Source organism: Chiloscyllium plagiosum, unplaced genomic scaffold (assembly GCF_037043375.1).
Source record: "Chiloscyllium plagiosum isolate Xiang-an unplaced genomic scaffold, Cpla_swu_hap1 HiC_scaffold_1, whole genome shotgun sequence".
Lineage (NCBI taxonomy): Eukaryota > Metazoa > Chordata > Chondrichthyes > Orectolobiformes > Hemiscylliidae > Chiloscyllium > Chiloscyllium plagiosum.
The window spans coordinates 13152664-13224752 of NW_028270139.1; positions in this window are offsets into that span (position 1 = coordinate 13152664).

Here is a 72089-nt window from a genome sequence, read left to right on the forward strand (position 1 = left end):
GAATGAAATGAACAGGCCAGTGGGTATTAAGGAGGTAGTAACTAAAGCCTGGAAGGAACTAGATAATGAAGTCAACGCGACTAAGGGGAAGAGTAGGCAGGGAACAGATGATGAATGCAAAGGGACTGGTGGTCTGAGGTGCATTTGTTTTAAGGCGAGAAGTGTAGTAGGTAAAGCAGGTGAACTTAGGGCTTAGATTAGTACCTGGGAGCATGATGTTATTACTATTACTGAGACTTGGTTGAGGGAAGGGCATGATTGGCAACTAATCAGGCGGGACAGAGAGGGAGGTAAAAGGGGTAGAGGAGTTGCATTATTGGTCAGAGAGGGTATCACAGCTGTGCTGAAGGAGGGCACTATGGAGGTCTCGAGCAGTGAGGCAAAAGGGGCAGAGCTCAGAAATAGGAAGGGTGTGCTATCAATATTGGGGCTGTACTAAAGACCTCCCAACAGTGAGCGTTAGATAGAGGTACAAATATAGAGACAGGTCATGGAAAGATGTCAGAGCAACAGTGTAGTGGTGACAGGAGGTTTTAATTTTCCCAATGTTGATTGGGATTCGCTTCGTGAATGGAGCAGAGTTTGTAAGGAGCATCCAGGAAGGTATTCTAGAGCAGTATGTAAATAGTCCAATTTGGGAAGAGGTCATACTGAAAATGTGTTGCTGGAAACGGGCAGCAGGTCAGGCAGCATCCAAGGAACAGGAGAATCGATGTTTCGGGCATAAGCCCTTGATTCCTGAAGAAGGGCTTATGCCCGAAACGTCGATTCTCTTGTTCCTTGGATGCTGCCTGACCTGCTGCGTTTTTCCAGCAACACATTTTCAGCTCTAATCTCCGGCATCTGCAGTCCTCACTTTCTCCTCGAAGAGGCCATACTGGACCTGGTGTTAGCGAATGAGCCCGGCCAGGTGGTTGAAATTTCAGTAGGGGCTTACTTGGGAATAACGATCACAATTCCGTAAGGTTTAGACTACCATGGACAAAGACGTGAGTGATTCTAAAGGAAGAGTGTTAAATTGGGGAAAGGCCAACGATAGCAAAATTCAGCAGGAGCTGGGCAATGTAGGTTGGGAGCAGCTGTTTAAAGGGAAATCCACTGTTCATATGTGGGAGGCTTTTAAAGAGAGATTGACTCGAGTTCAGGAGAGATATGTTCCTGTGAAGATGAGGGATAGAAATGGCAAGATTAGGGAACCTGGATGTCAGGTGAAATTGTGAGACGAGGAATTAAGAGGGCTAAAAGGAGTCATGATATATCTTTAGCAAACAGAGTTCAGGAAAATCCCAAAGCCTTTTGTTATAGAGTCATAGAGTAATAGAGATATACAGCATGGAAACAGACCCTTCAGTCCAACCCTTCAGTCCATGCTGACCAGATATCTCAACCCAATCTAGTCCCACCTGCCAGTGTCACTCAAGGACAATGGAAGAAAGTTATGCATGAAGTCGGATAAAAGTGGTGAGATTCTTAATGAGTACATTACATTGGTATTCACCGAGGACAGAGACATGACGGATGTTGAGGTTAGGGATAGATGTTTGATTACTCTAGGTCAAGGCAGCATAATAGGGGAGAAAGTTGTGGTTCTGTTCGCCGAGCTGGAAGTTTTTGTTGCAAACGTTTCGTCCCCTGGCTAGGCGACATCATCAGTGCTTGGGAGCCTCCTGCAAAGCGCTTCTTTGATGTTTCCTCCGGTGTTTATAGTGGTCTGTCCCTGCCGCTTCCGGTTGTCAGTTTCAGCTGTTCGCTGTAGTGGTTGGTATATTGGGTCCAGGTCGATGTGTTTGTTGATGGAGTTTGTGGATGAATGCCATGCCTCTAGGAATTCCCTGGCTGTTCTCTGTCTGGCTTGCCCTATAATGGTAGTGTTGTCCCAGTCGAATTCATGTTGCTTGTTGTCTGCTTGTGTGGCTACTAAGGATAGCTGGTCGTGTCGTTTCGTGGCTAGTTGATGTAAGTGTTGGGTATTCTAAAAGGCATTAAGGTAGACAAGTCCCAGGTCCAGATGGGATCTATCCCAGGTTACTGAGGGAAGCAAGAGAGGAAATAGCTGGGGTTTTAACAGATACCTTTGCAGCAACCTTGAACATGGGTAAGATCCCGGAGGACTGATGAATTGCTAATGTTGTCCACTTGTTTAAGAAGGCAGCAGGAATGATCCAGGTAATTATAGACCGGTGAGTCTGATGTCAGTGGTAGGGAAGCTGCTGGAGAGGATACTGAGGGATTGGATCTATTTACATTTGGAAGAAAATGTGCTTAGCAGTGATAGGCAACATGGTTTTGTGCAGGAAAGGTCATGCCTTACCAACTTAATAGAATTCTTTGAGGAGATGACAAAGTTGATTGATGAGGGAAGGGCTGTAGATGTCATATACATGGACATCGGTAAGTTGTTTGATAAGGTTCCCCATGGTGGGCTGATGGAGAAAGTGAAGTCACACGGGGTCTAGATGGATAAAGAACTGGCTGGGCAGCAGGAGACAGACAGTAATACACAGAATATAGACCATTACAGTGCTGTATAGGCCCTTCGGCCCTCAATGTTGTGCCGACCTGTGGAACCAAACCGAAGCCCATCTAACCTACACTATTCCATTATCATCCATATGTTTATCCAATTATCATTTAAATGACCTTAAAGTTGGTGAATCTGCTTTTGTTGCAGGCAGTGTGTTCCACGTCCCTACTACTCTCTGACTAAAGAAACTACCTCTGACATCTGACCTATGTCTATCACCCCTCGGTTTAAAGCTATGTCCCCTCATGCTAGCCATCATTGTCTGAGGGAAAATGCTCTCACTGTCCACCCTATCTAACTCTCTGATTATCTTGTATGTCTCAATTAAGTCACCTCTCAACCTTCTTCTCTCTAATGAAAACAGCCTCAAGTCCCTCAGCCTTACCTCATAAGACCTTCCCTCCATACCAGGCAACATCCTCGTAAATCTCCTCTGAACCGTTTCCAAAGCTTCCACATCCTTCTTATAATGTGGTGACCAGAACTGTATGCAATACTCCAAGTGCTGCCACACTAGAGTTTTGTACAGCTGCAGCATGGCCCCATGGCTCCGAAACTCAATCTCTCTACCAATAAAAGTTAACACATCGTATGCCTTCTTAACAACCCTATCAACCTGGGTGGCAACTTTCAGGGATCTTTGTACATGGACACAGATCTCTCTGCTCATCTACACTACCAAGAATCTTACCATTAGCGTAGTACTCTGTATTCCTGTTGCTCCTTCCAAAGTGAATCACTTCACACTTTTCCACATCAAACTACATTTTCCACCTCTCAGCCCAACTCTGCAGCTTAACTATGCCCCTCTGGAATCTGCAGCATCCTTCCACACTGTCCACAACTCCACTAACCTTAGTGTTATCCACAAATAACCCATCCTTCTACGCCCTCATCTCAGTCATTTATTAAAATGACAAACAGCAGTGGCCCCAAAACAGATCATTACAGTTCACCACTAGTAACTGAACTCCAGGATAAACATTTCCCATCAACCACCACCCTCTGTCTTCTTTCAACTAGCTAATTTCTGATCCAAATCACCATATCACCCTCAATCCCATGCCTCTGTATTTTGTGCAATAGCCTACCATGGGGAGCCTTATCAAACATTTTACTGAAATCCACATACACCACATCAACTGTTTTACCCTCATCCACCTATTTGGTCACCATCTCAAAGAACTCAATAAGGTTTGTGAGGCACGACCTACCCTTCACAAAACCACTTGATTATCCCTAATCAACTTATTCCTCTCCATATGATTATAAATCCTGTAGTGGAAAGGAGTTTCTCAAAATGGAGACCTGTGACCAGTGGTGTTCCACAGGGATCCATGTTGGGACCATTGTTGTTTGTGAGATACATAAGTAATTTGGAGGAAGGTACAGGTTGTCTGATTAGCAAGTTTGCAGACGAGACTAACATTTGTGAAGTAACAGATAGTGAGGGGGACTGTCAGAGAATTCAGCAAAAAAAAGAGGTTGGAGAGTTTGGCAGAGATATGGCAGATGGAGTTCAATCCGGGCAAATGCGAAGTGATATATTTTGGAAGATCCGATTCAAGACCAAACTATACAGTAAATGGAAAAGCCCTGGAGAAAATTGATGTACAGAGAGATCTGGGTGTTCAGGTCCACTGTACTCTGAAGGTGGCAATGCAGGTCGATAGAGTGGTCAAGAAGGCTTATGGCATGCTTTCTTTCATCAGACAGGGTGTTGAGTAAAAGAGTTGGCAAATGGTTGCAATTGGTCTCATATTACAGTTGTATAGGACTTTGATTTGGCCACATTTGGAATACTGCGTACGTTTCTGGTTGCCACATTACCAAAAGGATGTGGATGCATTGGAGAGGGTGCAGAGGAGGTTCACCAGGATGTTGCCTGGTATGGAGGGCCGAATGGCCTGTTCCTGTGCTGTAATTTTCTTTGCTCAATAAGTCAGAAAGAAAGGGTGGGCAGGGACAGGTAAATGAACATGATGATACTAATGGGCTGAAGTATGTTAATTTCAACACAATGAGTATTATGGGGAAGGCAGATGAGTTTAGAGTCTGGATTAGGACATGGGACTAAGATATTGTGGCCATTACAGAGACTAGGTTGAGAGGGGGACAGGACTGGCTGCTTAATGTTCTAGGGTTTCGTTGTTTTAGATAAAGGAGATAAAAGAGGTAGAGGAGTCGCATTACTAATCAGGGAGAATTTACATCTGCACTCAAAGAGGACATACTGGAAGTGTCATCCACTGAGGCAATGTGGGTGGAGCTCAAAATTAAGATGGGTGCAATCACTCTGACAGGACTATATTATAAGCCCTACAACAGCTACCAAGACATTGAGAAACATTTATGTCGGCAGATTATGTAAAGATGTAATAACAACAGAGTTATTGTGGTGGGTGACTTTAACATCCCCAGTACTGATTGGGACCTCCTTAGAGCAACAGGTTTAGACGGGGCAGAATTTATTAAGTGCGTCAAGATGGTTTCTTGAAACGGTACGTGGATAACTGAACTACAAGGGGGAGCCATATTGGACCTTGTATTGGCTAATGAGGCTAGCCAGGTGACTGACCTTTCAGTGGGACAGCATTTTGGAAACAGTGATCACAACTCCTTAAGTTTTAAGATAACTATGAATAAGGATAGGTCAGGGCCTTGTGGCAAGTTATGAAACTGGGGGAGGGCAAATTATGTTAGTATTAGACAGGAGCTAGGGAGTGTCATAGGCAAGTCCATATTTGGGTGTTGTTTAAAGACCTGCTGATGAGAGTTCAGGACTGGCATGTTCCAGTAAGGATGAAGGACAAGGATTCTAAGGTAAGAACCTTTGGATAATGAAGGAGCTTATGAATTTAGACAAAAGGGAAAAAGAAGCATACGTAAAGTTTAGGAAGCTAAAATCAGACAGGGCCATGAGGAATATAAAGAAAGCAGGAAAGAACACAAGCAGGGAATCAGGAGGGCAACAGGGGCTGTGAAATGATCTTGGCATTTAGGATTAAACAGTATCTCAAGGCATTCTATACATACAGTAAAAACAAGAGGATATCTAGGGAAAAGGTAGGAACACTCAAGGATAAAACAGGGAACTTGTGCTGGGAGGCAGAGGACGTGAGCAAGATTCTAAATGAGGATTTTCACCCAGGAGAAGGATATGGAGAATAGTGAGCATGTTAATATGCCAGAGCATTTTGAGATCAAGAAAGAAGTGGTATTGGGTACCTTGAAGAACATTAATATGTATAAGTCCCCTGGGCTAGATGGTATCTACCCCAGGTTATTAAAAGAGGCAAGAGAAGAGATTGCTGAGGCCTTGACCAAAATCTTTGTATCCTCGCTACCCATTGAGGAGGTCCCAGAGGACTGGTGAGTAGCTAATGCTGTTCCTCTGTTCAAGAAGGGAAATAGGGATAATCCAGGAAACTCTAGACCAGGGAGTCTTGCGTCAGCGGTTGGGAAGCTGCAGGAGAGGATTCTTTGGGATAGGATTTCTGCACATTTGGAAAAGCATGGCCTAATTAGTGACATTCAGCATGGTTTTGTTCAGGACAGGTCATGTCTTACTGACTTGATTGCATTTTGAGGTGACGAGGGTGATCGATGAGGGTAGAGCCATGGATGTTGACTACAAGGATTTTAGTAAGGCTTTTGTCAAGGTCCCTCATTAAGATGCATTGGATCCATAGTGATTTGGCCACGTGGATTCAGAATTGGCTTGCCCATAGAAGGCAGAGGGTAGTTTTTTAAGCTGGATGTCCAGGACTAGTGGTGTTCCGCAGGCATCCGTATTGGGACCTCTACTGTTTGTCATATCTATAAATGAATTGGATGAAATTGTAGATGGGTGGGTTAGTAAGTTTGCAGGTGATACAAAGATCAATGGAGATGCAGATAGTGTAAAAGGTCGTCAAGAGATACAGTGGGATGTAGATCTGATACAGATATGGGCACAGAAATGGCAGATGGAGTTTAATCCAGGCAAGTGTGCAGTGCTGCACTTTGGGAGATCAGATGTTAAGGGAAACTGTACAGTTAATGACAGGACCCTGAACGGCAGTGATGTAGGGAGAGATCTTGGGGTTCAAATCCACTGAAAGTGGCCATGCAAGTGGATAGGGTGGTAAAGTATCGTATGTTTGCCTGATTGGCACTGAGGAGAAAGTGAGGACTGCAGATGCTGGAGATCAGAGCTGAAAATGTGTTGCTGGAAAAGCACAGCAGGTCAGGCAGCATCCAAGGAACAGGAGAATCGACGTTTCGGGCATTCCTGAAGAAGGGCTCATGCCCGAAACGTCGATTCTCCTGTTCCTTGGATGCTGCCTGACCTGCTGTGCTTTTCCAGCAACACATTTTCAGCTCTGATTGGCACTGAGTACAAGAGTCAGGATGTTGCAGCTTTATAAAACTTTGGTCAGGCTGCACTGAGAGTATTGTGTTCCATTCCATTACCACATTACAGGACCGATGTTGATACTTTGGGGATGGTGCAGAAGAGGTTTATCAGGATGTTGCCTGAATTAGAGGTATAAGGAGAAACCAGATAAACTAAAGTTGTTTTCTCTTTAGTGGCAGAGGCTGAGGGGGAGATTTGTTAGAAATCTATAAAATTATGATATGTGTAGATAGGGTTGATGGTGAAAAGCTTTTCCCAGGATTGAAATGTCTAATACTAGGGCACATACATTTAAGGTGAGGGGAGAAGTTTAAAGGAGATGTGAGGGCAATTTTTTTTTACACAGAAAGTGGTAGGAGTCTGGAACACACTGCCAGAGGTGATGGTAGAGGCAGATATGATAGAAGTGTTTAAGGTATTTTTTAGACAAGCACGTGAACATGCAAGGAATAGAAGGATATTGGCCAAGGACAGGCAGAAGGGAGAAGTTAAATTTGATATCATATTCAGCACAACATCGAGAGCTGAAGGGCCTGTTCCTGCGTTGTACAGTTCTATGTTCTACTAGACATTCTCCCCTTGTTAAATCTATGTTTATATGTGCATTTGTGTGTGTGTGTTTAGATGCGTGTGTATACGTGTGCGTGTGTGTGCGTACATGTGTGTGTACGTGTGTATACGTGTGTATGTTTGCCTTTTTTTCAGGGTTAGTAAATAAAATTCCTTTCTCTTTCACTCTGGAAAGATTTGACATTGACACCCCAATTTTGGTCCGAGTGAACTGTATTTTAATTGAAGTGTGAAATAGTTGTGTACTTAAGAAGAATTGAAAATCTTTACTGTAGTGAAATGAGTGAGTTAAAAAGAAAAAGGGACCTGATTCACCACTCCTCACCTGGTCATAACAGCTGTCTTTATTTCTTTCTTAAATGAATTCATTCTGATCAGTTTTCTGGTTTTACCATTGTCGAAGATTGTGGTGCTGGAAAAGCACAGCAGATCGGACAGCATCCGAGGAGCAGGAGAGTTGACGTTTCGAGCATAAGCTCTTCATCAGGAACAAGGGGGTGGCCCAAAGAGACTGAGAGATAAATGGGAGGAGGTGGGGCTGGGAATGCGATATGTAGATGAAGGTGGGGGTAGGTGGGAAGGAAGCTGGACAGGTGAAGAGGGTGGTGTCGAGTTGGAAGGTTGGATCTGGGATAGAGTGGGGGGAGGGGAAATGAGGGAACTAGTGAAATCCACATTGCTTCTGTGTGGTTGGACCACACGGTTCCAACCACATGGATCACCGTGGATTTCACCAGTTTCTTCATTTCCCCTCCCCTCACTCTATCCCAGATCCAACCTTCCAACTCGGCACCGCCCTCTTGACCTGTCCATCTTCCTACCCACCTATCCGCTCCACCCTCCTCTCTGACCTATAACCTTCTCCCCCCACCTTCATCTCCCTGTCGCATTCCCAGCTAACTTCCCCCCAGCCCCACCCCACCTCCCATTTACCTCAATTCTCCTGCTCCTCGGGTGCTGCCTGACCTGCTGTGCTTTTCCAGCACCATACTCTTGGAGTCTGATCTCCAGCATCTGCAGTCCTCACTTTCTGCTTGTTTCTTGCATCCATTGAGTCAAATTACCACTTTGGTGATGTTTGGCCTCAATCTTAACCATTTAAAGCATGAAAATCAGTTTCTATTTTTTTCCTGAAAATTTAGAAGTAAGACAAGTTGTTCTATCGTTTTCTGGATATCAGTGGGTATTATTTTCTATTTTAACACAGGATGACTTGATCTCCGATCACTGGTACAATATTTATCTTGCCTTCTTTTCTACTGACTTGAATAGAAGATGAAATTGGGTGATTAACAATTGGCAGTTAACCTGAATTATCACTGCCCTTGCCACATGAAGATCAAAACTTCTGACCATTCCTGTTTTCTTGTTGAACATGGGAAACACACTTAGCATCCTCTACTCCTCTGTCATAATTGTTCTGCGTCAGCATTTCATCTTCTCAGTTTCCCACGTTTTCCCGATTTTAAAATAAGCAATTTATTTAGATTAAGTTTGAATACAACTGAAGGTTTTCATCTGACCAAACCATTGAAATGTTCCCCAGCAATGAGCTGAGAAGTTGAATTCTTCTTTCATTTAATAGAATTACCAGCACCACTGAGTCAATCTTAGTGAAGGATACCATCTTCTGGTCAAACACCAAATTGTTGAGATAATTCAACAAACAGACAGATAAATATTTTTCTCCACATTATGCCCAAATGCATCTATTTTTGAGGGGCAATGCAGTAATAAGTGATGCAGGCACATTCTTCCTGGTTTCTAGCTTATGTTTATACAGGTGCCCTTGTGCTACAGTTCAGATCATGGCATGGTAATGCATGAGGGAGTTCTGATGGCCATTCTGTAATCCTCCAACTTTAGGCTTGATGCTGGATAACGAGAGGGTCCTAACATACAAACTTATAAACTAGAAGTATGAATGAGACCACTTAGCCCCTCAAGCCTACTCTGCCATTCACTAAGGTCAATCTGATACTACCATTGCTAACCTTTCAGTCCCTTGCTGATCAAGAACCTATTGACCTTTGCTGTCAGAATATTTAATGGCTCTGCTTCCAATGCCTTTTGACGAAGTGAGTTCCAAAGATGATCCTCAGAGGAAAAAAAAGCTCCTTATCTTGGCGTTAAATGGGTGACCTGTCATTTTGAAATGGGACCCTTAATTCTAGATTCTCCCACAACGTCCTTTCCACATCCACCCTGTCAAGATCTCTCAAGTTATGTTTGAATAAACTTGTCGCTTGCTCTTCTAAACTCCAGTGGATACAGGTCGGGCCTGTCTAACCTTTTTTCACCATCCATCCATTCCAGGTATTTGTCTGGTAAACCTTTGAACTACTTTTAAACTCACTTACGACCTTGCTTAAATAGGGAGACCCACTGTGCACAGAATAGTCCAGGTTGAATCTAACCAGTGCTGAAAAGGTGTTGCCGGAAAAGCGCAGCAAGTCAGGCAGCATCCAAGGGTTCTCCTGCTCGATTTTCCTGTTCCTTGGATGCTGCCTGACCTGCTGCGCTTTTCCAGCAACACATTTTCAGCTCTGATCTCCAGCATCTACAGTCCTCACTTTGTCCTTGAATCTAACCAGTGCCCTGTATAATTGAAGCATAACCTCCAGACATTTGCATTCATTTCCTCTTGTAATAAAGGAAAATACTCGATAAGCTTGAGTAATGACAGATCAGTCAGCCTAACCTCAGCGTTGGGTGAACTATTAGGAAAGAAAAATCTTAGACGGGTTACAATAATTCTTTTGAGAAATGCAGCTTAAATTGTTACGCGCGCTTCTCCCTCCGTGAGAGACCACAGAAATATGACAGAGGGAAATGGAAAGTGAGGAGAGGTTGGAATGAGAATATTTGTGAACGGTGACTATGAGGCATGGCAGGACAATGATAATGAATGTGAGTGTTTGCTGTTCAGATAAGGAGGTTTCTGAAGAGAAAGGAATGCATGAAGCTGACATGTCAATCAAAGATGTCTCTCAATCTGTACAGAAGAATGTTACAGAACTCAAAAAGTAACTGCTGCTACCTGTAAATGATATGGCCATCACCTTTTCTAAGGTCACTGAACCTTTTTCCAACAGAGGCTATCTAATCGTGAAGACATATTAAGCAAACATATGAAATAAGTAAAATAAATAGAAAAATCCCTCCCTTATAGTCTCTTGGTGAGGATCTAAAATCTGGATTTAGGCTGTTGTTAGGAGCAACCATTTAATGCATATTTTACTAACGACAAAATGGCTTCTTAATGCAAGTAACATAAAATAACATAACAAAATGGCTTCTAGGAGCAAACTAACAATTCTGTTTAAAATGGCGCCTAACTCTGCTGAAAACTGCATTCCTGAACTAATTGAAAGAGATTACCAACAATACCCTGTTCATAGTATGAATTAACTAAGTAAAATATGATATTATTAAAGTATCCTGATTGACCTTGGAAACCACGTGTCACAGAGATAAAGAAGCGCAAAATAAATCATTTCCAAGGAAATACCATTGGCTTACTTTTATGTCTATTTGTCATATCATTTCATTTTTTCGGATTAATTTTGCAATTAAGGCTGCTTTGTTTGTTAAGAAACCTATAAAAGTTGTCACCAATAGAGAAAATGCTGGAAAATCTCAGCAGGTCTGGCAGCATCTGTAAGGAGAGAAAAGAGCTGACGTTTCGAGTCTAACTGACCCTTTGTCAAAGCTGTTGGAAAAATGTTGAAAATTGTGTTAGACATGAAACTTCAGCTCTTTTCTCTCCTTACAGATGCTGCCAGACCTGCTGAGACTTTCCAGCATTTTCTCTTTTGGTTTCAGATTCCAGCATCCGCAGTAATGTGCTTTTATCCACTATAAAAGTTGTCTGTGTTTTAAAATTGTGCGCAGCTTTTCCAGAGTACACAGAGATGCTTAATCCCTGCATTGCTGGATAACCTATGTCCAGCATCATAATAAATTGTTAAAACTTGCTAACAGAGACCAAGCTGTTAGTTTTTATTTGACCGATCGCAGAACTGAGAGGCCCCACCCGAGGGTCCAGATTTATATAGGTAAGGAATTTATTTTAAATTTCTAATTAGAATGGTGAGAGACTTGTGAACCATTTCATGAAATTCCTATGCTACATAGGAAACTCAGGATGACTTCTGTATTACTAGGGGTCTTTGTGCAAAGGAGTTGCCTTTGTTTATGCTGAAGCTTTCTAAGTGTGAGGAGGAGTTGTGTTTAATATTGGGCATGGGTAGCTGAATGTCACATAAGGTGGTCACTCTGCAGCGATGAGGCACTCCGAATGAAGTGGTGGTGGCCACCTGAGCAGGAAGAAAACATCAATACCGGAATTTCCTGGGAATGTGGCACAAAATACCAACATAAGGAGTAGGGTTGAGGTTGGGAGTTTAATGCACTGATGAGATATTCAAACATAAGCATGTTCAGAGTTGCACAAAATAGTAGATATAGGAGATAAGACAAACTAATGCATGGCTAAAGACCTTGTGCAGGATGAAGGGATTCATCAGGATAAGTGCTCTGTATACATTCTGGGTTATAGAATCATCGAATTTTATAATGCCATTTGACCCATCATGCCTGTACTGGCTCCCAAAATAGCTATACAGACAGTTCCAGTCTCTAGTCCTATGAATTTATCACTTTCAGCCATATATACAGCTTTCTTTTGAAACACCCTATTAAATCCACCTTCACCACTCTCCCAGGCAGCATGTTCCAAATCCGAACAACTCCTGCAGCAAAGAAATTTCCCCTCTTCGTACTTCTAGATCTCTTGCTGACAATCTTGAAAATAAAAATTGTGGACAGCTGTAAATCAGAAATAAAAAACAGGAAGTGCTGGAAAAGCCCAGTGGGTCTGACAGCATCTGAGGACCGAAATCAGAAATAACGTTTCAGGTTGAATGATGCTTCCTCAGAACTAATGGTAGCTACCTGAGGAAGGGTCACCTGACCTGCGAGGTTAACTCTGATTTTGCTCCACAGGTCTGCCAGACTCGATGAGCTTTTCAAGCAATTTCTCTTTTTGTGTTTGAAAGTGTGACCCCCCCCCCCCCCCCCCCCCCCCCAGTTACTGACATAATGACTCAAGTCATAGTGTCATACATCGTGGAAATTGACCCTTCGGTCCAACTTGTCCACGCCAACCAAGTTTCCCAAACTAAACTGGTTGATATGTACTTGATCCATATCTCTCCAAACCTTTCCTGTTCATGTACCTGTCCAAATATCTTTAAATGTTGTAACTGTCCCTGCATTTGCCACTTCCTCTGGCAATTTATTCTGCCTTCTGAGTGAAAAAGTTGCCCCTTAGGCCTCTTTCACATCTTACTCCTTTCATCTTAAAACTGTGCACCCTAGTTTTAAACTCCCCTACCCTAGGAAAAGACCTATATTATTCACCTTATCTATACCCCTCACGATTTTATAAACCTCCGTTCGGTTACCCTGCAACCTCCTGTGCTCCTGCACCCTGTCAAAATTATTCATAATTTTGAAGACCCCAAAAACGTCACCTTTTAATCTTCTCTGCTTGAAGGAGAATGAGCCCGATTTCTCTCATCTTGGGTTGTGTCTACGAGCCCAAATTCCTGGTATCATTCTACAAAATTATCATTGCATCATCTCCAGGGCTTTAACATGCCTCTTTAAATAAGGCGCCCAGAATGGAACATAATACTCCAACTCTGGCCTGAACAATGATTTGTCGCATCACCTCGTAGGTTTGTATCTGAATAGAGCTGGAACCAGTATCATTGTCGGCAGGTTACCATTATCATGAGGATGATTTAAACACATTTGACTTGGGATGAGGTGCAAAGAGGTACTCGAAAACACATAAAGCTTTTTTATTCATTCACAGGATGAGGGCATTTCTTGCTGGACCAGCATTTATTGTCCATCCCTAATTGCCCTGAGGGCAGCTAAGAATCAACCACAAGGTGGCACAGTGACTCAGTGGTTAGCACTGCTGCCTCACAGCACCAGGGTCCCAGGTTCGATTCCAGCCTTGGGCGACTGTCTGTGAGGAGTTTGCACTTTCTCCCTGTGTCTGCATGGATTTCCTCTGGGTGCTCTGGTTTCCTCCCACAGTCCAAAGATGAGCAGGTCAGGTGAATTGGCCATGCTAAATTGCCCGTAGTATTAGGTGCATTAGTTAGGGGAATGGGTCTGGGTGGGTTGCTCTTCGGAGGGTTGGTGTGGACTTGTTGGGCCGAAGGGCCTGTTTCCACACTGTAGGGAATCTAATCTAATCAAATTGCTGCAGACTTGGAATGGCATCTCAGCCAGACCAGGCAAGGATGGCCGCTCACATCAGAGAACCAGATGGGATTTTCCAGCAATCCACAATGGATTCACCGTGGTCATTAGATTCTTAATTCCAGAATTGGATTTGATTTATTGAAATTTAATTCCACCATCTGCCACAATGGGATTTGAACATGGCTTCCCAGAACATTACCTTGGTCTGTGAATTAACAACCCAGTGACAATATCACTTGGCCATGGCCTCCCCTAAAGTATGAGTAGGGGTGAGTTACTTGTGCACCCCAAAACCAAGCTGCCCCCACCCACCCCAACCACAAGTCTGTTCCCCAAGTCAACTAGATCATGGCTGACCTTCAACCTCATGGCGATTTTCTTGTACTTTCCTTACAACCTTTGACATCATTAATACCTATAAATCTACCAAGCTTCCTCATAAACATACTCAATGACTGGCCGTCCACAGCCTCTCCGGCAGATAATTCTAAAGATTCACCATCCCCTGAGTGAAGATGTTCCTCCTCATCACAGTCGTAATTCTAGTCTCTTACCTTGAGGCTGTGTCTCCTGGTTTTAGTCTGCCTTCTGCCTCCCCCCCATCTGACCTGTACCATCACAGGAAACATCCTGCCTGCCTCAAACTTACTGAGCCCTGTAAGAATGTTATACATTTTAAAAAGATTACTTCTCATTTGTCTAAACTTTAGAGAATACAGGCACAGTGTCATCAATCTCTCCTTGCGAGCCAGTTCCACATTATGAGGAATCAGTCTGTTGAATCTTTGCCTCTCCGACAAGTATATCCTTCCTCAGATAAAGTGTACACAGTATTCTGCAGTCTAACCACGGCTCTATACTCCTTGACACAACCATCTTCAGCTGCTTTTATCAATGACCTTCCCTCAATCATTCGAGCAGATATTCCCTGATGACCACACAATATTCATTACCATACGCAGCTCTTCAGATAATGAAACAGCCTATGTCCAAATGCAGTTAGGGCTGGAAATATCCAGGCTTGAGCTGACAAGGGGCAAATAATATTCATGCACCCACACAAAGTGCCAGGCAACGAACAGTGACAACAACAGAGAAGCTAACCACCACCCCTTCACATTTAATGAACACTGAACAAAGAACAGTGTAGCAAAGGAATAGCCCTTCGGCCCACCAAGCCTGCGCTGCCACGTGAAGCCTTTCTAAACTTTTACACCTACACCCTCTGTACCCTGCAAATTAGGTAACATTCTGGAAAACCTTTCTGTTTCCTCTCCAAAGCCTCCTTGACCAATAAAGGCAAGCATGCCATATGCATGCCATGCTTGACCACCTTATCTACTTGTGTTGCCACTTTCAAGGATGGACTTGTACCCACCTGGATCCTTCTGTACATTAATGTTACTAAACATTCTGCCATTTAATGCTTACTTGCCTCCTGCATTGGACCTTCAAAAAATGCATCACTCAGAATTTGTCTGAATTAAATTCTACCTGCTATTTCTTTGCCCTAGTCGGAAGCCTATCTATACCTTGTTGTACCCTCTGACAATCCTCCTCACTATCCAAAGCTCCTCCAATCTTTCTGTTGTCCCTAAATTTGCCAATCCTGCATTCTCCTCCAAATCTATTGTATATGTATTATAAACAACAGGTGTCCCAGCACACATCCCTGTGGAACACTACTGGTCACTGATCTCCAGTCAGAAAAATACCCATCCACCACTATCTTTATTTTCTATAACTAAGCCAGTTCTATATCTGTCTTGCCAGCTCATTGCAGATCACATGTGACTTCACCTTTTATATCAGCCTACGATGAGGGACCTTGTCAAAGGCCTTGCTAAAGTCCATACAGATAAAATCCACTGCCCAACTCTCACCAATCATCTTTGTAATTTGCGTAAAAACTCAATTAAGCTTGTGAGACATGACTTCCGTTTACACAAAGCCATGCTGTCTATCACTAATAAACCTATAAGAGACTTCTTCAATAATTTCCTTAACACTGATGAAATGATCATAAGCCTGTATTTTCCTGGTTTATCCCTGTTACCTTTTCAGCAAAGGAACAACATTAGCCATTGTCCAGTCCTCTGGGACCTCTCTTGTGACTAAAGAGAATACAATGATTTTGTGGAAGGCTCCAGGAATTTCCTCCCTCAGTATTCTGGGGTAGAACCCAGACTTGGCTCTTGTGGTGACTTGTAGATTAGATTTCCTACAGTGTGGAAACAGGCCCTTCGGCCCAAACAGTCCACACCGGCCCTCAAAAGTGTAACCCACCCAGACCCATTTCCCTCTGGCTAATCCACCTAACACTATGGCATAATTCTGTGACTTTCACCTTGGTTATGGAGAGAGATAGGTGTGCACAACAAGGTAGATTTTATAATTGGGGGAAGGGAAATTACGATGCTGTAAGGCAGGATTTGAGGAGCATACGTTGGGAGCATAGGCTGTCAGGGAAGGATGTGGTGGAAATGTGGAACTTTTTCAAAGAGCAGATACGACGTGTCCATGATATGTATGTACCTATCAGGCAGGAAAGAAATGGTCGTGTGAGGGAGCCTTGGTTGACGAGAGAGGTTGAATGTCTGGTAAAGAGGAAGAAGGAGGTTTACATAAGGTTGAGGAAACAGGATTCAGACAGAGCAGTGGAGGGATACAGGATAGCCAGAAGGGACCTGAAGAAAGGGATTAGGAGAGCTAAGAGAGGGCATGAAAAATCGTTGGCGGATAGGATCAAGGATAACCCCAAGGCATTTTATGCGTATGTGAGAAACCTGAGAATGACGAGAACGAGGGTAGGTCCGATCAAGGACAGTAGTGGGAGACTGTGTATTGAGTCGGAAGAGATAGGAGAGGTCTTGAACAAGTACTTCTCTTCAGTATTTACGAACGAGAGGGACCGTATTGTAGAAGAGGAGAGTGTGAAATGGACTGGTAAGCTAGAAGAGATACCTGTTAGGAAGGAAGATGTGTTGGACATTTTGAACAACTTGAGGATAGACAAGTCCCCCGGGCCTGACGGGATATATCCTAGGATTATGTGGGAAGCAAGAGAGGAAATTGCAGTACCGTTGGCAATGATCTTCTCGTCTTCACTGGCAACGGGGGTGGTACCAGGGGACTGGAGAGTAGCGAATGTTGTGCCCCTGTTCAAAAAAGGGAATAGGGATAACCCCGGGAATTACAGGCCTGTTAGTCTTACTTCTGTGGTAGGCAAAGTAATGGAAAGGGTACTGAGGGATAGGATTTATGAGTATCTGGAAAGACACTGCTTGATTAGGGACAGCCAGCATGGATTTGTGAAGGGTAGGTCTTGCCTTACAAGTCTTATTGAATTCTTCGAGGAGGTGACCAAGCATGTGGATGAGGGAAGAGCAGTGGATGTAGTGTACATGGATTTTAGTAAGGCATTTGATAAGGTTCCCCATGGTAGGCTTATGCGGAAAGTCAGGAGGCATGGGATAGAGGGAAATTTGGCCAATTGGATAGAAAACTGGCTAACCGGTCGAAGGCAGAGAGTGGTGGTAGATGGTAAATATTCAGCCTGGAGCCCAGTTACAAGTGGAGTTCCGCAGGGATCAGTTCTGGGTCCTCTGCTGTTTGTAATTTTTATTAATGACTTAGATGAGGGAGTCGAAGGGTGGGTCAGTAAATTTGCAGATGATACGAAGATAGGTGGAGTTGTGGACAGTGAGGAGGGCTGTTGTCGGCTGCAAAGGGACTTAGATATGATGCAGAGCTGGGCTGAGGAGTGGCAGATGGAGTTCAACCCTGCCAAGTGTGAGGTTGTCCATTTTGGAAGAACAAATAAGAATGCGGAATACAGGGTTAATGGTAGGGTTCTTAGTCAGGTGGAGGAACAGAGGGATCTTGGGGTCTATGTACATAGATCTTTGAAGGTTGCCACTCAGGTGGATAGAGTTTGTAAGAAGGCCTATGGAGTATTATCGTTCATTAGCAGAGGGATTGAATTCAAGAGTCGTGAAGTGATGTTGCAGCTGTACAGGACTTTGGTTAGGCCACAGTTGGAGTACTGTGTGCAGTTCTGGTCGCCTCACTTTAGGAAAGATGTGGAAGCTTTGGAGAGGGTGCAGAGAAGATTTACCAGGATGTTGCCTGGAATGCAGAGGAAGTCGTACGAGGATAGGTTGAGAGTTCTCGGCCTTTTCTCGTTGGAACGGCGAAGGATGAGGGGTGACTTGATAGAGGTTTATAAGATGATCCGAGGAATAGATAGAGTAGACAGTCAGAAACTTTTTCCCCGGGTACAACAGAGTGTTACAAGGGGACATAAATTTAAGGTGAAGGGTGGAAGGTATAGGGGAGATGTCAGGGGTGGGTTCTTTACCCAGAGAGTGGTGGGGGCATGGAATGCGCTGCCCGTGGGAGTGGTAGAGTCGGAATCATTGGCGACCTTTAAGCGGCATTTGGATAGGTACATGGATGGGTACTTAATCTAGGTTAGAAGTTCGGCACAACATCGTGGGCCGAAGGGCCTGTTCTGTGCTGTATTGTTCTATGTTCTATGTTCTATGTTCTATGGGCAATTTAACATGGGGAATTCGCCTGACCTGCACATCTATGGACTGTGAGAGGAAACCGGAGCACCTGGAGGAAACCCACACAGACATGGGGAGAATGTGCAAGCTCCACACAGTCACCCGAGGCTGGAATTGAACCTGGGTCCCTGGTGCTGTGAGGCATCAGTGCTAACCCCCGAGCCACCGTGTCTACCTTAATGCTTTTCAAAACATCCAACATCTTCCCCTTTTTAATATTGACATGCTCTAGATTACTGACATACCCTCTCACACCATGGGCGGCACGGTGGCTCAATGGTTAGCACTGACTGTTTAGAGTTTGCACGTTTTCCCCGTGTCTGCGTGGGTTTCCTCTGGATGCTCCGGTTTCCTCCCACAGTCCAAAAATGTGCAGATCAGGTGAATTGGCCATGCTAAATTGCCCGTAGTGTTAGGTAAGGGGTAAATGTAGGGGTATGGGTGGGTTGTGCTTCGGCGGGTTGGTGTGGACTTGTTGGGCCAAAGGGCCTGTTTCCACACTGTAAGTAATCTAATCTAATCTAACCATCTAGCATGTCCTTGTCCTTTGTGAACACCAATGCAAAATATTCATTAAGGACCTCATCTCACTTCCTCCATCTCCATGCATAATTTTTTCTCATTTAACCTTCAGTGGACCTACCCTTTCAACAGCTGCCCTCTTGCTCCTTATGTACATTAGAATGCCTTCAGACATTCCTGAATCATGTTTCCCTTAGTACATTTCATAATCTGTTTTAGCCCTCCTGGCTCCTTACTTTCTTTGTTGTTTTAGATTAGATTAGATTACAGGAATACAGAGAAGAACTGAAAGCTGCCTGGTTTTGAGATAAGAAGTTTTGTTTTGGAAATCTCAATCAGGGGTTTTATTGGGCTACTATTATGCAGGGGTTGTTGAAAGATAGGTTAGAGAAAGAAGTTGTAAATAATTGTTAGTTAATTATTCCCTGTTATACTTTAAGAAATAAAGTTGTTAATTTTTACTTTAAATAGTTCTTGGCCACTCAAATTTTCACAGATTACTGCACGGGCTAAATCTTTTCTGTGTTGCTGCTTTAAATTAAGCAGGAGGGTTTGCCCCGTGTCGTAACAATACACACTTCCCATGAATAAATTTTATAAAAATTCCCAAAGTCTGCCGCAATGAATTAATCATATGGACAAACACAAAGGAGAGAGCTGGGGGGCAGTGAAATGTGATGGAAGCTTTGCAAAGTTTAGATTACTTACAGTGTGGAAACAGGCCCTTCGGTCCAACAAGTCCTCACTAACCCGCCAAAGAATACCCACCCAGCGCCATTCCCCGACACCTAACACTATGGACAATTTAGTATGGCCAATTCACCTAACCTGCACATTTTTGGAATATGGGAGGAAACCCACACAGATACGGAGAGAATGTGCAAACTCCACATAGTCAGTCACCTGAGACAGGAATTGAACCTGGGTCTCTGGTGCTATAAGGCAGCAATACTAACCCCACCGTGCCACCATAGCTCTGCCAAACTAACCTAAACCTCATGTTACTACCTATCCCCCAAAGGTATTCATATGACAAAGATTTCTGACAATGTATTATATGAATTAATAACTATTTATTTGCATGAAAGGTACTTTACAAAATTCTAGGAATGGCAACTCTTAAAATCACCTCGTAAAACTCTTAACTCGTCATCGAGTCACAGAGATTACAGCATTAAAACAGATCCTTTGGTCCAACTTGTCCATGCCGACCAAATATCCTAAAATAATCTAATCCCATTTGCCAGCATTTTGTCCACATCCCTCTAAACCCTTCCTACTCATTAACCCACCCAGATGTCTGTTAAATGTTGTAAATGGCCCAGCCTCCATCACTTCCTCCGGCAGTTCATTCCATACACACAGTACCGTCTGCAGAAAAAAAGTGTGCCTTAGGTCCCTTTTAATTCATTTCCCTCTCACTTGAAGCCTAGTTTTGAACTCCACAGCCTGGGGCCAAAACTTTGGTTATTCACCTTATCCATGACCCTCTTGGTTTTACAAACTACTACACGTCAGCCCTAAACCTCTAACACTCCAGGGAAAACAGCTCCAGCCTATTCAGCCTCACCCTATAAGCTCAAACCCTCCAAGCCTGCCAGCATCCTTTTGGGGTGGCACAGTGGCTCAGTGGTTAGCACTGCTGCCTCACAGCAGCAGGGTCCCAGGTTCAATTCCAGCCTTGGGCAACTGTCTGTGTGGAGTTTGCACATTCTCCCTGTGTCTGCATGGATTTCTCTGGGTGCTCCGGTTTCCTCCCACAGTCCAAAGATGTTAGGTGAATTGGTCGTGCTAACTTACCCACAGTGTTAGGTGCATTAGTCAAGAGGGAAATAGGTCTGGGTGGGTTACTCTTTGGAGGGTCGGTATGGACATGTGGGGCCAGAGGGCCCGTTTCCACACTGTAGGGAATCTAATGTAAATCTTTACTGAACCCTTTCAAGTTTCCCAACATATTTCCCATAGCAGGGAGAACAGAAATAAATGCAGCGTTCTAAAAGTGGCCTAACAATGTCCTGTACAACTGAAATATGATGCTCAATGCACTGACCAAGAATATCAAACGCCTTCTTCACTCTCCCATTTCCCTGTGCCTCCACTTTCAAGGAACTACCTGGATTTTTATCCCATAATCTCCTTTTCTCCCAAGCTAGTATTTAAATCTGCTTTCTCCTCCTCTCTTGACCAATACCTCTTTAGCCTGAGGCATTGATAGAATGAGGGTTTATGGAACAGCTCATTGTCATCAGCCAGCCGAGCTGCCGACCGACCATGGGGTAATAATCTGGATAGTTCCTTGAAAGTGTATTCACAGGGAAATGGGATAGTGAAAAGATTGTTTGGCATTCTTGGTCACTGCGTTGAGTATACGAGTTGGGGCATCATGTTGCAGCTGTACAGGACATTGTTAGACCACTTTTGGAATGCTGTATTTAATTCTGGCTTTACCAGCTTTCTGTTCCTCTGCATGCATTCAAACTGTGGGCGCTACAGGGTTTTTACACTCCTGCAACAAACAAGCTCTTTTAACCTTTCACAAATGGTTTCTACTCGAGATGCCCTCAACCGTCTGTCAAAACTGACCTGCTTATGAGGATCTAAAATTTGAATTTAGGCTGCTGTCAGAAGTAACAAGTATATGTAGATTTTTATTAACCACAAAATGGCTTTAGATTTTTCTTTGACACTATGAACTTGAATGGATGCTTTGCTGAGGTGGTTGTGTTTAGTGATAAGAGAAAACAATAGAGTTTTTATAAAATGAATCATAAGACAGTGATTTGGCATTTAAACTAGCCTTGAACTAGCAAGCATGGGATGATTTTGTGTGTAAAACAATCTGTTTCTCAGGAAATATCAGACCAGTCAGCCTGACGTCGGTGGAGGGCAAGTTGTTGCAGGGAATCCTGAGGGATAGGATCTACATGTATTTGGAAAGGCAAGGACTGATGAGGGATAATCAACATGGCTTTGTGTGTGGGAAATCATGTCTCACAAACATGATTGAGCTTTTTGAAGAAGTAACAAAGAGGATTGATGAAGGTAGAGCAGTAGATGTGATCTCAATGGACCTCAGTAAAGAGTTCAACAAGATTCCCCATGGTAGACTGGTTGGCAAGGTTAGATCTCACGGAATACAGGGAGAACTAGTCATTTGGATACAGAACTGGCTCAAGGATAGAGGGTGGTGGCGGAGGGTTGTTTTTCAGACTGGAGGCCTGTGACCAGTGGAGTGCCACAAGGATCGGTGCTGGGCCCTCTACTTTTCATCATTTAAATAAATGATTTGGATGCGAGCATAAGAGGTATAGTTAGTAAATTTTCAGATGACACCAAAATTGGAGGTGTAGTGGACAGGGAAGAAGGTTACCTGAGATTACAACAGGATCTTGATCATTTGGGCCAATGGGCTGAGAAGTGGCAGATGGAGTTTAATTCAGATAAATGCGAGGTGCTGCATTTTGGGAAATCAAATGTCAGCAGGACTTATACACTTAATGGTAAGCTCCTAGGGAGTGTTGCTGAACAAAGAGACCTTGGAGTACAGGTTCATAGCTCCTTGAAAGTGGAGTCACAGGTAGATAGGATAGTGAAGAAGGCATTTGGTATGCTTTCCTTTATTGGTCAGAATATTGAGTACAGGGGTTGGGAGGTCATGTTGCGGCTGTACAGGACATCGGTTAGGCCACTGTTGGAATATTGCATGCAATTCTGGTCTCTTTCCTATCAGAAAGATGTTGTGAAACTTGAAAAGATTTACAAGAATGTTGCCAGAGTTGGAGGATTTGAGCTATAAGGAAAGGCTGAACAGGCTGGGGCTGTTTTCCCTGGAGCATTGGAGGTTGAGGGGTGACCTTATAGAGGTTTACAAAATCATGAGGGGCATGGATAGGATAAATAGACAAAGCCTTTTCCCTGGGATTGGGGAGTCCAGAACAAGAGGGCATAGGTTTAGGGTGAGAGAGGAAAGATTTAAAAGAGACCTAATGGGCAGCTTTTTTACCCAGAGGGTGATACGTGTATGGAATGAGCTACCAGGGGAAGTGGTGGAGGCTGGTACAATTGCAACATTTAAAAGGCACTTGGATGGGTATATCTATAGGAAAGGATTGGAGGGATATGGGCCGGATACTGCAGGTGGGACTAGATTGGGTTGGGATATCTGGTCAGCATGGACAGGTTGGACCGAAGGGTCTGTTTCCATGATGTACATCTCTATGACTCTATGATTAGCCTGCTGTCAATCATGTCACCTTATTACATTTGATTGGTCTTTTGTAATTAAGGCTGTGCTGTCTCTTAAAAAACATATAAATAACATGTAATTTTTTAATGTAATTGCACCATTTCTCCACGGAACACAGAAGCTTTTAACCTCTGTGCTGCTGGACAAATCTGCACCAGGCTGCCTTAATTTATTCAAGGGGTAACCTTGCTTTAAACAAATATTACTCCTGGTGATTCTTTCAACCAATCTTGAGACTGAGGGGTCCTGCCCGGGGTTCTAGATCTTCATTTATTGCTCTCAAAATTTTAAGTGTGCCTGTCCTGATTGTTATTTTAGATTCCTAAACCTTCGAGCCTCCAGGACAAGTCACATTTGCTGCTTTCACAGTCTCTTCAACACTCGGGTCCTCCTCTGTACGTTTCCAGCGACTTTGCTTTGCTGAGCTAAGTCCAGAGGTCTCAAAACCTGGACTGCTATTTTCTCAAAGGCGAGGAAGAATGCTTCGACACCTTCTCCCTTGAGCCTCGGCAGGATCTTGTACCAGCTTGAACATTTTCTGGCTCAGACTTGAATTTTGACCAGGATGCTTATGTATGTGTTCTTCCCACAACTACTGAGTTAATCTGTCCTATCTTTAAGTTCAGCAACCTACCTTTCTCGTTCTCTCTGGCTTCATTTCACTTTGTGCTAACTGTTGTCCCCTCTCATCTCTTCCTTCTTGAGCTTCCCATTCTAACTTCTTAATTTCCTCATCACAGCTACTCAACTCTACCTGTTCCCTACACTATAACTTTCGTTCCATAACTGGTTTCTTCCATTTAACTCATTCTATTCCTCGAGTAGGTTTAACCATGATGCTATCTGCTCTGCCAATTGCGTCTTGTTTTTGGTGGGTTTGCTAATCCTAGCTGCCCTGCAACTTTGGACAGGTCCTTTCTATTTTCTCCCTTCAATGTACCCATTAACAGTTCTGTTAGTCCATGGTAGCTTGGACAATTTCTATTTCTCTTGCCATTTTATACCTCAAAAACTCAGTACTAGAAGTTTTTACTTTTCGGACTGAAATTCCTGTTTTACTCGCACGGTTTACATGGTCCAAAACCCAGACATTCCCCCAGTTATGTCACATAATTAACACAAAGTAGCGAACCACAGATCCATAACACGTGATGAGTGTTTTGTAAAGTTTTCGCAATAACTCCTCTCAAGTGACCTATCCCAATTTCCTGCCCAGAGCAATGCTCATTACGAAGACTTCTGACACCAATTGTTTTGTGTAGAACAGGAATAACTATTTATCAAGAACATGAAATACTTTAGAAAATTCCAGGAATGGCAATGATACAAACCCTTAAAGCACTAACTGACTACCTGGATTCCCAAACCCGCACTTAAACCTGACAGACAAAACAGAAGGTTAGGAGCGGAGGTTAGATAATAGGTTAAAGATAGAAAGAGAGAAAGGTGATAAGCCATGTAGATGGATTCAGAATGTATGACCCAGGCTCAAGATCTACCATGGCAGATGGTGGAATTTGAATTGAAAGAAAAACTGGGATTTTTAAATCTACTGATGACCATGAAATCATTGTTGATTGTTGGAAAAAAAACATCTGGTTCACTAATGTCCTTCAGGGAAGGAAATCTGCCATCCTCCCCTGGTCTGGCTGACATGTGACTCGGACACACAGCAATGTGGTTGACTCTCAATTGTCCTCTGAAATGGCCGAGCAAGCCATTCAGTTGTATGCATCGCTACACAGTCTCTGCTCATAGAAATAGAATCAAATGATTTACCTGGCATCGACCTAGGCACTGGAAAAAAATAATGGCAGAAACAGCCTCTTTGACTCTGCAAAGTCCTCCTTACTGACATTGGGGGCTGGTGCCAAAATTGGGGGAGCTGTCTCAAAGACTAGTCAAGCACCAGCCTGACATAGTCATACTCATGGAATCACACCTCACAGACAATGTTCGGGTCTCCACCATCACCATCCCTAGATAGGTCCTGTCCCACCAGCAGGATTGGCCCAGCAGAGGTGGTGGCACAGTAATCTACAGTTGGGATGGAGTTTCTCTGGGAGTCCTCAACTCTGACTTTGGACCCCATGAAGTCTCATGGCTTCAGATTAAATAGAGGCAAGGAAACCTCCTACTGATAACTATATACCGTCCAACCTCAGCTGATGGATCGGTACTCCTCTAAGTTGAGCAACACTTGGAGGAACCATAGAGGATGGCAAGGTCAAAAAAGATACACTGGGTGGGGGGGATTTCAATCTTTACCACCAAGAGTAGCTCAGCAGCAATACTATTGATTGAGCTGATCAGGTCCGAAAGGACATTTCTGTGAGATTGGGTCTGTGATAGGTGGTTACTGAACCAACAAGAGGCAAAAACATACTTCACCTCATCCTTACCAATCTGCCAGCTGCAAAAACATCAGTCCATGACAGTATCGGTAAGAGCGACCACTGCAAACTCCTTGTGCAGACAAAGACCCGGCTTCTCAGTGCGAATAACCTCCATTGTGTTGTGTGATACAATCACCGTGCTAAACGGGACAAAGCTAAAAATCACACAACACCAGGTTATAGTTCAACAAGTTTATTTAGAGGCACTAGCTTTCAAAGTGCTGTTTCTTCATCAGGTAATTGTGGAGCAGAATCATGTGACCCAGAATTTATGGCAACAAGATTGTAGTGACATGGAATGTAATATTAACCACATTTATCAAATTTAAATTTGTTTAATATTACATTTTTGACACTGCAATCTTATTGCTATAAAATTCTGGGTCATATGATTCCGCTCCACAACCACCTGATGAAAAACCAACACTTTGAGAGCTAGTGCCTCTAAGTAAACCTGTTGGACTATAACCTGATGTTGTGTGATTTTTAACTTTGTCCACCCCAATCCAACACTAACACTTCCAAATGATGACTAAATGGGACAGACTTCAAACAGATCTATGAACTCAAGAATAGGCATTCATGAGGCACTGAAGGTCATCAACATCAACAGAATTGCACTCCAGCACAATTTATAACCTCATGGCCAGGCATATCCCCTACTCAACCATCAAGTCAAGGGATCGACACTGATTCAATGGAGAATGCAGGAGGGCATGCCAGGAGCAGACAGGGCATACCTGAAGATGAGGTGGCAGCCTGGCGAAGCCAACAAAAAGGACTACTTGGATGCCAAACAGCATAAGCAGCAAGTGATAGATGGAGTTAAGCGATCCCACAATTGACAAATCTCAGCTCGGCAGTCCTGGCACATCCAGTTGTGACTGATGGTGGACAATTAAACAACTCACTGGAGAAGGAGGCTCCATAAAGTTCCCCATCCTCAATGATGGAAGAGTTTAGCGCATCAGTTCAAAAGATAAGGCTGATGTTTGCACAGCAATCTTCACCCAGAAGTGCCAAGCGGATGATCTATCTCAACCTCCTCCAGTGGTTCCCAGCCTTACAGACACCAGTACTCAGTCAATTCAATTCACTCCATGTGCTATCAAGAAAGTGATGTTGGAGACACTGGACATCGCAAAGGCCATGGGTCCGAACAATATTCCAGTAATAGCACTGAAGACTTGTGCTCCAGAAGTTGCTGCTCCCATGGCCAAGCTGTTCCAGTACAGTTACAACACTGACATTTACCTGATAATGTGGAAAATTCCCCAAGCATGTCCTGTACATAAAAAGCAGAACAAATCCAACCCAGTCAATTATCACTCTATCAGCCTACTCTCAATCCTCAGTAAAGTGGCGGAAGGTCATTAACAGTGCTAACAAGCAGCACCCGCTCAGCAATAACCTGCTCAGTGACACCCAGTTTGGGTTCTTCCAGGGTCACTCAGCTCCTGACCCCATTACAGCCTTGGTTCAAACATGAACTAGAGAACTGAATTCCAGAGGTGCGGAGAGAGTGACAGCCCGTAATGTCAAGGTTGCATTCAACTGAGTGTGGCATCAAGGAGCCCTCGCAAAACTGGAATCAATGGAGTCTGGGGGCAAGCCCTTCAGTGGTTAGAGTCATACCTGACACATTGTTGGAGGTCAGACATCTCAGTTCCAGGACATTTCTGTAGGAGTTCCTCAGGATAGTTTCCTCAGCTCAACCATCTTCAGCTGCTTCCTCAATGACCTTGCCTCCACCATCAGTTCAGAAGTGGGGATGTTTGCTGATGATTGCAAAACGATGAGCACCATTCACAACTCTTCAGATACAGAAGCAGTCCATGTCCAAATGCAGCAAGGTCTGGACAATGTTTAGGCTTGGGCTGACAAGTGGTGAGTAATATTCATGCTAGGCCATGGCCAAGCTAACAACCGCCCCTTGACATTTAATGGTGTTACCATCACTGAAGCCCCCATTGTCAATATTCTGGACGTTATCATTGACCAGGAACTCAACTGGACCCACCACATAAACACAGTAGCTGCAAGAATAGGTCAGAGGCTAAGAATACTCACCTCCTGATTCCTCAAAGCCTGTCCACCATCTACAAGGCACAAGTCAGGAGTGGGATGGAATACTCCCCACTTGCCTGGATGGGTGCAGCTCCAGCAACACTCAAGAAGCTTGACACCATCCAGGACAAAGCAGACTGTGTTGCATCCGCAAGCATCCACTCCCTCCACCAGTGACACTCAGTAGTAGCAGTGTGTATTACCTACAAGATGCGCTGCAGAAATTCACCAAAAATCCTTAGATAGCACCTTCCAAACCCATGGCCACTTCTATGTAGAAGGACAAGGCAGCAGATGCATGGGAACACCATCACCTTCAACTTTCCCTCCAAGTCACTTGCCATCCTCACTTGGAAATATATCACCATTTCCTCACTGTTTCTGGTCAAACTCCTGGAATTCCCTTCTTAGCACTGCTGCCTCACAGCGCCAGAGACCTGGGTTCAATTCCAGCCTCAGGCGACTGACTGTGTGGAGTTTGCACATTCTCCCCGTGTCTGCGTGGGTTTCCTCCGGGTGCTCCGGTTTCCTCCCACAGTCCAAAGATGTGCAGGTTAGGTGAATTGGCCATGTTAAATTGCCCGTAGTGTTAGGTGAAGGGGTAAATGTAGGGGAATGGGTCTGGGTGGGTTGCTCTTCCGAGGGTCGGTGTGGATTTATTGGGCCGAAGGGCCTGTTTCCACACTGTAGGGAATCTAAATCTAAATTGTGGGCCAACCCACAGCAGATGGACTGCTGCGGTTCAAGAAGGCAGCTCATGGCCACCCTCTCAAGGGTAAGTAGCGACAGGCAATAAATGCTGGCCCAGCCAGCAGCACCCACATCCCAGAAAATGAATACTTTTTTAAAAATAAAGTCACAGTTATCTGTCCTTTGCTTCAAACAATGTTTCCATCGGATTCTGCTTTACAACTCCAACCCCGTGCTTCCCACCAGATTGTAACTTATTTTACTGGGTTTATTTTGCACATGTTTCGAGGTTAACATCCCTCTTAGCTTTTGTTGGCTATCAGCAATGTGGGGTGAATGATCTGAAACCAATCCTGATCTGTGCTGACTCCTGCTGTACCCAAGGTCAATTTCCAAGTAGCAGAAGGGGGAGGTCAGGGGGAGAGCGGGTTGGGTTGGGAGTTTAACTGGACTGAGTTGTGAACCTTTTACGGAATAAACTTTTCAGATAAACTTTTAAAGTTAACATTAGAATTTAGCTATAGACAAAAAATGTTAGAAAGAATAGATAGGGTTATAACAAGTCAAGCCCTCTTGCTATTAAAAACAAAACCATTTGCTTGCTCTACCTCTATGTTATCACTCAGTGACTTATGAACAAGGGGTGTGTGGAATGAGGAGTGTTAAAAGCTGGTGCAAATACAACATTTAAAAGACACGTGGATGGTATATGAATAGGAAGCGTTTAGAGGGATATAGGCCAAGTGCTGGCAAATGGGAGTAGATTAGTTTGGGATATCTGATCGGCATGGATGAGTTGGGCTGAAGGGTCTGCTTCCGTGCTGTACATCTCTATGACTCCTAGGTCCTTTTAGACATTAATATCTCTCATGATTTAAGAAATAATCTGCATTTCTGTTTTCCCTGCCAAAATCAATGATATCACATTTTTTCAAATCAGTATTCATTCTGATATGTTCTTTTCCAATTCCTTAGTCCATCATTATTTTCCTGACCCTCTTTACATCATCACTATACCTCTCATCCCCATTTAATTTTGCGATATAAATACATTTGGAAATATTACATTTGGTCTCCACATCTAAACCACACATAGCAATTGTGATTATTTGAGGACCAATCCTTATGGTGATCCACTACTAACAGACTAGTGAGGCTGAGCATCAGTTTATTCCCACTAAGCTTCGATCCTGTAACTAGTTCTCATTGTGTGCTACCATATTACTTCCAATCCTCTATGCTTACATTTTACATCCTATGTTAAACCTTTGGAGTATAACATGGGTAAATGTGAGATTATTCCCTTTTGGCAGGAATAATATAGAAGCTGAATACTACTTAAATGGAAAAAAAAAACTGCGGAAAGCTATGGAACAGATGGATTTAGAAATCTTCCTGAATCACAAAAAAATGACATCCAAGTTCAGCAGGGAAGGCAATTGGAATAGAAATTGCTGGAAAAGCTCAGCAGATTGAGCAGCATCTGTGAAGAGAATCAGAGTGAACGTTTCATGTCGAATGACCTTTCTTCAGTTTTTGGGGAAAGGTTGCTTGACCAAAAGCATTAACTCAGCTTCTCTCCACAGATGCTGACACACTTGGAGAGCTTTTCCAGCAATTTCTATTTTTGTCTCTGATTTACAGCTTCCACCGTTCTTTAAGTTTGTATTAAGGCAAATGGAATACTGGCATGTTTTTTAAAAAAGGCAATGGAATATGAACGTTGTGGTTTTGTTTAAAGATCACTAGGCTGGTATCAAATACGGAGAGGCTGTCTTACAAAGAGAGGCTGAATAGGCTGTACTCATGGCAGGGATGGGTGGGGGCAGTGGTGGATGGTGGATGAGGTTAGAAGGATAAGAGGCAGCTATAATGAAGATTTCAAGATTCATTGGAAACTTGACAGGTTAGACGTTGGAAAAGATGTATTCCCATGTGGGAGAATCTAGGACCACAGCATAATGTTGGAACAAGGGTGGCATGGTGGCTCAGCAGTTAGCACCGCAGCCTCACAGCACCAGGATCCCAGGTTCGATTCCAGCCTCGGGTGACTGTTTGTGTGGAATTTGCACATTTTCCCCGTGTCTGCATGGGTTTCCTCCGGGTGCTCCAGTTTCCTCCCATAGTTCAAAAATATGCAGGGCAGGTGAATTGGCCATGCTAAATTGCCCATAGTGTTAGGTGCATTAGTCAGAGGGAAATGGGTCTGGGTGGGTTACTCTTTGGAGGGTCGGTGTGGACTGGTTGGGCTGAAGGGCCTGTTTCCACACTCTAGAGAATCTAATCAAAGGGGTTGCACATTTAAGACCAGTATAAGGAGAATTTCTTCTCACAGAGGGTAGTGAATCTGTGGAATTCTTTACTTCAGACAGTCGTCAAAGTTGGGCCATTTAATATATCCAATGCTGAGATAGATCAATTTAAAATCAATAAGAGATTCAAGGGTTATGGGGGAATGAAAGGAAAGGCAGCCACAAATGGAGGAGGAGACACAATGGGCTGAATGGTCTTCTGCTCCTATTCTAATGGTGTTATTAAAAGCCTTTACACAATCTAACCACTCCACATCTATTGGTTCCCCTTATCTGTTCTACTCGCTACATTGCCAAAACACTAACATTTTTGTAAAACATAATTTCCCTTTCACAAATCCAGGTTCACTCTGCCCTATCAGTCTTTCACTCTATCACAGACATTCATTTTGTTCTTATCCCCATCAGCTCTTGCTCAAAACTTTTTTATGTCTCGAACTTCTCCAGGTTCAGATGAAAGTTTGGGACCTGAAACATTAAAACTGTTTCTCTTTCGATACAGATGCTGTCTAACCTATTGTTTTTCTTTTGCCCTAGAATTTTCTGTTTTAATTTCAGAATTCTAACACCCACAAGTGTTCTGCTTTCTGTTTTTTTCTTCTCCTTATCTTGTTGCCTTAAACCTTTGGCCAAGAATATTATTCAATGAAGAGAACAACTGAAAAATACTTAATTAATGCCTTTAATATTATATAACTTCTCACCCATACAGCAGTAGATACAGAGCCCAGAGCAGACGCTTGCTATAAATGATATTGCTGGCTCCCTTGATGACAACACAACTTTGACACTTCAGCTCTGATAAATTTAGAGATGTCAGAAACCAGGCAAAAACAATCTTTCACTTTCCATCTCTCAGTATGAGGCAACAGCAAGATGAAGCAAACCTACCTGTAAACAAAGTTCAGTTTGATCCATTACACCACATCCAATCAAGCAGCAGCTGGGCCCTCCACAAATTCCTGCCCTAGACACTGCACATGAAATATTAAGTTATTTACAAGCATATTCTACCCTGAAGATATTCCTATTGATCTGGTATTAGTTTATTGTTAACATCACTGCTAAAGAATAACAAAATTACTTTGAGTGCAGTGCGTGTTCTGTCACAAAGCTGGTTTCGTTTTTTCTAAAAGCTGTTCCTTTCCTCAAGGATACTATGTCCTTGATTTTTTTACAGAGGGGTCATATACTGCTCTCGATGCCGATTAGACTGGTTTGGTACAGAGATTAAAGGGTTTTGAGAGGCCTTTTTGTTTATATGTAAACAGATAAGACTTCAGGCCAAAGTGGTCATGTTTTAGAAGTGATCTGTATAATGAAAGGGGAGTGGTCAGCTCTGTAGCCGAGCAGTTTAGTTCAGTCCAGAACTGGTTGGAATTTCAACAGTGAGCTGTTGGAAACAAACTCTCTCTCTCTCTGCCCTTCTACCCTCAGCCTGTAAGCATCTGTTCCATTCATTTATACTGGTTTCTAAGGGGGTTTGCTTATTGGGACTGCTGTGTGTATTCGGAACAGCATAATTAAGTGTAGTTTGGATAGACTGAGTTCTGTTCTTTATGTTTCATTGTGTAATTTTGTGAATAATTTTTTATCTGTTTTAACCTGGCAATCAACCTCGCTAACTTATTCTGGGTAATTTTCATTGTACACCTACCAAAACAAATTGCAAAGTTATGGTGTGGGGCTGCCTGCTTAAGAATGTTTTGAGTGTCTGGCCGAGTCCAAAACAGTTCAATGTGTATATTTTCAATATGTTTGAGTTCACAATTTTGCATTGTAATGACATAACTAAAACAGAGCCCTATCCCTCTCCTGACTTCTCTTGTTTTTAGAATACTTACTGTTAATATTTTACTATTTGTTGTACTTAATTTTTATAGTTTCTTTTAGCCTTCATGGTTGCTTTTCTGCCATCTTTCATTCATGAAATTAGGCTTCACTGGCTCAGCCATCCCTTCATTGCTCTTCAGAAGTTTGTGTTGAGTAGCGTTCTTGAAATGTTGCAGACGATTTGGTGTGGGTACACCCACAATGCTGCTGAGGAGGGAATTCCAGGATTTTGACTGAAAGAACTACAATAATTTCCAAGTCAGGATAGGGAGGGTCTTGAACAAAGAACAAAGTACAAAGAAAATTACAGCACAGGAACAGGCCCTTCAGCCCTCCAAGCCTGTGCCAAACCAAATCCTCTATCTAAACCTGTCGCCTATTTTCTAAGGATCTGTATCCCTCTGCTCCCTGCCCATTCATTTATTTGTCTAGATAAATCTTAAATGACGCTATCATGTCTGCTCTACCACCTCTGCTGGCAATGCCTTCCAAACACCCACCAATCTCTGGTAAAGAACTTTCCACGCCTATCTCCCCTAAACCTATCCCCTCTCAACTCATGACCCCTAGTGATTGAGTCCCTACTCTGGGAAAAAAGCTTCCTGCTATCCACCCTGTCTATACCTCTCATGAGTTTGTCAACATCCATCTTTCTAATGAAAATAATCCTAATCTACTCAACCTCTCTTCATAGCTAGTATCCTCCATACCAGGCAACGTCCTGGTGAACCTCTTCTGCATCGTCTCCAAAGTGTCCACATCCTTTTGATAATGTGGTGACCAGGTTCTTAGAGGGGAACTTCCAGGGGGTGGTGTTCCTATGTATCTGCTACCCTTGTCTTCTAGATGGTGGTATTTTGTGGGTTTGCCAAGGTGCTGTCTAAGCACCCTTGGTGAATTTCTACAGCGCATTTTGTTGATTGGTACATACTGTTGCCATGAGTGTCAGATGTAGAAGGAGTGAATGCTTGTTGACGTCATGCCAATCAATTGGGCTGCTTTTACCTGTAAAGTAAGCCCAATTCCTGAAGAAGGGCCTGTGCCCGAAACGTCGAATCTCCTGTTCCCTGGATGCTGCCTGACCTGCTGTGCTGTTCCAGCAATAAAGTTTCAACTTTGATCTCCAGCATCTGCAGACCTCACTTTCTCCTTTACCTGTAAAGTGCCAAGATTTGCACATCATTGCTGTTGTTGCCTATCAACATAGAACACAACATAATTACCTGTTTTAATTTTGCCAGTGAGGTGCTGGAAGACTGAAGGATGGCTAAAAATGTGGCATTAGTAAAAGCCAGAGAACTACAGGCCTGTGAGCCCCTTGCAATTTGTTACAGAATTGGTTTGCTGATAGGAGAGAGGGTGGTGGTATATGATAATTGTTCAGACTGGAGGCACGTGACCTGTGGAAAGGATTGGTGCTGGGTCCACTGTTTCATAAACGATGCAGACGAGAATATTAGAAGCACGGTTAGTAGGTTTACAGGTGACACCAAAATTCATGATCTAGTGTACAGTGAAGAATGCTATCCAAGAGTACAACAGGATCTAGGTCAACAGGTACCAGCCGCAATAACAGCACTGTCCCCCATACAAAGTCCTCCTCATTAACATGTGGGGGCTAGCTGCCTCACAGATGGGTCATGCTACAGCCTGAAAGTGGAATCATACCTGACAGACAAGATCCCAGAGGCCATCATTAACATCCTTGGATACGTTCTGTCCCACCAGCAGGAAAGAGCCAGCAGAAGTGGTGATATATAGTCAGGACAGAATGGTCCTTGGAGTCCTTAGCATTGACTTTGGACCCCACAAAGTCTCATGGCTTCAGGTTAAACATGGGTCAGGAAAGCTTCCAAATCCTGCCCTCCCTTGGCTGATGAATCGGTACTCCTTCATATTGAACAACACTTGGAGGAAGCACTAAGGATGGCAAGGGTGCAAAATATATGCTGGGTAAGGGATTTCAATGTCCACAACCAAGAGCAGCTTGACAGAAGCACTACGATTGAGGTGGGCATGCCCTAAACAACATAGCTGCTAGACTGATGCTGCAGCGGTGGTGAAGGAACCAGGAAGAAGGACAAACATATTTGACCTCACTCTCACCAATCTGTGAATATAGATGCATCCGTCCATGATGGTATTTGTAAGAGTGACCAGCGCTAAGTCTTTGTGGAGATTAAGTCCTGCCTTCACATTGAGAACAGCCTCCATCGGGTTATGTGGCACTATCACTGTACTAAGTGGGACAGACTTCAAACAGATCTAGCAACTCAAGACTGCGCACCCATGAGGCACTGTGGGCCATCAACAGCAGCAAAAATGTACCCCAGCACAATCTGCAACCTCATGGCCCAGCATACCCTCCACACAAGCATTGCTATCAAGTCAGAGGATCAACCCTGGTTCAATGGAGAGTGCAGATGGGGATGCTGTCAGGCAACACAAGGTATACCAGAAAATGAGGTGTCAACCTGGTGAAGCGACTAAACAGGGATACTTGCATACCAAACAGAATAAGCAGCAAGTGATTGACAGAGTCAACTGATCCTACAAACCAACGGATAAGATCTAAGCTAAACAGTCTTGTCACATCTTGTCGTGAATGATGGTGGACATGAAACAACTTACTGGAGGAGGCGGTGCCACAAATATCCCCATCCTCAATGATGGAAGAACCCAAAACACAAGTCCAAAACAAAAAGCATTTGTAGCAATCTTCAGCCAGATGTGCCAATTTGATGGTCCACCTCACCCTCTTCCAGTAGTCCCCATAATTACAGATGCCAGTCTTCAGCCCATTCAATTCACTCCATGTGATATCAGGAATAGCTCAACACTTCAACTCCCCCTTCCCACTCCACCAAGGACATGCAGGTCCTTGGACTCCTCCATCACCAGACCATAGCAACACGACGGTTGGAAGAAGAGTGCCTCATCTTCCGCCTAGGAACCCTCCAACCACAAGGGATAAACTCAGATTTCTCCAGTTTCCTCATTTCCCCTCCCCCCACCTTGTCTCAGTCAAATCCCTCGAAGTCAGCACCACCTTCCTAACCTGCAATCTTCTTCCTGACCTCTCCGCCCCCACCCCACTCCAGCCTATCACCCTCACCTTGACCTCCTTCCACCTATCACATTTCCAATGCCCCTCCCCCAAGTCCCTCCTCCCTACCTTTTATCTTAGCCTGCTGGACACACTTTCCTCATTCCTGAAGAAGGGCTTGTGCCCGAAACGTCGATTCTCCTGTTCCTTGGATGCTGCCTGACCTGCTGTGCTTTTCCAGCAACACATTTTCAGCTCTGATCTCCAGCAGCTGCAGTCCTCACTTTCTCCTCGAGGGTATGACCACTCAGGGATAAAGGAGGGAACTTGTGCTTGGAGTTAGATGATATGGGCGAGATCCTAAATGAGGGCTTCAAATCATAGAATCGCTACAGTGTGGAAGCAGGCCATTTGGCTCATCGAGTCGAGACTGGCCGTCTGAAGAACATCCCACCCAACCCATCTCCCTACCCTATCCATGCATTTCCCATAGCTGATCCACCTAACCTGCACATCCCTGGACACTATGGGCAATTTGGCAAGGCCAGTCCACCTAACCTGCACATCTTTGAACGCAGGTATGGGAAGAATGTGCAAACTCCACACGAACAGTTGTCTGAGGATGGAATTAAACCCATGTCCCTGGTGCTGTGAGGCAGCTGTGCTAACTTCCAAATCACAGTGAGGAGAAGGACATGCAGAACAGTGAGGTTAGTGTGAGGCATGCTAATCTGGTAGGTATTTTGTGGTCAAGAAAGAAGTGGCATTAGTCTCTTGAAGAGCATTAAGGTGGTTAAGTCCCCAGAGCCTGATGGAATCTACCCCCAGGTTATTGAAGAAACAAGAGAGGAGACTGCTGGGGCTTTGACTAAGTCCTTTGTAACCCCTCTAGCCATTGGAGAGGTCCCAGAGAACTGGCGAGTAGCTAATGTTGTTTCTCTGTTCAAGAATACAAACAGGGATAAACCAGGAAATTATAGATAGGTGAGTCTCACATGGTTGGTTGGGAAGCTTTTGGAGATGATCCTTAGAGATAGGATTTATACACATTTGGAAAAGCATGGCCGAATTAAATACAGTCAGTGTGGCTTTGTGCAGGGCAGGTCATATCTTACTAACTTGATTGATTTTTTTGTGGAGGTGACGAGGGTGATGGTGAGAGTAGAGCAGTGGATATTGTTTATGTGGATTTTAGTAAGGCTTTCAACATGGTAGGCTCATCGAGAAGATTAATATTCATGGAATCCACAGTAACTTGGCCACTTGGATTCAGAATTGGTTTGAAGACAGAGAGTAATGGTGGAAGGGTGTTTTGCTGGCTGGAGGCTAGTGACTAGTGTTGTTCCACAGGAATCCATACTGGGACCTCTGCTGTTTGTGATTTAGATGAATGACTTGGATGAAAACATTAATGTAAGTTTGCTGACATTACAAAGATCAGGGGAGTTGTGGATAGTGCACAAGTTTGTCAAAGGACACACTGGGATATAGATCAGTTGCATTTACATGTGGAGAAATGGCAGATTGAGTTTAATCCAGGTAAGTGTGGGGTATTGCACTTTTGGAGATCAAATGTTTAGGGAAAATACACAGTTAATGGCAGGACCCTTAATAACAATGATATACAGAGGGATCCTGGAGTCCTAGTCTGTAGCTGCCTGAACGTGTCCACACAAGTAAGTAGCATAGTAAAAAGGGCATATGGCATGCTTGCCTTTATTGGTCAGGGCATTGAATAGAGGAGACATAAAGTGATGAGGCAGCTTTATAAAATTTTGATTAGGCCACACTTAGAGGATTGCATTCAATTCTGGTCGCCACATTACAGGACAGATGTGAAGGCTTTGGACAGGGGGCAGAAGAGGTTTACCAGGATGCTGCCTAGATTAGGAGAGTATGAGCTATAAGAAGAGGCTGGACAAACTAGGGTTGTTGTCTCTGGAGTGGCTGAGGGAAGACCCTACAGAAGTTTATAAAATTATGAGTTGCACAGATAGGGTTGACAGTCAGAATCTTTTCACCCAGAGATGAAATGTCTAATACTGGGGTGGGGGAGCATGCATTTAAGATGAGGGGGGGGGGGATCTAAAAGAAATGTAAGGGCAAGTCTATTTACACAGAGAGTGTAAATCACTGGAAAGACACGATCGGGGTATTTAAGGGACTTTTAGATAACCACATGAATAAGCAAGGAATGGAGGGATATGGACAATGGGCAGGCAGAAGGGATTACTTTAATTTGGTGTCATGTTAGCACAACATCGTGGGCCAAAGGGCCTGTTTCTGTACTGTGCTGGACTATGTTCTATGAATTGAATTGAATTGAATTTATTGTCACGTGTACTGAGGCACAGTGAAAAGCAATGTTCTAAGGCGAAAAGGGAAAGATTCAAATGGACCCGAGGGGCAACTTTTCCACACAGAGTGTGGTGCGCATTTGGAATGTGTTGCAACTTTTAAAAGACATTCAGACAGGTGCATGGATCGGAAATGTTTATATGGATGTGGGCCAAACGTGGGCCAATGGGTCCACAGATCATTCTGCTTCAATGTCACTGTTGCGTTCCTCTGCAACTTCTCGCTACCGAAAATCACGCAGTCGAGAATCGCTACTGAAAATGACTGTACCCATTCAGTAGAAAGTTTGCGTTATCCAAATAGTGTGCACAATTCGTCAATGGTATTACAGTCAATTCATGAAATGCACGTTACACCACAGCGACCTGAAACCAGCGTTTCAGTTTTGCAAACCTGGCTGGCAGAGACAGGTTGGGCCAAAAGATTTCTTTTTGTGCTGTACCACTGTATGAATCTCGTCTTGAATTATAATCTCACAAAATAGCCCATTCAGCAAAGATGTGGTATTGTTGTCACCTCCTCCAGTTTGAGAGTGGTGTCTTCTTTCTGCTTTTCAGATATTGTTTTCTCTCACTGCTCTGAATAGGTCCTCACTGCGTTTCTATGTTGTAAGAAACACAGGAGACCTCAGTAGCAGGGAAAACATTAGCTGAGCAATATTGAAGGATATATTATAATCACTGATTCTTCATGTTTTAAAATTTTTAATACTGGATCTTGTGGCAGCATGCATCACATTAAACTGCTTTGGAGGAAGATTATCACTGTAATAACCAATAATTTACAACCTTTGTGCAACCACCTGCAATTATACTGATAACCAATAAATCAAGGGAAACAAAAGATGTTTTGGGAGATAACTTAATTGTGGCATACCTGAAAACCAGTAAAGCAAAGATGAAGAGTTACTGTGGTCTCCTTGGTGAATTAAAGCCTGTCAATATTGTAGGGTCCTTCAAATATTTTTTGCTTGTCATAATATAAAAGAACCAAACCATCCCCTTGGGAAGAAATCTCATTCGGTTGGTATCAAAACCTTCTTTTTCTATGTAACACTTCAAAGGAGCACTTGGAATTTAATGGTTTTTAACCTTTAATTCACCTCTGTAAATACAGAAGTAAAGGGACAAAAATAGCAACAAAAAGTATTGACTTAATGCTGGAAACATTGTTTCCAATTTTTAGGATGACTTTTAATTTTTATAGCTGGAATTCTGACTGGACACAGGCAGGGTTCCAAATATTTTTCATCAACCTGGTCAGAGATACTATTACGCACCCCAGGTACACGATCAGGTGAGATGTTGTTACACACCCCAGGCACACGATCAGGTGAGATGTTATTACACACCCCAGGCACACGATCAGGTGAGATGTTATTACACACCCCAGGCACACGATCAGATGAGATGTTATTACATACACCAGGTACAGGATCAGATGAGATGTTATTACACACCCCAGGCACATGATCAGATGAGATGTTGTTACACACCCCAGGTACAGGATCAGATGAGATGTTAATCCACACCCCAGGCACACGATCAGGTGAGATGTTATTACACACCCCAGGCACACGATCAGGTGAGATGTTGTTACACACCCCAGGCACACGATCAGGTGAGATGTTATTACACACCCCAGGCACACGATCAGATGAGATGTTGTTACACACCCCAGGCACAGGATCAGATGAGATGTTATTACACACCCCAGGCACATGATCAGATGAGATGTTATTACACACCCCAGGTACACGATCAGATGAGATGTTATTACACACCCCAGGCACACGATCAGATGAGATGTTATTACACACCCCAGGCACACGATCAGATGAGATGTTATTACACACCCCAGGCACAGGATCAGATGAGATGTTATTACACACCCCAGGTACACGATCAGATGAGATGTTATTACACACCCCAGGCACACGATCAGATGAGATGTTATTACACACACCAGGCACAGGATCAGATGAGATGTTATTACACACCCCAGGCACATGATCAGATGAGATGTTATTACACACCCCAGGTACACGATCAGATGAGATGTTATTACACACCCCAGGCACACGATCAGATGAGATGTTATTACACACCCCAGGCACACGATCAGATGAGATGTTATTACACACCCCAGGCACATGATCAGATGAGATGTTATTACACACCCCAGGTACACGATCAGATGAGATGTTGTTACACACCCCAGGTACACGATCAGATGAGATGTTATTACACACCCCAGGCACATGATCAGATGAGATGTTATTACACACCCCAGGCACACGATCAGATGAGATGTTATTACACACCCCAGGCACAGGATCAGATGAGATGTTATTACACACCCCAGGTACACGATCAGATGAGATGTTATTACACACCCCAGGCACACGATCAGATGAGATGTTATTACACACACCAGGTACACGATCAGATGAGATGTTATTACACACCCCAGGTACACGATCAGATGAGATGTTGTTACACACCCCAGGCACAGGATCAGATGAGATGTTATTACACACCCCAGGCACAGGATCAGATGAGATGTTATTACACACCCCAGGTACACGATCAGATGAGATGTTATTACACACCCCAGGTACACAATCAGATGAGATGTTATTACACACCCCAGGCATACGATCAGATGAGATGTTATTACACACCCCAGGCACACGATCAGATGAGATGTTATTACACACCCCAGGTACACGATCAGATGAGATGTTATTACACACCCCAGGCACAGGATCAGATGAGATGTTATTACACACCCCAGGCACAGGATCAGATGAGATGTTATTACACACCCCAGGTACACGATCAGATGAGATGTTATTACACACCCCAGGTACACGATCAGATGAGATGTTATTACACACCCCAGGCACAGGATCACATGAGATGTTATTACACACCCCAGGTACACGATCAGATGAGATGTTATTACACACCCCAGGTACACGATCAGATGAGATGTTATTACACACCCCAGGTACACGATCAGATGAGATGTTATTACACACCCCAGGCACAGGATCACATGAGATGTTATTACACACCCCAGGTACACGATCAGATGAGATGTTATTACACACCCCAGGTACACGATCAGATGAGATGTTATTACACACCCCAGGCACAGGATCAGATGAGATGTTATTACACACCCCAGGCACAGGATCAGATGAGATGTTATTACACACCCCAGGTACACGATCAGATGAGATGTTATTACACACCCCAGGCACAGGATCACATGAGATGTTATTACACACCCCAGGTACACGATCAGATGAGATGTTATTACACACCCGAGGCACAGGATGAGATGAGATGTTATTACACACCCCAGGCACATGATCAGATGAGATGTTGTTACACACCCCAGGCACACGATCAGATGAGATGTTGTTACACACCCCAGGCACACGATCAGATGAGATGTTATTACACACCCGAGGCACAGGATGAGATGAGATGTTATTACACACCCCAGGCACATGATCAGATGAGATGTTGTTACACACCCCAGGCACACGATCAGATGAGATGTTGTTACACACCCCAGGTACACAATCAGATGAGATGTTATTACACACCCCAGGCACACGATCAGATGAGCTGTTATTACACACCCCAGGCACACGATCAGATGAGATGTTATTACACACCCGAGGCACACGATCAGATGAGATGTTAATCCCCCTCAATCCGTGTAATCCTGCATTTTCCATGGCTAACCCCCCTAACCTATGCATCCATGGACACTATGTGCAATTTAGCATGGCCAATTCACCTAACCTGCACACGTCTGGACTGTGGGAGGAAACCAGAGTAGCCACCGGAATCTGATGTAGACACTGGGAGAACGTGCAAACCCCACTGAGTTAGTTGTTCAAGGCTGGAACTGAACCTCAGTCCCGCGCACTGAGTGGCAGCAGTGTGAATCATTAAGCCGCCATCCCACAATGTCGTGTGAGTTTAGGGATGTCTTAGCATCCCTAAAAACAAAATTCATGTGATGTGCATATTGTTGTCTGGGCCATCATTTATTGCTGGTCATTCTTAAAGTGGTGTTGAACTGCCTTCTAGAATTGAAGCAGTCCATATGTTATAGGTAGACCCACAGCGTCATTAGCAATGGAGTTTCAGGTTTTTGGCTCCAGTCTTGAGTTATCAGGGAGGATGACTTTGCACTATCAACAGGATAATATCTGTATTTGTCTTAGATCGATGCCAGCTGGTGTTTCTGGTGTCATTCTTTGTACAGAGTTTCTAGTGATTGTTGCAAGGTAGTATGGTGTTAGCCCTGCTAACTCACAGCCCCAAGGACCTGGGTTCAATTCCAGCCCTGGGCAACTGGCTGTGTAGAGTTTGCATGTTCTCCCCATGTCTTAATGGATTTCCTCTGAGTGCTCCATTTTTCTCCCGCAGTCCAAAGATATGCAGGTTAGATGGACTGGACGTGCTAAATTGCTCACAATGTCCAGGGATGTGCAGGTTAGGTGGATTAGCCATGGAAATACAGAGATAGGACAGGGGATGAGTCTACCCAGATCTTCAGAAAGTTAGTGTGAACTTGCTGGGCTGAATGGCCTGTTTTCACACTGGAGGCATTCTATGATCTAACTGAGTGGTCCCACTTCGGAGTGCAGTTATGAGTCAATCATATTGCTGTTGGTATAGAGTCATATGTAGGTCAGAAAACTTGAGTTTTCCTTCCCTAAAGGACATTAGTGAATCTGCACTCTTTAAATATTGGTGACATTAAAACTAGCTACTCCACTGATCTTGTGATTTTTCTCTCTTTCCCATCACATTTCACATCGGTTAAATAAGTAGCTATTTTAATCAACCAACTCAGAGATGTTATGACACACTTCTGAAGCAGGTGGGTTTTGAACCCAGATCTGCTGGCCCACCGACAGGGTGACAACAAATGTTTCGTAAGACCTCAAAGCCAACTGAACCTTGTATTCCATTGTGGTCACTCATCCAAGTTCTAAACTCACCTGAGTCTATTTGGCTTCCATGAGCAGAAAATATTGGGCATTTTTAGGCATGTATGACAGCATACACCCTGAAATAAATGAGATGCCTATAAGCAGCATGATTAGCATGTGCATTGTTATGAAGTTGAAAGCATGTACTGTACCTTTACGAACGAGTGAAGGCTGTTTTGCACTGAGAGCTTGAGGGCACCAGTTATGTGACTGGAAAATTGAAAATATGTAACATTTGGCTGTGAAACAAATTTGGTTGCTATGTTTTCACAACTGTTTGAATTTAACCAGCCAGTTTAAATTATGCCCCAGGATACTAAAACCCAATCAAATTTGAATTTATTGTTTTTTTCCAACCTCGAACCAATGAGATGATCTGATGTTTGGGTTTAAAGAAGCAGACATTCTGAGAGTTGGCGAGAGAGTGCGACCAACTACCATCGCCAGAATAACTGTCAGCTAAACATTCTCTATCAAAGGTACCTTCTTCATATGAAACATCTTTGCAGCAAGACACCGAAGACGACCCAGGGAGATCTACGGCCAGAGTACGGACAACACCGGAGACAACCACCGGTTTTGAAATTAAGTTGATGTAATTTTAATACAGGTGGCTATTCAAACATTATATTGCTATAGAATTTGAAGCAGGTAAGAAGCATTTAGGAGAAAGGGGAAACAACAGTAGTTGTTGTTCAATCTTCACGTTTAGAGTTAAAGAAAAAGTTGATAATTTTTCTTTAATTAGTGGAATTTAGGAGTTTGCTGTCACTCATATGTTAACTGATTATGAGGTAAGGTGAGGTGTGCCTTTCAGGGCATTTGGTTTAATTAGCAGAAGGGTTTATTGCCATGTTGTAACAGCATCTTATCCATTTACTACAACAATACCACCAAATGAATCATGGTCTTTTGTCTATGCAGACAAAGCAGGGCATTTGACAAAAATAATTACATGCATCCCCCTGTGTTATCCATACTCTGTCATCAATTATTCACTATGGGCAGACCTCAGGAACAATGTTTTTAAATTAGAGATGAAAGAAATTAAACTTCTAATAATTAAAGACACCACGTTGAAAAAAAATCCCATTCATGAAACCCAATGATATATAAGAAACTGGACATCATCCAGAACATATGCCTACATTTTCAAATTACAGCTTACTGTCTGTGTTCTGTTTGCTGCTGCTTTTACACACTAGCCAACAGTAATAATAAGTTCTATGAACCGACAAACATATGAAGAAAAACAAGGCCATTCATTCTCTTGGGCCTGCTTCATCATTCAATAGGATCATGGCTGATCTAATTGCAACATCAAATCCACATTCACCTGAACCTAACAACTTACAAACCCATCGTTCAATGGCAAATCGGTGTAACTCTGCCTTAGAAGTATTCAGTGGGTGGAATCTTTTAGGGGCCTGGGTGACATGAACTACAGTGAGATTTGTGGCAGAATTGGCACCAGTCCAACAAGGCCTCTTTACATCAGGAGCTACTCATTACATCCTTTGTGCATTTAACAAGCCAATGAGACAAATTTCTTGCGTGGCACGGATGAAATGTCAATTAAGAGGGATTATCGTTTGTTGAACATATTATTAACACCACAATTTTTCTCATAAATATTCAGCCTCCTATTTTACTAAGCACTTAGAACAAACTAGATGTTAAGAATTCTCAATGTGGAGGTTAGAGCTGATCTTTACAATTTTGTTCACTGCTGGATGTGAGAGCATCCATATTGCTCAGCATCTCGGAATCACAGGCATCAGCCACAAACCTTCTCATCTGTGGGTACTGGCATCCAGCATTTGCTGGAATTCCCTCCCTTAACCACATTGTTGGTCTACTTAGAGCACGTAGAGTACAATGTTTTAACAAGGCAGATACCATCACCTTGTCAAGGGCAACTAGAGCTGAGCAATACGTGCTTTCTGAGTCAGCAGCACCCACATCCCCTGAGCAAATAAAGCAAAAACCCTTCATCACCATCGTGTCACCTCTCAGATCCACCTGCAGGCAGCTTGAGAAAAGCATTTTCGATGCTGCAAGGACACTTTATGTACCGGGACAGGCACCAAGCTCACAGAGTCATAGCGATGTACAGCACGGAAACACATCCTTCAGTCCAACTTGTCCACGCCAATCAGATATCCTAATTTAATCTAGTCCAGCACTTGGCTCAAATCCCAAATATCCTTCCTATTCATATACCAATCCAAATGCCTTTGAAATGTTATTGTACCAACCTCCATCATGTCCTTCCATACACGCACCACTATCTGCATGAAAATGTTGCCCCTTAGATCCTTTTTATATCTTTCCCCTCTCACCTTAATCCTATGCCCTCTAGTTTTGGACTTCCTTACCCCAAGGAAAAGACCTTGACTATTTATCCTATCCATGCCCCTCAGGATTGTATAAATATCTGTAAGGTCACCCCTGCTCCGGTTTCCTCCCACAGTCCAAAGATGTGCAGGTCAGGTGAATTGGCCATGCTAAATTGCCCGTAGTGTTAGGTAAAAGGGGTAAATGTAGGGGAATGGGTGGGTTGCGCTTTGGCGGGTCGGTGTGGACTTGTTGGGCCGAAGGGCCTGTTTCCACACTGTAAGTAATCCAATCAACATCTGACGTTCCAGGGAAAATAGCCCCAGTCTATTCAGCCTCTCCCTGTAGCTCAGACCCTTCATCCCCAGCAACATCCTTGTAAGTTTTTTTCTGAACTCTTTCAAATTTCATAACATCTTTCCGATCAGTTGACTAAGTGAGCACTTGAAGGTTGTCATTGACAGTGCAATGAGGATAGAGAAGAGGACTGGCACTGTTTGTTTGCTCTAGAAAGAGCTGGCATGAACTTAATGGGTTGAATGCCCTTCTTCTGTGCTGTGGTGACTATCCCTTTCATCGGGTAACCTTTCCTCATAATTTAACCCTTTAAGCCCCAATGTTACTGTGCTGAATCATGACCACATTACGTTCAAGGTCCACAATATCCTGATTGAACTGAGGTGCCCATGAATGAACATGGAACGATCATGGATTGGACTAGACTGCATCTCAGGACTGCTTGTTTGCTCTCTTAGTGCTCACTCAGTTAGTGCTAACCTGCATGCTTGTAATGCCCTTCCTTGCCTTGGCTCTCTGTGCCACGCAAATTAGCACATTGGCATTTCAACCAGAACCAAAAGTTATCAGTGCTGCCCTGTTGGCATGTTGTTTTGCACCCAGAGAAGCTGCTTGAGAGTAGAGATTCAGGCAGTGAAAATGTTTTGTTATACAGTCCATTGAGAAATCAACCAAACATCAACTACATGTGCCAACTGCCTGCCTGGCAAACACAATGCATGTTCATTGGTCCAAATGGACATGTGGTGTGCGGCACCGTCAGTCAGGGGTCCCAGTTGCATCAGTCGCTGGCACAGTCCACACACAATCCAAGAGCATGGCCATTGTCATTTGTTTACCTTGGCCACTGAAGGTCAAAAGATATGTCCAGCCATAATCTGGGGAATGGGCATCCGTCAGTCCAGCAGCGTGAGTACAAGTAGTAGGGGAATCATGTAGGGTCAGTCAGAGAGCTTCAAACACAGTGGTCAAGAATCTTGCCCATCATGTCTAGGGACTATTCGTTGATGCTGGTCAGAGATCTGGGGTGAATACCACCCCAGGAGTTAATCTGTTGATCATTCACGACAGTGCAAGAGTGGGCCTGAAGGAGCAGTGGGGAAGTCATTGCCAAAAGTGTGGGGAAGTCAAATGTGGTGGGAGAAAGCAGAGTTATTTCTAGAGGTAGGAACACAGATGATGATGGGATGAAACTTAAAGTGCATGGGAATAGGGAGAACAGCATTGATTGCCATCGTAGGTTGTGGAGTTTTGGGTTACTCACAGTGACCAACTCCATGGGGTGGGTGTAAAGAAATAGAATGAATATTATTAAGGCATAGTGTCAGGGCTCAGAAGTGAGGGAAGACACTTAGAGGCTTATTCAATATGGTAGGGTCTCCCTATGATGGGATGGGTGAAAATGGGTTGTTGGGTAGTGTGAGGCACAAGGGAACTCTGGATGCACCTTTTGACCAGGTGGAGGCTGCTGCTGATGGCATCTGCATGAGCTGAATTCCCTGCTATCAAGTGCCATTTGCTATATGTTAAATGCAGCTGGAGCAGGAGTTAGTGTCAATTTGATTAGTGAAAATGTGGCTTCCAAGCTGGGCGCTAGGGCACTGAGATGGCAAATACATGAGACATGGGAACAGGAAATTCCTGATGAAGAGCTTTTGCCTGAAACATTAATTTTCCCACTCCTCGGATGCTGCATGACCTGCTGTGCTTTTCCAGCACCACTCTAATCTAGACTCAAATACATGAGACAGGCTATTGCAGTCCCCTTCTACCTTTAATTTAGAATCATTCATTGCCCATTTACAAAGTACGCAGAGTGAATGTGTTGTATGTTCAAAGTTGAACAACTGACAAGTGCCTGGGATGGGAAGGGGGTTGGACTGCAGCAGACACATTCCCCTTTGATGTAATATGCTGGTCACTCAGCTAGTGTGGCACCTTCCCAAGTAGGTGTACATGCTGAGGCACTATAAATAAACAATGACGTTGTTATCGGGAGTTCAGAATGTCTCACTGTGTGGAGGAATATACTCGGCACTAATCTGCATGGTATGCCCCGAAAACTCTTCAGAGACCAAAGATCCTCTTTCAATCCTTATGTTCCCAACATAGATCCTTTCTAGCAAGAGTATTGCTCCCTAAGCTGGTGGGATGTTATTGCTGTTGCTGGCAACGCATCCTCACACACCCACTCTTCCCCGAGACCCTCCCATGTTACTGACCCTGCACATATCCTCTGTAATACTTCTACTGTCTTATCATACACCATGTATATCAGTAATAAGCCTTTACCATCTCATTCAGTACCCCTCCACTTCACAATATGAGAGAAGACTGCCCACAACAGGGCCATAAAGGGTCAGGCAGTGGAGGGACTTTTGTGCAACTCTATATCCTCATCTCCACAATAAGGAAAGAATCCTGTTACATGTAGGAGAAAACTGGAATGGTTCCTGTGGAGAACAATCAATGAGCACCACTTCTAGATAATGGCCAAGATGCTGTTTGTCTTGCAGGTTCCACTAGCCTCGTTATGGCAGCACAGTGGCTCAGTGGTTAGCACTGCTGCCTTACAGCACCAGGGTCCCAGGTTCGATTCCAGTCTGTATGGAGTTTGCACATTCTCCCCGTGGCTGTGCAGGTTTCTTCTGGGTGCTCCAGTTTCTGCCCACAATCCAAAGATGTGCAGGTCAGGTGAATTGGCCAGGCTAAATTGCCCATGGGTTAGGCGCGTTAGTCAGAGAGGAATGGGTCTGGGTGGGTTACTCTTCAGAGGGTCAGCGTAGACTTGTTGGGCTAAAGGGCCTGTTTTCACACTGTAGGGAATCTAGTCTAATCTTATGATGTCTGTAGAGAAATGGCTGGTAGTGAAAGACGTGCCCTCCTGAACATCTGAGGATGAGAACTGGCCCAGAGAACACATCAGCAAGACAGCCTCTGGCACTTCCATCAGCCCAGATACCAATGTCTCAGGGAGGACTGCAGGCATTAGAGGGTGTGGGCACACAATCTGGTACACTGCATGGCTGGCTAAAGGAGAAATTACTCAGGCTGCTGGCACTTGGAAAACTGCGAGATCAGCTCCTGTTCATCCCCATTAGCAGGGGATTTTGTAGTATCAGCTATCAGGGACTTCACCACATGCATAGGAGGAGCAGCAGCAGCAGATAAACAATGGGTTGCACTTCCCTTTTAGGTCATAAACTGCAGCAATGCAGTAAATCATGTGACATAATATATCCATAAATGTTGATGACGTTAATGTTCATTTGTCTGCTTTTGAATCCCTGTGTTGGCACTCAATTGATGTTTACACTATCTGGCATCTCTTGATGATCATTACCCCTATGAGGATCCATGGATGGAGGTCTGCACTGACAGACTACAGATGCACAATCCTTCATCCGAAATGCTCGGGACCAGCTGGTTTTTGGAATTCAGAATTCTTCAAATTTCAGATTTGATGGTGAAATTTTTAAAAATCTTACTGGAGGAGCAGACTCACTGAATAAAACTGGCCCTGAAACAGAATTGAGGCCTACCAGTGCTGAGCCACGCCCTCCCATGTCACATCTGGGTGACATGCATCCAGTGGGTTGTGGAGTTGGTTTAACTGTTTGCTCGCCGAACAATCTTGTTAATGAGAAAAAAACTTCACAAAAAAACTTCGGAATTTGGAGCTTTTCGGATTTTGGGATTTTGGATAAAGGGTTGCCTACCTGCATTATAACATCTGCAAGCAATGGGAACAATGTGTACACATGGCACTGGGTGCTGCTGACACCTTTGGCCCTCTTGGTTCAACATCATTAAAGCGTGACTCCCTCTGAGGGCAATGGTTAAAGATAAAGAGGAAAAAATTGTTAAAGATTTGTCCAGCACTGGCTGTGCCAGGGAGGTGCTATGTAAGGACAGAGTCATTACTTTAGGATCACCAGTCAACCCATGTGCTATTCCTTTATGGGTCTGTGACCTATATAATTTCCCTTTAAAGTCCTATTTGCGGTCCTATTGCTACAGCCCTTCCCTCTCAGGTCTTACCCACCAGTCTGAGTGCGGTCATGACAATTTTCTACCAGTTGCACACTTTTGAGTTCCATCAATTTGAAATTCCTCTCTGGCCACAGGGAAAGTGACAGGGGACTGGAGAACAGCTAATGTGCTTCCACTTTTCAGGAAGAGTAGTTGAGATGAACCAGGAAATTATAAACCAGTCAGTCTCACGTCAGTGGTAGGGGAACTGTGGGGAAATTTCTGAAGCAGCAAATTAATATCCACTTGGAAAAGCATGGGTTATTTAGAGATAGTCAGCATGGCTTTGTCAGAGAGAGGTCATGCCTAACAGATTTGTTCGAATCTTTTGAAAACGTGATCAAGAGTGTGGACGAGGGAAGTTCAGTTGATGTAGTTTATATGGATTTCAGCAAAGCTTTTGACAAGGTTCCACATGGGAAACTGAATGAGAAGGTTAACGCACAAGGAATTCTGGGAAATTTGGTGAGATGGATCAGAAACTGGTTCAGTAATAGGACACAAAGAGTGGTGGTGGAAGACTGTTCAAGTTTCTGGATGCTGGTGTCCAACAGTGTACCACAAGGAGCAGTACTGGCACTCTTGTTGTTTGTTATGTACATAAGTGCGAGAGATGAAAATGTGGGGAAATGTTAAGCAAATTTGCAGATAACAACAAGATTGATAGAATGATTAACAGTGAAGAGGATGGTTGTAGGTTACAGGAAGAGATAGATGGGTTGGTTAGATGGGCTGACCAATGGCAGATGGTATACTGAACCTTGATAAGAGCAAGATGATGCACTTTGGAAGAGGAAATCAGATGAGGGAGTATTTAATGAATAGCAGGACGTGAGTGGCTTGGAAGAACAGCGAGATCTTGGGGTAATTATTCACAGATCCCTGAAGTCAGCAGAGCATGTGAATAGAATAGTTAAGAAAGAAAGAAAGAATCCCTACAGTGTGCAAACAGGCCCTTCGGCCCAACAAGTCCACACCCACCCTCCGAACAGTAACCCACCCAGTCCCATTCCCCTACCCTAACATCATACATTTAGGAAGAAGTGAGGACTGCAGATGCTGGAGATCTGAGTCGAGAGTGTTTTGCTGGGAAAGCACAGCAGGTCAGGCAGCATCCGAGGAGCAGGAGAATCAGCGTTTCAGGCAAAAGCTCTTCATCAGGAATGAGGTTGGGAGCCGTGGCTGAGAGATAAATGGGACGGGTGGGGTGGGGTGGGTAGCTGAGAAATCGATAGGTGGATGAAGGTGAGGGAGAAAGTGATGGGTCAGAGGGGGGAGTGATGGACAGGTTCGGAGGGTGGTGCCAAGTTGGAGGCTTGGGACTGGGATAATGTGAGGGGAGAGGAAATGAGGAAGGTGTTGAAATCCACATTTTATCCCATGTGGGTGCAGAGGCCCCAGGTGGAAGATGAGGCATTCCGCCTGCAGGCACTGGTTGGTAACTGTCTGGCGATGGAGGAGGCCCAGGACCTGCATGTCCTTGATGGAGTGGGAGGGGGAGTTGAAGTATTCAGCCACGGGCGATGGGGTTGGTGGGTGTGGGTGTCCCAGAGATGTTCTCTGAGACAACCCACAAGAAGGCTTCCTGTCTCCCTGAAGTAGAGGAGACCACATCGGGTGCAATGGATGCAGTAGATGACATTGGTAGAGATACAGGTAAATATCCTATATTTACCCATGGCTGATGCACATAAACTACACATCCCCGGATACTGTAGACAATGTAACATGGCCAAGTCACCTGACCTGCACATCTTTGGATTGCAACACTTGCTTTCATCAGCTGTGGAATAGGGTATAAGAGCAAAGAGATAATGTTGGGATTGTACAGAGCATTGGTTAGGCCACAGCTGGAGAACTATGTGCAGTTTCGATCACTTCATTCTGGGGATAATGTGATAGCACTAGAGGGGATACAGAGGAGATCCACCAGGATGTTGCCTGGAATGGAGAAGTTAATCTATAACGAGAGGTGAGATAGGCTTGGATAGGCTCTCCTCTAGACCAGAGGAGACTGATTGGAGGACATGTTTGAGATGTCTAAGATTATGAGGTGTATGGACAGGGTGAATAGAGAGCAGCTACTCTCCTTGTTTGAAGGGTCCATCATGAGAGGGTATAGTTTTACGTTATGGGACAGGAGAATTGGGAAAAAAATGTTCTCTCAGTGTATGGTGGGAATTTGAAATGCTCTGCTGGCTTGGTCGTGAAAACCTTGCAAACTTTAAAACTATTCGGATGAGCACTTCAGATGTCATAATGTTCAAGGAGAAGGGACAAGAGCAGGAAATTGGGATTAGCACAGTTTTAGTGATATATATGTCTGTGCAGACATAATGGCCTGAGGCAATTGCTGTATGAATCTATGAATCAAGATGGAAAGTGAAAATGAATATCTCTCTTCCAGTGGCTGCCTCAGCCTGACTGTCTTGGTAAGCCTCTAAATATTCACATCCCCTTCCAACATGACAATAAAATCTAAATCTAATACACCATCCCGTAAATAGCATAGGGCTGAGAATTCACAATGATTCTATCCAGCCCAACAACATTTGCCGACAGCTGTCTGTCCTTCCCACCCAGACACTGACTTATAAGATGACCATGCCTTGAATGGTTATTCAATGCCCTGTGTTAGATACAATTTTCAACAGGGATATAGTGAGGCATGGCTGTGAAGGGTGTAATGTGGGAAGGGAGGTCAGCCAGTGTGAGGAGCACCCTGGCTTCAATAGGGGCGGGGAGCAGTGTATGACCACAGCAGGCATGATCACCTCATATACCAGAGCTATGTGGGAAACATCGGCAGGAGTAGGTGTTAGCGAGTTTTGAGAAGATTTGTAGCTCAGGTTGAGGTTCTGGATGTAAGTTTGCTTGCTGAGCTGAAAGGTTCACTTTCAGACGTTTCATCACCATACTAGGTAACGTCTTCAGTGAACCTCCAATGAAGCGCTGATGTTAGTGACCCACTTACTATTTAAGTGTTTAGGTTTGCTTGAATTGTTGATGTCATTTCCTGTGGTGATGTCACTCCATGTTCTTTTTCTCAGGGGGTGGTAAATCGGGTCCAAGTCAATGTGCTTGTTGATAGAGTTCCAGTTAGAATTCCATGCTTCTAGGAATTCTCATGTGTGTTTCTGTTTGGCTTGTCCTAGGATGGATGTGTTGTCCCAGTCGAAGTGTTGCCCTTCCTCATCTGTATGTAGAGATACCAGTGAGAGTGGGTCATGTCTTTTTGTGGCTAGTTGATGTTCATGTATCCTGGTGGCTAGCTTTCAGCGTGTTTGTCCAATGTAGTGTTTGTTACAGTAGGTGTATGTGGATGAATTGGGTAGGGAGGTGGGAAGTGTGAAGCCTGTGGGGTTAAGGGCTACAAAGAATGGGATTGGATGTCTACGGGCTCACGGATATGCTCAGACTGAGGCTGGAAGTTACTGGCAGAGGAGCATCTGCCTTCCACCCTGCTGGAAATTATAAGTGAATAATGGGGAAGAAAATGGTTGTGAACACATTTGGAGTGGGAGAGATAAGTGACACGACCTGTGAAAGTGGTCACTACAGCAACCACCAATCATAGGGCTTTCATAGGGAAAGAACCTACAAAACACAGGAACATAGGCTGGCCAGTTACAGCAATGACCATCCCTGTGTTTTGCCACTCCCTAGCACAGCTAGTGTAGGACTGTATGACTGTAACTCATTGACAGCAACATCTTTGCACACAGAAGGAACTAAAATTAAGGATGTTGAACAAGGAGAGGTGAACGTGCCATAATTACTATGTGTATGTGCTGAGCCCCTTGCAGTAGATTCCCGGTACAGACCTCCATCTATGGAGTCTTGACTGTGGCCTTGAAGTGATACCGGATGCTGTGAAAATGCATTTGGCACCTACACAGAGATGCAGATAAACACAATTAAGTTAAAATCAGGAATGTTTATGCAGAAAGCAATAGTACGTGCTAACCTTTTTCATCCAAGTCACCATACTACCCTCAATAGGTTTTCTTTTACCTGTCTCAACCACAATGTCTTGGTATGGTCCCTGGTTCCACAACTGGTAGAAGATATCCTCTCAACTGTGGAGCCTATGGGCCCTAGGGGCATTTGCGTTTGGGATGGCCCAGGCATACCAAGTGCCATATAGAGTCATAGAGTCCTCGAGATGTACAGCACAGCAATGGACTCTTCTGTCCAACACATCCATTGCGATCAGATATCCTAACCTAATCCAGTCCCATTTGCTAGCACTTGGCCCATATTCCTCTAAACCCTTCCTGTTCATATACCCATCCAGATGCCTTTTTAAATATTGCAATTGTACCAACCTCCACCACTTCCTCTGGCAGCTCACCCTATATATGCCCCTTAGGTCCCTTTTAAATCTTTCTCCTCTCACCCTAAACCTATGCCTTCTAATTTTGGACTCCCCCACCCCAGGGAAAATATGTTGTCTATTTATCTTATCCATGCTCCTCATGATTTTATTAACCTCTACAAGGTCACCCCTCAGCCTCCGACGCTCCAGGAAAAACAGCCCCAATCTATACAGCCTCTCCCTATACCTCAAATGCTCCAACCTTGGCAACTTCCTTGTAAAACTTTTCTGAACCCTTTCAAGTTTCACAATATACTCTGATAGGAGGGAGACCAGAATTGCATGCAATATTCCAAAAGTCGCCTAACCAATGTCCTGTACAGCCGCAACATGACCTCCCAACTCCTATACTCAATACTCTGACCAATAAAGGAAAGCACACCAAACATCTTCTTCACTAACTTAACTACCTGAGACTCTGCATTGAAGGAGCTATGAACTGCACTCCAAGGTCTCTTTGTTCAGCAACACTCCCTAGGACCTCACTATTAAGTGTACAAGTTATGCTCTTATTTGCTTTTCCAAAATGCAGCACCTCGCATTTATCTAAATTAAATGTCATCTGCCATTCCTCAACCTTAGCCATCTACAGCACAGAATAAAATGCCCTTCAGTCCATCATGTCTGTGCCAGACAAACCCTCACTTATTCTAATCCAATTTTCCAGCACTTGGCTCAAAGCTTTGTACGCAAAAGCATTCCAATTGCAAAACTAAATACTTCTTAAATTATATGAGAGTTTCTGCCTTTACTACTATTATAAAGATGTGGGTGTACCTTTGAGAATTAAAAGCAGCAGAACTACCAGAAACAGCACCAAGTGTTCTCAATGAGGAAACAATGTAACAATGGCTTAAACAACTTGGTTAGTTCATTGCCTGGAGACAAAAACAAATTCAAATTCAGCCAATCTGTTTAAATTATACCCTGGAAAAATACAAAATTTCCAATCCAGTTTGAATTGAGTATATTCACAATCTTAAAAGCCAATGACACAATCCGATGGTCTGGGGTATAAGACCAGGGGAAAGTTGCACAGTTGGAAGGAGAACTGCCAAGTCCTAGCATGTAACAGACTACTTAAAAAAAATCTCTTATCTGTGATGCAGAAATTCCTAACGAGGAAGAAAGAAGACACAGGAAGGTACAAAGACAGGAACCTACAGCTGCCTGGTTTTGAGATAAGAAATGTTGTTTTGTAAATCTTAATTGGGAGTTTTATCAGACAAGTATTATAGAAGGGAAGGCAAAAGATAGGTTAGAGAAAGAAGTTGTAAGTAGTGATTAGTTAATTATTCTCTGTTATACCTCAAGAAATAAAGTTGATAATTTTTACTTTACATAGTTCTTGGCCACTCGAGTCTTTACAGATTACTGCATGGAATAAATCTTTTCTGTGTTGCTGGGTTAAATTAAGCAGGAGAGTTTACCCTATTTCACAACACTACTCTTATAGGCAGATTCCCAGAATGCCCTGCACAAAAATGCTTTTCCTCACATCCTCTCTAAATGTCCTACTCTTGGCCCTCAATCTATGCCCCCCCGGTCATTGATACCCCTGACCAATGGGAAACACTTCTTTCCATCTACCATGGCTGTCCATCTCACAATTTTATACACCTCAATCATGTCCCGCTTCAGTCTTCTCTGCCCCAAGAAAAACAGGCCCAATAGATCTGAAACAAACAAAAAACACAAATTGCTGAAGAAACTTAGCAGGTCTGCAGCATCCGTGGAGAGAAAACAGAGTTTATATTTCGAATCCTATGATTCTGCATTTTGCTGCTTCAGATCTCCAACTCTTTCATTTATCCAGGTTTGTCCAATCTCTCTTCATAACTAAAACTTTCTAGCCCAGGCAAATCCCAGTAAATCTCTAACCTTTGTGCTTTCCAGGATCCAATTGGTCATTATGTATTCCTTCTAGTCAGGCAGGGGGCTGGATGAACACAGAGAGCAGCAGGAGGTGCACAAGTTACCATTTTGGGTGTAACCCTCTATTAGTCTCTAACCATTATGTATTCCGTGCCTGTTTTACCCTGCCCGAGTACATCACCTCACATTTAACCAGATTGAATTCTATTTGCCACTCATCAACCCATCTGACAAGGCTGTCTATATCCTCCTGTAACCTAAGGCTTCAATATTTATCACTCTAACAATTTTTTTTCATCATCTCATACACATATTGATCAACCCTCTGACATTCTAGTCTAAGTCGTTTATATATACCACAAGCAACAGGGATACAAACACTGATCCCAACAGAATCCCACTGGACACAAGCTTCCAGTCATAAAAATAGCCCTCGACAATCACCCTCTGCTTCCTGCCACTCAACCAACTCTGGATCCAATTTGCAAATTTCCTTGGATCCCATAAGTTCTTACCTTCAATATCAGTCTCGCATGCAGGACCTTATCAAAAACCTTGCTGAAGTCCGAGTAGACACCATTGAATACACTGCCTTCAAATACATATTTGGTTACCTCTTCGAAATTTCAGTCAAGTTGATCAGACATGACCTCCCCTTAACAGGACAATACCATCTATTCTTGATTCATCCTTGCCTCTCTAAGTGCAGATTAATTCTACCCCTCAAAATTACTTCCAAAAGATTCTGCACCACTGGGGTTAGACTAACTGGCCTGCAGTTTCCTGGTGCAACCCTTCCTAACATCTTGAATAACAATATGGTATTGCCTGGCTTCGTCCAGCCACCTGGCACCTCTCCTGTGGCAAGAGAGGAATTGAAAAATTATTGCCAGCGTCCTTGCTATTTTCTCCCTTGCCTCATTCAACAGAGTTTTCACTTTCAGACATTTCATTTCATTTTCAGACATCTCATCTCTCCTGGAGATTTACATATTTTTAAACCTGCCAGACCACTCCAAACCATTCTGCTGATGCTGACTTCGTTAAGCATAGAAATATAGCATAGGAGCAGGCCCTTCAGCCCACCAAGCCTGCACTGACACGTTTTGCCCTTCCGTACTAAGACTCTTCCCTTACAGGATCTGTGTCCCTTTATTCCCTTCCTGTTTATGCATTTGTCCAGGTGTTTGTTGAATGCTGCTATTGTGCCTACTTCCACCACCTCTTCTGGCAGCACGTTCCAGACACTCACCACCCTTTGTGTGAAAAACTTGCCTCGCACATCTCTTTTAATCATTCCCCCCTACCACCTCCTGCATTCCAGCGAAAACAAACCCAGCCTCTCCAACCTTTCTGCATAGCTAAAATCCCCCATACCAGGCATCACCCTGGTAAACCTTTTCGATATGCTCTTCAAAGCATCCACATCCTTCTGGTAGTGTGGTGACCAGAACTGGACGTAATATTGCAAGTGTGACATAACTTGCTTATCCTTACACACAATGCCCCTTCCAATGAAGGTGGGTATGCCAGAAGCCTTTTTTACTACCTTATCTACCCTGCTGTGCCACCTACAGTGATCTGTGGACCTGCTTACTCAGATCCCTCTGCATATCAATACTCCTAAGGGTTCTGCCATTCACCGTCTAATTTCCACCTATACTTGACCTTCCAAAATGCATCACTTCACATTTGTCCAGATTAAGCTCCATCTGTCATTTTTCTGCCCATGCCTTCAATTGATCTATAACTTGCTGTATCCTCTGACAATCCCCCTCATTTTCACAATTCCACCAATCTTTGTATCATCCACAAACTTACCAATTAGACGAGCCACATTTTCCTCCAAATCATTTACGTAGAGCAGCAGAGGTCCCAGCACTGATCCCTATGGAACATCACTAGTCACAATCCTCCATTCCAAAAAGCTTCCTTTCATCACTACCCGTATCTCCTATCACTAAGCCAGTTCTGTATCCATCTTGCCAGCTCACCCTGATACCATGTGACCTTTTGTACCAGTCTGCCATGAGGGACCTCATGAAAGACTTTACTGAAGTTCATGTAGACAACATCAACCACTTTTCCCTCACCAATAATCTTTGTCACCTCTTCAAAAAGCTCAATCAAGTTAGGGTGGCACGCCCTCCTGCGCACAAAATCATGCTGTCTATCGCTAACCACATCCAATTGCTTCGAAATGCTTATAGATCTTGTCCCCCAGAACCTTTTCCATTAGTTTCCCTACCACCCAAGTAAGGCTCACAGACCTGTAATTTCCTGGATTATCTCTTCTGATCCTTCTTAAACAATGGGTCAACACTGGCTATTCTCCAATCCTCTGGGACCTCATCTATGGCCAAAGAGGTTACAAAGATGTCTGTTAACGCTCTCGCAATATTTTCTCTTGCCTCCTTCAATATTCTAGGATAGGTCCCATAGGATCCGGGGAGTTATCTACCTTAATGCTTTTTTAAGACACAAAAACAACTCTCCCCTTGTAATAGCAACTTGGTTTATAAATTCAACACTCCCTTCCCTGAGACCATCCTCCACCAATTCCTTCTCTTTGGTGAATACCAGCACAAAATATTCCTTTAGAACCTCACCTACCTCTTTAGGCTGCACATATAGATTCCCTCCTTTGGCCTTGAGTGGGTCAACTCTTTCCATGGCTCTTCTGTCACAATCCTTCTCCTCGATTTCCAGACCCACGTTGTTCATCTCACTCACGGACACATAATCCTTTTATCCTTAATGGTCTTGTAAAATAACTTAGGATTTTCCTTCATTTTATCTGCCATTATTCTTTGACACCCTCTGTTGCTCTCCACATTTCCTTGTTAAAGTTGCCCTTGAGCATATTATTTCCCTCTCAGACTTCTGCTGTTCAGAGCCCTCAATACCTCCCATAAACCTCCGTTTTCCTTTTTATCCAATCCTGTATATACTTTGATTTGCAGGTTTCACTAGGTTTGTTGGCCCCCCCCCACCCCAAATCTTCATTGGAATATGCTGGCCTGTGCTCTCTCTATTTCCTTTCTGAATGGGTCCCTCTGCTCAGATTTACAGAGGAACCTCGATTATCCAAATGAGATGGGCAGGCACTATTTCGTTTGGATAATTGATTATTCGGATATTCGATTTCACCTTAAACAAGGGAAGCCATGCTGACCTAATGCTGTGCTGTACCGGAGAATTTACTAAAAATTATAATTTTAATGTATTGAGCGCAAGAGGACATAGATTTCACATGATGAACAAAATAAAGCAATGATAACACAAAAAAACTTTTAAAAAATGCAGCAGTAGTTAGCAGTTGGCAAGGAGTGGTGAAGACAGCGTTAAACAAGGTCCCAAACAGCTTCTTCGGTCGCAAGGGCATTTGTCAGTTTCCTGGAACTCAGTCTCATGATAAAAAGACAGAAGCACCACTTCGCGCATGCGTTTACGTTCCTGGCCATTTTTTTTTAATGAGCGTCCAGGTAAAGTGACGGGATTACCTGTACAGTAATGTAGAACTTTCGCAAAGGGCTGTGTAACAACCCTTACCTAAAAAAGGTATCCAGCTTGAAATTCTTGTGGTTCTTTGTTTTTGCCAGCATTTTCACATCTTCTTCGGTATGGGTAAGTCGATACACTTCCCTCTTTGATGTAAGGTTTTTGTGGGACCTTGAAAACTTCTTCGGACAATCCGATATTCAGGTAATCAATATGCGGATAATCGAGGTTCCTCTGTAAATTTATTTTAAAATATTGGTTCCTAGTCCACCCTAGCCAAATCATACCTGACTTTATTAAAATTGGCCTTCCCCCATTTTTAGAACTTTGATTTCAGTCCCATTCTTGTCACCATTCTGCCTATCTGTGAGGAAGGCTAACCTAGAATGTGTGCCAGGATCTCCCTCACCCCCCAAACATCACCATGCCTTCGGTCTTGAGAGTCAATGCCTGGGGCAATGGAGTGCAGATGTGTGCTCCTATCCAGCAGGCCCTGAGTGTGCTAGGCCTGGACCTTCATGGAACAGCCATGATTGATTCACTGTAGTGATAATAGCTTCTGGGCAATGAAGGCCATTGCATCCAATGTACCTTTACGCTACTCTTGTGCATTCTGACAAAGTCCCTCCTGGCCAGTAGTACAAGATCCTGTACATCTGGGGCTAATCGGGAGCCTAATCTCTGACAGTCCTCCGAGTGTCAATGGTCTCAGTCATTTTTTTCTCAGCCAGCTGCAGAGTTATTGCAGTGATATCCTCACCAGGTTTTGCTCCCACAGTTATGATGCTCGATGTTCCCGCTAAGATGTCAGTACCTGAGCTGGCAGTGGTTGCAGGAGGCAGCCCTGCCAATGCATCCTCTAAGACCTCAAAACTCTCATTTGTAAATGTCAAAGAGGGCTTTCTGCAGGAACCAGCTATTTCTATATGCTGGTGGTGGACAGGGTGGCGGTACCTGCAAGCCTAAAGAGTAAGAAGGCATCACAGCCAGTAGTTAGAAGTGGTATGCAATGAATGATATTGACAGTGGGAGCTGTGGTGAAATTAAGAGTGGTGACTGGTTAGGTGATGGGACATGGATGTCGCTACATCCCTGTACTAACAGTCCTAGTCTTCTCCTGTGACTTCTCCTTATAGGGACGGAAGAGTCAAATGTTGGTTACCCCTCAACCTGCCCAGGCTCTCTCTGCCCTATTATAGGCTTTTTTTAAATGTAATGAGAGAAGTGGAAGGATTGAGTGAGGTGACAATGGGTGCCGTGATTTGTAATGCTGGTGCAGTTAGTAGAAACGTGTTGCGATGTCCTGAGTGAGTGAGGCACCAATGCAGAGGCCATGCAGGGTTAGCAGAGCGGGAGGTTGGGGGGAATGAGAGTGAGTGAGGAAAGAGTTTGCAGGCAGTAGTGAGAGCCGTAGAGTGGTAGCCTTGTTAGGAGGTGGGTCTAGTAACAGTGGGTGCAGGGTAACTGTTACTCATCCTGGCAGAGCAGAAAAAGTCTCATTGTACAGGAGGCCATTCCTTTGCGCCATTAAGATGGCACTGACCCTAGTGTCTGGTAGTCCTGCCTCCTCTGCTTGCCCGCTTCTTTGCACCATCCCCTTGACCGGGAACTCCATGTCCCTGTTGGAGACCTGAGGTACAACATTTTACTTCTCTGACATGTTCAGATTCTGCTATTGAGCAGGACTTTAGAGCGGCAGTGTTCATTTTGGTGCACAGCAACCTCTTAAGTATGACACTTCAATGCCAGATTTTTATAGGATATCTGGTGAGTGGTGAGTCGATCCAGAAATGGCACATGGTAAGTTGAGGATTGAATTAGGTATGAGGGATTCAATAAGTGCAGGGTTGGTAGTTAATCAAGAATTTTTGGTCAGGCAGAGTGAGAAATCTCTCTGGGTCTTTGTGGTGAGAATCCCTCCAAAAAATTCAATCCAACTCACACTTAACTAAAAAAAAATGCAAGATCGAGTTTCCCATCATGGTGGGATCTCAAATTCAGGGCCCAGCGTAAAAATCAGAGGCTTTCTATTTATGAGAGAGGAGATGTTTTTTCTTCTCTCAGCTATTGATAATCTTTGGAATTCATGAGACAATTATCAGTGGAAGGTTTGCCCATAAATATTTTCAAGACTGAGTTAGCTTGTTTATCTACTAGGGAGTCCATGTTTATGAAGAGACAAGTAGAAAATTGTGTTAAAGCCATAGTAAGATCAGCTAAGTGGCCTATTTTTGCTCCAAATTCTCATCCTCTTTATTTAATTTAACCTATTTTCCTCATCAACCTGTTCAGGGATGTTATTAAATAACTCTGGAGCAGGTGGGACTTGAACCCCCTCAGTTTGGGAGTAAGGTTACTACCACTGCGCCACACGAGGGCCCCAGATCTTATCCTCTTTTGTTTCAGGTATCATTGGAAAACATTCATAGACTTTTCAGCTGAAAACTGGCAGTAATGGGTGTGACCTCTGCTCTTCATGGCATCTATGGGTGTCACTCTTCCATAATGGAACCGTCCTGGACTCCCTCACTCTCCTGCATGTTGGCAGGCCTGTATGCAGCAAGAGGTTAAAACTTCTACTCCAGACAACAAACAGTAGATGTACATCTTTCAGTGTGCTCAGCAGTTAACAGTACTCTTCATAAACATGGACTCCCTAGTAGCTGACTGAAAATTCTGGCTCATGAAATCACATAACTTGTGATCAATTTCAATGAAAGGCCTATGCTTGCAGCATTTGTTCTGAGAGTCTAAATTCAGTGATCTGACATTTCTAATATTTTAGACTACCTTTACCTACCTTGGAGTTTACTCCATTTCATCCTAAATTCTGTGTGATCAACATTCACTGCTGTACATGAGTGTCACAGAGTAAAAACCAATCATTAATACACTATATTAAGTGGTCAAACAAAGATGGCCGTCTATGTCGTCTAACCTGTCTTAGCAGCAACCTTTCAGAAGCTTCTCAAAATCAATATCAGCCAAGGTATTGATGCTCCATACACCTCCTGATGAGATTGAATATGAAATTATTGTGCTACAAGCTGCTACACAGATTATTATTGTACTTAGACTTTCAGAAGGTGTTTGACAAAATATCTCACAAAAGGTTAAGCCATAAGCTAAGAGCCCATCGTGTTGGAGGCACTATATTGGCATGAATAGAGAATTGGCTCATGGGCAGGAAACCAAGTGGAATAAGGATTCTTTTTCAGGTTGGCAACCAGTAACCAATGAAATTCTCCAGGGAGTAGTGCTGGGATGGCAACTACTTACAAAATATATTACTGACTTGGAGAAAGGGAGCAAATTACTGTAGCCATATTTGCAGAACGCACAAAAGTAGGTGGACTGACTAGTTGAGAGAAGAATACAAACAGTTAACAAAGAAATTGCCAAAGGGGTATAACATGTGAAAATGTAAAGCTGTTCATTTTGAAAGGGAGAACAAAAGAATAGGGTACTATTTAAATGGATGAAAGTGAGGACTGCAGATGCTGGAGATTAGAGTGAAGATTAGAGTGGTGCTGGGAAAGCACAACAGGTCAGGTAGCATCCGAGAAGCAGGAAAATTGATGTTTCGGGCAAAAGCCCTTCATCAGGAATGAGACTGGGAGCTTCGGGGGTGGAGAGATAAATGGGAAGGGTGGGGCTGGGGAGAAGGTAGTTGAGAGTGCAATAGGTGGATGGAGGGAAGGGGTAAAGATGATAGGTCGGAGAGGAGGGTAGAGCGGATAGGTGTGAAGGAAGATTGACAGGTGGGACAGGTCATGAGGATGATACTGAGCTGGAAGTTTGGAACTGGGGTGAGGCGGGGGAAGAGGAAATGAGGAAACTGGTGAAGTCCACATTGATGCTGTGTGTTTGAAGGGTTCCGAGGCAGAAGATGAGGTGTTCTTCCTCCAGGCGTCGGGTGGTGAGGGAGCGGCGGTGGAGGAGGCCCAGGACCTCCATGTCCTTGGCAGAATGGGAGGGGGAGTTGAAATATTCGGAAACGGGGTGGTGTGGTTGATTGGTGCGGGTGTCCCAGAGATGTTCCCTAAAGCGCTCTGCTAAGAGGCACCCAGTCTCCCCAATATAGAGGAGACCGCATTGGGAGCAACGGATACAATAAATGACATTGGTGGAAGAGCAGGTGAAACTTTGATGGATCCAGCACCACTCTCATCTTGACTCTATTATTTAAATGGAGACAAATGGAAGAAAGCCACAACATGAAATGACTTTGAGGTACTCATGCACAAAACACAGAGAACTAGCGTGCGGGTGTGAAAAGGTCAACAGGAAGACTAATGGTATGCTGGCCTTTATTTCAAAGGGTTGGAGTACGAGAATAGGGAAATCTTACTGCAACTATACAAGATGCTGGTGCAACTATGTTGGAGGAGAAAGTGAGGTCTGCAGATGCTGGAGATCAGAGATGGAAATGTGTTGCTGGAAAAGCGCAGCAGGTCAGGCAGCATCTAGGGAACAGGAGAATCGACGTTTCGGGCATTAGTCCTTCTTCAGGAATGAGGAAAGTTGGTCCAGCAGGCTAAGATAAAAGATAGGGAGGAGGGACTTGGGGGAGGGGTGTCAGAAATGTGATAGGTGGAAAGAGGTCAAGGTGAGGGTGATAGGTCAGACTGGGGTGGGGGCGGAGAGGTCGGGAAGAAGATTGCAGGTTAGGAAGGCGATGCTGAATTTGATGGATTTGACTGAGACAGGCTGGGGGGAGGGGAAATGAGGAAACTGGTGAAATCCGAGTTCATCCCTTGTGGTTGGAGGGTTCCTAGCCGGAAGATGAGGCGTTCTTCCTCCAACCGTCGTTTCGCTGTGGTCTGACGATGGAGGAGTCGAAAGACCTGCATATCCTTGGTGGAGTGGGAGGGGGAATTGAAATGTTGAGCTACAGGGTGGTTGGGTTGGTTGGTCCGGGTGTCCCAGAGGTGTTCTCTGAAACGCTCCGCAAGTAGGCGGCCTGTCTCCCCAATATAGAGGAGGCCACATCGGGTGCAAAGGATGCAATAGATGATATGTGTGGAGGTGCAGGTGAATCTGTGGCGGATATGGAAGTTTCCTTTGGGGCCTTGGAGGGAGGTGAGGGGGGAGGTGTGGGCGCAAGTCTTGCACCTCCTGCGGTTGCAGGGGAAGGTGCCGGGAGTGGAGGTTGGGTTGGTGGGGGTTGTGGATCTGACGAGGGAGTCACGGAGGGAGTGGTCTTTACGGAATGCTGATAGGGGAGGGGAGGGAAATATATCCTTGGTGGTGGGGTCCATTTGGAGGTGGCGGAAATGACGGCGGATGATGTGCTGTACATGGAGGTTAGTGGGGTGGTAGGTGAGGACCAGTGGGGTTCTGTCCTGGTGGCGGTTGGAGGGGCGGGGTTCAAGGGCGGAGGATCGGGAAGTGGAAGAAATGCGGTGGAGGGCATCGTCGACCATGTCGGGGGGGGAAATTGCGGTCCTTGAAGAAGGAGGCCATCTGGGATGTGCGTTTTTGGAACTGGTCCTCCTGGGAGCAGATGCGGCGGAGTCGAAGGAATTGGGAGAATGGGATGGCGTTTTTACAGGGGGCAGGATGGGAGGAGGTGTAGTCCAGGTAGCTGTGGGAGTCGGTCGGTTTGTAGTAGAGACTCCCACAGCTACCTGGACTACACCTCCTCCCATCCTGCCCCCTGTAAAAACGCCATCCCATTCTCCCAATTCCTTCGACTCCGCCGCATCTGCTCCCAGGAGGACCAGTTCCAAAAACGCACAACGCAGATGGCCTCCTTCTTCAAGGACCGCAATTTCCCCCCCCGACATGGTCGACGATGCCCTCCACCGCATTTCTTCCACTTCCCGATCCTCCGCCCTTGAACCCTGCCCCTCCAACCGCCACCAGGACAGAACCCCACTGGTCCTCACCTACCACCCCACTAGCCTCCATGTACAGCGCATCATCCGCCGTCATTTCCGCCACCTCCAAACGGACCCCACCACCAAGGATATATTTCCCTCCCCTCCCCTATCAGCATTCCGTAAAGACCACTCCCTCCGTGACTCCCTCGTCAGATCCACAACCCCCACCAACCCAACCTCCACTCCCGGCACCTTCCCCTGCAACCGCAGGAGGTGCAAGACTTGCGCCCACACCTCCCCCCTCACCTCCCTCCAAGGCCCCAAAGGAAACTTCCATATCCGCCACAGATTCACCTGTACCTCCACACATATCATCTATTGTATCCTTTGCACCCGATGTGGCCTCCTCTATATTGGGGAGACAGGCCGCCTACTTGCGGAGCGTTTCAGAGAACACCTCTGGGACAGCCGGACCAACCAACCCAACCACCCTGTAGCTCAACATTTCAATTCCCCCTCCCACTCCACCAAGGATATGCAGGTCTTTGGACTCTTCCATCGTCAGACCACAACAAAACGACGGTTGGAGGAAGAACGCCTCATCTTCCGGCTAGGAACCCTCCAACCACAAGGGATGAACTCGGATTTCACCAGTTTCCTCATTTCCCCTCCCCCCAGCCTGTCTCAGTCAAATCCATCAAATTCAGCACCGCCTTCCTAACCTGCAATCTTCTTCCCGACCTCTCCGCCCCCACCCCAGTCTGACCTATCACCCTCACCTTGACCTCTTTCCACCTATCACATTTCCGACGCCCCTCCCCCAAGTCCCTCCTCCCTATCTTTTATCTTAGCCTGCTAGACCATTTGCGCAACTATATTGGAGTAATGCGAGCAGTTTCAGTCCCCTTGGTTAAGGAAAGATATTATTTCATTGGAGATAGTTCAGAGAAAGTTCACTAGGGATGATCCAAGACATGGAGGAATTGTCTTATGAGAAACGGTTAAGCAAGTTGGGACTCTAATCGTTGAACGAGAGGTGATCTAATTAAAACACATAGGATTCGTAAGGGCTTGACAGGGTAAATGCTGAGAGGTTGTTTGCCCTCATGGGACAGCGTTAGGACCAAAGGGCATAGTATTGAACCCAGCTGCCTATTTAACTGTACAATTTTGAAACAGTAAACAGGTAAGGAGTCAATGCTACCCAATATTCACAAAATTAGCACCTTCAGTTCTATGCTACAAAGCAAAAAACTCCACCGATAATAAAGCAAGTTGCCAACCTGTATTTTGTGCACTCTACAAGTACAACTCTACCTTCACCAAAACAGTGAAGCAGAAGCTATGTTTCAGCAAATCTTCCAGAGCAGACATTCAAAGGGATTAATTTTTAAAGAGAAGGACTACCGACTAGCCAATCAATCCACCCTCAAGAATATGATCCACCCTGTCTATTCCAATAACTCCACCATGAAAAGCAAGGACTAACCCTGTCCTGGATTTATTACAGTGTTGTTGCAGTCCCTGCAAAGTCTGAGCTCACAAACAGAAGGAGTGGGAGAAATACACTTCCACTATTTAAAAAGGGGAAAAAATAGCTAACAATCAGCTTAATGAAACGTGGTGAGAATCAGAATGGAAATCTGTTATAGAACCCACAATCTGTTTGTAGCAGGAGCAACAGGAACAGTCCAAACTCTCGGTCTGGAAAATCCGATTATCATCGAAACAGATTCAGCCAATAGTAATCCTCGATTATTACCAACTGACCTGTTAGCGACTCTCCAGCTGTGATTCTGGGATTGATCGGCTCAAATGTGCCAATTTAGCACCGAGTGTTATAGGCCAAGACACACCCCTGTTTGGAAGCTGCCAGACCTCAGGAGTTAAAGGTGTTTAAGATACTTTGATAGCAACTGAGGTAATTTTAGTGCATACGGGACAGGAGGGTGTCAGTCACATAGGTAAGGAGTTAGTGTGGCAAATTGGTAGGGTTCCAAATAGCTGAAAAGTCTAGGGTGGGCTGTGGGCATGTAAGGAGGTATAGAGTTTGCCAGGTGCAGGATATCAGGTGAGTGAGTGTGGTCCGTGTCAAGTAGATAGGTAAGTGAGTGATGTGCAAGATGCGTGATAAGGTAGTATTTCAGCTGGATTTTGGTAGAATGGCAAGTGTTTGGAGTATGTCAGGGGAGGGGGGTGCGATTAGAGTGTCGACTCCATTATGGCTGGATAGAGATATTGGGTCCATTAAGATCAGGTACATTAGGGGTGTGACATTAGGCCCGGGTAGCGTAGGGTAAGCGTCTTGACTCGTGCAAGGCCGGGTGGGCAAGGGTTGACAGCTCCTACAAGGTCAGTAGGACAAGAGTGTTGACTCCAGCAAGGCCATTTAGGGTAGCGTAGTGACTCCAGCAGGCCAAGTCGAATTGACAACTTTAGCAAAGTGGGGTAGGGTAGGGATGTTGACACCAAAAGGGCTGGGTAGGGGTATCAAACTTTGCAAGGCTGGAAAGGGTGAGGGTATCAACTCGAGCAGCATAAAGCAGGATATGGGTATCAACTTCAATAGAGTAGAAAAGCGTTGGGGTGTTGACTCCTGCAGGACTAGTGGCACAGAGATATTGATTCCTAGCAGGGTTACCAGCACTAGCAGGTAAGGTAGAGCTGGAAGCATCTGCAATTCTGGTGGCATGGAGATGGGAATAGGTGTGTGGGTGTTGGCTCAGGTAGGGTCGGTCCATTTCTAGCCTGCTACATTTAGCATATAGTGTGCCGGTGCCATAACTTTCCATAGTTCATCCATTATTCTGATGTATTCTTGCACTGCTTTTGGTATCCCCTTTCCCATCCCAGATCAACTGAAGCTAATGTTCTTATGTAGGATGGTGCATGCATTAAGCTTCCTGGTTATATATTTTGGATGTATTATATTGTTATTGATGGCCCACAATGTTTACAGATGTCCAATTTTTTGGATATTTAGTCTTTCGTCTATTCAGTTAGTATAAGTGCCGCAATGCATAATAAAGAATCCAGTCATATTGATGATGAGGATTTCTTTAACTGAGGATTGGTTACTTCTAATACTTTAATCTTGGAAAAATGTGCACATGGCAGCTAGGTCAGTGAGGGTGTGGTTAAATAGTTTCCTTCCTTCTGCCTGGCTCACTCACCACCTGACATGATAACCTGACAGCTTAACCCTCCGGGCCTTTCCCACTTCAGTTAGTGTTAATGCTGCAAAGTAACTTTATGGCAGAGGACTTTGTCCTTTCTGACCTCGAGTACAATATGTGCTTTTATTTCCTTCAGAGTTTTCTCTGCATTGTATTCAATGTAGATAAATAATAAATAGACAACATGGTTGGGGGAAACAAGTATCATTGGACGTTGATCAACAGAGGGTTTCCTTAACATTTCTCAGCCTGATGCTATGACATTTCAGGGGTTTGTCAGTTCTATTCAGCTGCCTGCCATTGTTAGATTCTGGAATGTTTACTGATTCTGGGAATATATCTCTGGTCAGCGTGACATTCCACCAAGCTACCTCAGTTACAACACCCCCACCCCTTCCCCTTACAGAGGGCAACATATTTGGGTTAGAGTATTGCTTGCAGGTTTACCCTGAAACAAGTGAGAAGGATTAAGGCCTGCATGACAGATTTATATCCCAAGAAACGGTCATTTTGGATTTTTACACTGCAACTCTGGTTTAGATTAGATTACATTAGTTTCCCCCCCAGTATGGAAACAGGCCCTTCAGCCCATCATGTCCACACTGACCCTTGAAAGCGAAACCCACCCAGACCCATTCCCCTACCCTATATTTACCCCTGACCAATACACCTAACACTATGGGCAATTTAATGTGGCCAGTTCACCTGACCTGCACATTTTTCACATGGTAAGTGCTGCAAACAGATTTCTGAGGGAAAAGGGGACCCAGAAACATTTTGAGGTCAATTTTGATTGAAGAGTTTGTAATCAAAAGCTGCCTGACATTGTGAATAAATACAGAAGTTATATATTTTTTATATAACTGCACTCATTAACTCATTGCCTGTAGATGGCATACTTGCCTTAGAAATAAACCTTTGAATTTTTAAAAGTAATACCGTCAGGCTCATGTGATAATCTTGTTCAAGAATAATTGTGCTTCCTTCTTTCTTGGTCAGTTTGTTTTTTTGGTTGACTTTGCCACAAATTCTCATACCTCCTACTCTCTCCCAAATCCATTAATATTGACATTTTTCAACACAGTTGCCAGAAAACAAGGCCTGTGAAAATTTATCCTTCTGCATTTTGTCTAACTTCTAATATTTTTGCTTCCCTTTTTCTCTCTGCCGAAATGATATTTAAAACTTATTCTGCTCTATTTGCATACATTTATCTTTTTAAAAGTTTATTTCCTTCTTCTGTTTCCCATCTGTTCTCTGTTATGTCTCTCATATCGTTTTTTTTAAACTGATTAATTGAATCTGCACTATTTATAAGTATTTTCTAATCAACTTGTTCAGAGATGTTATTATCTACATTTGAAAGAGGATGACCTGACTCCAAATGTCCAGGGTCACATGTAGGGACAATATCACTTCAGCACAAGAGCACTTCATCAATATTTATAAATGGAGTTATTATCTCTATTGCAAAAATGGCCCATCATGCAGGCTCAAATGTTGTCAGCAGGCTATTGCAGGCCATAGGAGGCATTTGTGCGTGCACTGCTAATGTCAACATGCCAGGATCCATCAGTGTTCTGTCAGTAGTGATGTCAGCATCAGTGAATGTGCAGACAATGCCCCATCATGGCTGCCGCAATGACCCATGTATTACTGACGTCTCTATATTCTGTGCAAAGGAGAAACACAGGGGTGACAGAGTTGTTAGCACCGCTGCCTCACAGGATCAGGAACCTGAGTTCGATTCTACCCTCAGTGTGCAGAGTTTGCACCTTCTTCCCATGTCTGCGTGGGCATTAGAAGGACATGCAGGCTAGGTGGATTGGTTATGCTAAATTGCCCATAGTATCCAGGGATGTGGGGGCCAGGTGGATTAGCCATGAGGGATGCAGGGTTACAGGCCTAGGGTAGGGGATGGGTCTGGGTGGGATGCTCTTCAGAGAGTCGGTGTGGACTCAGTGGGCTGAATGGCCTACTTCCACACTGCAGGGATTCTATGATTTTAGGTTAAGACTGAGGGGATTGAAGAGGCCGGAGACAAGGCAGAGGTGGAAGGCTGGAGCAGATGACGTGAAGCATCCCCTCCCGGGCAATATCTGCAGAGTAGACTTCTGTTGTTTCACCACCCAGATCTTCCCAGGTGCAATGTTGCTGAAAGAAGGACCAGTCCCAGAGTCAGGAGGCCATGCCCAGTGCCCACAGATACAGTTGTCTGCCTACAACCAGACTTTGGGCTGTTTAGCATAACCAAGGTACAGCAGGTGGAGGAGAAAAGTCATTGAACCCGAACTGTTAACTCCATTTTTCTCTCCGCACATGTTGCCAGACTAGTTGAGTTCTCCAGCACTCTGTTTTTATTTATGTTATAGGTATCTCAAAAAAATTAATTCATGGTGTGTTTTGGCATGACTGGCTAGTGGGCATGATTTGAGTAGTGCTGGAAAAGCACAGCAGGGTCAGGCAGCATCCGAGGAGCAGGAAAATCAACGCTTTGGGCCAAAGCCTTTCATCAGGAATCTCGGATGCTGCCTGACCTGCCGTGCTTTTCCAGCACCACTCCAATCTTGACTCTAATCTCCAGCATCTGCAGTACCCACTTTTGCCTAGTGAACATTATTTGCCCATTCCTACTTGTCTTGAGAAGGTGGAGCTGAGTTGGCCAATGTTTAGATTTAGATCCTTAATGCTGTTACGAAAGGCGTGCCAGGATTTTGACAGTGAAGAAATGGCGATAGATTTCTGACTCTGAATGTTGTGCGGCTGGGAGGAGAACGCGCAGGTGGTGCTGTTCCCAATTATATATGACCTTATCCTTCCAGATCATAGTGGTCACAGGTATGGAAGATGCCAAGGAGCCTTGGTGAATTGCTGCACTTCAACAGAAGAATTGAACATTTGTGGATGTGGTGAACATCAAGCAAGTTGCTTTGTTCTGGATGGCATGAAGTTTATTGAGTGTTGTTAGAGCTGGAAAATGAGGAATACACCATTACATTCCTAACTTATTCCTTGTAGATGGTGGACTAGCTTTGCATAGTCAGAAGGTGAGTTACCCATTGCAAGATTTCCTAGCCTCTGATCATTTATTGCATCACAGTACTCATATGGAATCCCTACATTACAGAAACAAGCCTTTTGGCTCATCAAGTTCACACCAACCATCTGAAGAACATCCAATTCATTCCCAACTGTACCCCTGCATATCCCATGGTTAATCCACCTAGTCTGCACATCCCTGGACACCTGTGTAATTTAGCATAACCATTCCACCTAACCTGCACATCTTTGGACAGTATGGCTAGTCCAGTTCAGTTTCTGGTCAATGGTAATGTCTTGATGTGGGGTGTGAGGAGGGAATGTGCATTATCAACCTGAGCACTTTGAGTTAGTGCCAACTTCCTGCCTCTCCCCCATCACTCTGTATGCTTTTAAATATTGCGCAGACAATAAATGAACCTACCTCATCTTTTTAGAGTCATGCCATGGAATATTTGTATGTACCACTCCACTGTCACTGTACTTGAATGTCTGTACTTAGGGCTGTGCAGTAAAATTCAAATCTAATAACCTATGACTCAAAGCTAAGAGTGTTCCAACTAAGCAAAAGCTGATACTTTGAAGCAGGATGACATAGATCACAAACTTACAGAATGTGACTGCCTAGAATGGTCGTGACCCTGATATAGTTAATGTTGGTGACTGCATTAAGTTGCACTCAATCTGATCATGTCATGAGACTAAGGAGGGCAAAGGCAGCTCTTGACTAGACTGTTACTGGACTAAGTCGGTCATTAGAATGAATCACGTAAAGGGTTGAGGGCAA